Below are 72,089 nucleotides of genomic sequence, written 5' to 3'. Positions count from 1 at the left end.
AAAAATTACCACCTTTGTTTACTGATATTATGCGCTTCAACACTACGGAAAATAATGAATGGGAATTCGTGCTTTTGTTTGATAATTTGAACCCTTTATGATTAATGATAGACCTAATGAAAATGAGAGGATGTTCATGTCTCCGATATCACGCCAGACAGTGACTTCATGGTAGGTAGAAATGATGACATTCCAAAAAACAATTGATTGAGAATTAAATGATTTTTATTGATTCAAAATGAAATGGTTCAAAATATGATTCATATGTCCAGTCATTTGGTCAAAAAAAGGAAGTTACCTGGAAAGTTTTCCAGGAGTTTTGAAAATTGGTTATTTTATAGATTTCGAGATACTCTTTCCGATTTTCAACTTTGCCAACTCGTATCTCCGCCGATCGCGCCGCCATATTGAACAAATGGCGCCTAATAACAGTTTTTTTACAATATCTGACGCATATTACAAGAAAAACATTTATAATTGAATTAGAAAACTATTCCTACAATTTATCTGTTCATATTTTTTTCTGTAAAATCAATACTATTGGCGTACCAGCGTCACAAAGTATTATTCATCTACACGAATTAGGTAATACCGCCGTAAGACTCGGTGGATTCCATTTGTTAATGTCATTCTTGGAATAAATCGGATACATTATGACTGGAAGTGGATTAAAAGAGCTTTTCAAAACCACCTACGCATTGAATTCAATTGAAAAAGTATGACAGGACATGCGCATTCGCGTGCGATAAGAGCACATGTATTGACACGTCTTTCAATTGCCAAAAATGTTCTGCAATCAATAGATTTTACACCCGATTTCAATGCAGAATCAGAAGAATAGGTCAGTAGTACGAGGGTTGCCTTTTATATTTCGGGATTGGAGAACAAAACCAAATATTAATAATCGAAAATCACTTTATTGTTTTTCAAAATATTCCCCATGAAGATCTACACATTCTTGCATGCGTTTGAACCAATTGTCGAAGCACTTTTGCCACTCTGATTGAGGTATCTCCAAAACATGTATTCTGAATGCAGCAACCGCTTCTTCAGGTATTGAAAAACGTTGTCATCTCGTTTGTTTTTTACGTGCAGGAATAAACAGAAGTCATTCGGTGCCAAGACAAGACTATACAAGACTCATCAAATCGATGTTTTGGGTGCTCAAAAATGCAGTTGTTTGAGCCAATGAAGAGTGATCCGTTCGGCGGTTGGTTTTCCTAATTTTTGGAAGACAACTGGCAAACTGCGTTGTTCTAGTGGTACAGTTGCGACATGTCCAGTTTTTCCGAAAAAACAGGCGACCATTTGCTTGGAAGTGCTCCGTGCGCGAAAAACTTTTGTTGGATTTAGATCATCTTGAAACACCCATAGAGTCGACTGCTGTTTACTTCCGGGCTCATACGCGTAAATCCACGAATAATCACCTGTCACAATGCTATAGACGTGGTTCGAAGCACTGCGATCGTATTTTTTTGAGCATTTCCTTCGACCAATCGACACGAGCCTTTTTTTTGGCGATTGACAAATTGTGTAGCATCCAACGCGAACAAATTTATTTAGTCAAATGTTTATGCAATATTGAATGTATGCTGGTCCAACTGATGCCTAAGGTTGTCTCAATCTCACGACAGGTCACATGATGATCTTGCCATACCATTCGTGCACAGCATCAATAGTTTTCGGAACAACAACTGATTTTGGACGACCTTCACGAAATTCGTCTTGGAGTGAACTACAACCACGATTGAATTCATCATACCATCGATAAACACTGGTCCTTGATGGAGCTTCATCGCTAAAAATTGAATTGAGTTCATCCATGCACTGTTGCTGAGTTAATCCACGTTGAAAGTTGTAAAAAATAATCGCACGAAAATGAATCTTTTAAGTTACTGTAAACAACACAAATGGAGCGCATATGTCAAAACGTTCTGAGTACGTATAGGCTCAAAAATGTCCAACTTTACGATAGAGCTGTCAGTTGCCAGATTGCAACACTGGGGTTGCCAAATCCCGAAACATAAAAGGTAATCCTCGTACTCGAGGCGGACAAGGAACATTGCTGCCACCAACTTGCTGGAGAATATTAAAATCAATCAGTTAAATTTGAACAAAGTAGCGCTTCTGCAAAATTATGGGTACATTATTTCCGGATCGTTACACTCGTTAAACAATTCATTGATGCAGAAAGAATAGACAATTGGAAAGATGCATCATGATACTATCCAGAAATTGATACCTCATTTTCATGCCAGTGGCCAATTTATTACATACGAAATCTTGCCATTTATATTTGTAAGACATGTCGGATTTGAAGAAACGAATGTCAGTTGAAGAATACGATCTTTTTACAACTAAAGGATATATTGCAATGATATATTTTTGAAAACTTTTGCAATGCTGCTTTTTCTGGTTCTGAGTAGCACGTCGAAATAAGAAGTTTGTGAGTAAGTCATGACAATGACGATTTAAAAAAGCTGATGGATTGGTTGTCCAACCATGCACCTTCTCCAGAAATGAAGGATATCATGTCAATAAGCACTAGAGTTGTCGGAGATGAGACATAAACTGTTACAGGGCTCGAGATATTGGTTGCACTGGTATCTCCAAAATCATTGACAACGATTTTTATACAGTAAAATTCAAACTATATGACAGAGTAAAATCACTTAGTGTTATGACTGCAGGCATCCCGGTAGAAAAAAAATTATTCCGACTAATCCATTATTAATTTTCTGAAGAATTTCCATTGCAAAAGAATCTTAAGAGGAACTTAAAAAGATTCCTCTAAATTTCTGAGTAAATGCATCACATGTGGATAAGGCCTACGGCGAAAGAACGAAAAAAAAATTCTACCTCCAAGTGGTATAGAAATGATTTATTTTAAACGTCTATTGAAATATACCGTTTCACATGACATTCTATTGAAAAAACTGAACGCTTATGGAATAAGAGGTAGAGTTCATGATTTGTTGAAAAGTTATTTGACTGATCGACAACAAGTATTTTTGAATAACAGTGTCAGTCAAATGAGAGCAATAACATTTGGTGTTCCTCAAGGAACAGTACTTGGACCTCTTTTATTCAGCGTTTATATAAACAGTCTGTTGGAATTTGAATCAAGGGGTAGTATTATCAGTTTCGCTGATGATGCTGCTATATTTTACACGTCACAAAGCTGGGAGAGACTGAAAATCGATGCGGAGGGTGATTTTTCAATGGTTCAAAAATGATTTCAGTTCAATAAGCTCACATTGAATGTCGATAAAACACAGTACATGTCTTTTGCCTCATATAAAAGTCACTTACCAAATCTAGGAAATCTAATAATTGAGTCAAACACACATATTCCAGAAGTCACAACAGTAAAGTACTTGGGAATTACCATGGATCAACATTTACGGTGGGATCTACATATCAATAGTCTTGTCAATAAATTGAGAGGCCTTTTGAGAAGATTCAGATTCTTGAATCAGTTTCTGGATATAACTAATCAGAAAATCATTTACTTTTCTTTGGTTCAGTCTCTCCTAGCCTATGGCATCCTTGGATGGAGAGGAGTATGCGATTCACATCTAGAAAAACTAAACGTCTTGCAGAGATGGATATTAAGAATCATATACAAAAAAACATCAGTTACTCCTCTGACAAACTATATGAGATAAGTCAAGTATGCGATATAAGGCAGTTATATGGACAAAAACTTCTCATCTATATGTACTCAAACAAAGATTTAATATGCCCACCAGAATATTCTTACCAGACAAGAACTAAAAATATTAGAACACAAGTTTCTAAGTGCAATAAAACTATCGAATAACATACTTTCTATTATTTGGGTCCTAAATTATATAATATGATACCAGAAGAATTACAGAATATGGTAAAATCGTATTTAAAGAAAAAAACTGTTAAACTAAAAATGAAAACATGGATTCTTGAAACAGGAAGAGGTATATTTAGTAAACTGATAAAAAAAAACTCCTAATTTGTCAAAAAAATGTTTAAGATACTAACCAGAATGCACGTTCAATGTGGGAATATGGGATTACCTGATTATAAAAATAAAATAAACCATAAACCAGATATACCAAATAATTATGTTATATGTATGTAGGTGTGTATATGAATGTGTATATGTGTATATATGTATATATTTTTTGTTTTTTTTATGTGGAGTTACAGTATATTTAGCACGCTAAGTAAACTCACGTACAAGAGGTGAATAATGTAAGTTATTCACCACTTCAGTGAGATCTATCATGTTTATTTGTATTATGTTTCTTTGTATTTTGTGAATTTTATTCATTTCTAAAACTTGTCAAAATAAACATTATTATTATTATTATTATTATTATACTTTGCGGTGCTCGTACGCCAAAAACTATTGATTTTATTAAAAAAATTATGAGTACATAAATTGTAGAATATTTTTTCTAGTTAAATTCTGTTCATATATGTTTTTCTCGTGAAATGCGTAGGTAAGGAAATATTGTAAAACAACTATTATTAGACGCTATTTTCACAATATGTCGGCGTGAGTGGCGGATATACGAGGTGGCAAAGTTGAAATTTGAAAAAAGCATCCCAAAATCCATAAAAAAAAACAATTTTCAAAACTTCCGGAAAACTTACCAGGCAAAACTACCAAATGACTGAACTATATTAAAAATCAATCATTCTAGTTGATTTTTCAAGAGTATTAGTTTTATCTATTCAGCTATCGAATTGGATTGAGTATGTCACAGCAAACAAAGAAAACAATTTGTTATTAACAAATTGAGAGAAACAATAAAGGCATTTAGTTTTTCGTTGATAATTCGATTACTGCCAACATTAAAAAATGAAAAAAATAAGATTCTGAAAGAGTAGGAAGAGTTTTCAATTCTTTCATGTGTAATTTCAATTCAACACTGTGAATGAAGAGAGCTCATTGTGAAATATTTTTATAGTAATAAATATCAATCTCAGTATTGAATTTTGATGTGTACACTTCACGTTCGAAAGAAATCTATCCTAATTTTTCAAAAAGTTATACAGCTCATCATCCAATCCGTTCTAGGAATCGCATGTTGAAAGGTAAAACCTGATTAATTCTCAGTTTGCACAAGTTTCGACTTTTGAGGGTTGTCGTTCGTTCCTACAAACCAGCTGTCACCCTCCCGGGTGACAGATTTTGAACAGATTCAAACAGAAACGACACAATGGACCCCTAGCCTAACATTTGTTTTTTCGAAAGATTTTTTTATAATAATTTTTGTCGATGATCACAACATCAAACTGAAAAAGTAGAAAGCATTCCGAAGACAAATTGATTAGTTTCAAAATGATGTATTACTTGACCTCAAATAATATTGAAATCAAGGGGTTCGGATATAACCCCACCGAGGAGTGAAACAAGGTTATATACTTGAGTTTTTTTCGCGGAATTTGAATACTCAAAATGAGAAATCAACCTTATTTCATGTCCATTGATTCTTTCTTCATTGAATGAAGTTGAATCTCCAACAAAAGATGGCTCTCTATTTTCTTATTCACAAACCAATGTGAAATTCATTATCGACAGATATATGTGAATTCAATTTTCATTTCATGAAAAAAATGAATGATAATTATGAAGTTTATTCATCAAAATATCAGGCTGAATTGGACCTCTGTAGCTTATGGCTTATACACATTCACCTGCGACTTAAGAAAACCCCGCAAGAAAAAGTCTAATATGGTCTAATCGTACGATCACGGTTTCCAGTTCACATTACCTCAAATCGCCAATGTTGAAATTACTTGTCATTGGTGTCTAGTTCATCTGGCGTTGGAAACTCTTGGCTCCTACCGAGCAACGTCTAAATTGGGAGCAAATTGCCACAAACGACTCTACTCGACAGAAAGACTCAACAGATTGTCTTAGATCTAGATTCCTGGCCATACTGGCCTGGAAGGTAATGAAGCTGACGACTCTCTTGTAAAGGAGGGTGCTGCAAGCGGCTTCATCGGACCAGAACCTGTCATTGGCATCGCATTAGGCTTTGCCAAACAAACATTGAACACCTGGATGGCAAGATTTATGGACTTCTGGCAGAATCTTCCAGGATTGGCTCACTCCAAGGCGTTTATCCACACTTCGAAGCTTGATACCAAACAGTTGTTGGACTACATTAGGGATAAACTACGTTATCTAACAGGCCTTCTCACAGGCCACTGTCATTTGAATTATCATATGTGGAGACTTGGACTATCGGAAGACAGTGTGTGTCGCCTCTTTTGGAAAATGATGAAACAGCAGAGCATATACTTTGTGCCTGCCTCGCTGGGGATCGAATCAGGTTCTCAGAGTTCAGGTCGGATGGTACTCTTACCATCTGACCTGAAAGACCACTCACCATACAAACTAATCGGCTTACTTTGTTGAGAAGCTGGGTTTATTTTACCGAGTTTGAATAGATGTGAGCCACAATAAACCCTTGTGGGTTGCAGTGTAGGGTAAATAAGACCCACTCACTTTAGACCTAACCTAACCCAGTTCATCCAATAAAAAAAAATGGTAATTAGCGACCTAGTGCTCGCCTGGCCTGGCCAATGTTGCTCTCAAAGAAATATGGGGACCTATGTCGCCGCCAACCCAAAATCCACACCAAACAGTTACTTTTTCGGAATGCAATGGACGCTGAATTTCACTAGTTCGGACTTCCATTGTCTATTATATAAAATGATTTGAAATCCCTGAAACAAGTAAAAAAGAATAATTAAAAAAGAATAGTTGAAAATAACAATTATATTAAGCAACAATAAACCTGAAATGAAATGATAGTAAAATAACCTACAAGTAAAAATATAATAATTGAATAAATAAAAATTAAAGGAATGCAAAAAGAAAATAATAAAAATAAAAAAGTGTAGAGATTCCAAGTCACGTTAGTTCACGACTGGCAGTCCCTCATCTTGTGTGCCAATGGGATCGCCACTTTCACCAGTCATAGCCAACATATATATGGAGTGGTTTGAAACTCTGGCCATTGAAGAAGCCCACAAGAAACCTCGAGTCTGGTTGAGATATGTTGACGACACCTTCATAATATGGAACCATGGGAATACTGAACTAGACGCCTTTCTGAAACACATCAACAGCGTGAGACCTTCCATCACTTTCACAATGGAGAAGGAAATCCACAATGAATTGCCATTCTTAGACGTTTTGGTGAAGAGGACCGACACTAAGTGGGAAACATCTGTATACCGAAAACCCACTCATACGGGACAGTATCTGAACCACGAATCCAACCACCATCAATCGACAAAAAGAGGAATCATCAAGACTCTATTAGACCGTGCTTTTGGGCTTTGTAATACAAAGGAAGGTCTCGAGAAGGAACTAGACATCATCAAAAGTGATCTTCAGCGGAATGGATACTCCAAAGCGATGGTAGAAAAGACTTTGGCCAAAAGACAGCAGGAGCCTCGCAAGGAAGAGAAGCCGTCACAACCAGTGCTTGCACTTCCCTACATCAGAGGATTATCGGAGAGGATAAGAAGAATTGGTTCCAAGAACAACATTAGAACCTGTTTCAGATCCGGTAACACTATCCGTAGCAGCCTCACGAAAACCAGGCCCCCAAACGCGGACTGCGATTCCAAGAATTGCATTTACCGGATACCCTGTGAGTGCGGAAAATCCTATATTGGTGAAACTAAGAGGCCATTGAATATTCGCATTGCCGAGCACAAGAAGCACACACAGCGAGGAGAAACCAGCAAATCAGGAATAGCAGAACATGTTTGGACCCATCAACACAACATCGAGTGGTCCCAAGCTGAGATCTTGCACAGAGAGGAACATTGGTTCAGGAGAAAATTTAAGGAAGCCGCATACATGTTGTCCAACAACGTATTCAGCCAGGCCAGCGTAGATATACGAAACATATGGAAACCCATCATCAAACGAGAAATGACCAACTCCCGCCAAATCGGTCATCTCTCACGGAATCAGTGAAGCGGAAAATGGAAAGTAGAGAAAGTGAAAGTATTTCAACGACCTATAAAATAGTCATCTCTCGGAGGAATCAGTCCAGTCATCACCCGAAGACGATTGTAGATACCAACAATCGAAACGTCGTGAACTAACGTGACTTGGAATCTCTACACTTTTTTATTTTTATTATTTTCTTTTTGCATTCCTTTAATTTTTATTTATTCAATTATTATATTTTTACTTGTAGGTTATTTTACTATCATTTCATTTCAGGTTTATTGTTGCTTAATATAATTGTTATTTTCAACTATTCTTTTTTAATTATTCTTTTTTACTTGTTTCAGGGATTTCAAATCATTTTATATAATAGACAATGGAAGTCCGAACTAGTGAAATTCATCACGAAACATTGTCAATCACCTTCAAACAAGCAATGGACGCTCTTTGATATCATATGGATTGGTATCACAAATTTGACAACTTTGTTTTTTCAGTAACTGATTCATCCAGAAATGGTCCTCATCGCTGAAAATGATCCAGAGCCCATTCATCGAACATACATCGTTGGTCGTTTACCTTCAGTTCCTGGGTTAGTTAAATTTTGCACGGATGCAGGCTTAGGTCACGATGCAAAATTTGCCAAGTTGTGGTCTGCAAAAGGCCAAATTTTCGTAAGCGACACGAAATCGATTGCCTCGGATTCTCCTGCATACATCAGCATACTTTCACAGACAGCGGCGATGTTTTCGGCAGATCTTGCTTTTTGTTGATGTACAGATGTTGGTCAATCATTTACTGAACAATTGGACCCAAGTTTATCCACCACATTGCGAATAGTCCTTAATCTTCGCCATAATGGTAGCCCTAACAGAACACCCATTTTGTTAAAACAATTTTATTATCTGCACTAGTTGTTGTAAGCCATGTCCGCCCATGGTGATTTGGCAAAGCAGACTTAATAGATGACAACCAATTTGACAGTTGTAACAAGAAGGCCGTTATCAATTATCAAAGTTCTGAAGTTCCTGACTGGTTACTATGTTACATAGTTAACAACGTGTAGTAAGGGTAAAATTGAAAACTTTAAATTGATTTCTGTCACTTGTCTATGAATGAAAAACTTGAAACGATACACTAAAAAAGTAAAACCTGATGAAAAAAGTTGGGTTTTTTCATACAGATTCAGTTCGAATGAAATAAAAAGTTTGAAGAATGCACTAGCTTCTAACCATAACTTATGCGAATTTCATCGGAACTTCCATACACCTCCTTACTATGATCTCATTTCATATCTGTTAATTATTGTGAATATCTCCGGATACGGTCCAGATATGAGACGTAGTACTTAAACATTAACCTATATAATATGAGAGATGATTGAATAATCTTATGAGTTAAAACGTCCGTCCAGTTCGATTTAGATAAATTACTGATAAGTACCTGAGCAGCCAGCTTAGAAAGCCGTCTGTGAAAGACAGAATTCGTATTGGAATTTTCGGGGTTCAATCACTAACTATATTGTTAAAGATTGTATCTATTTTATCTCTATTGGTTATACTGTAGTTTTAATCCGTTTGGAATCAAAGGGTAGGACAATATCTTTGGAACTATTTATTGTATACATTGTTTGAACAAGAATCGAAAGCGATCTTCATAAATTGGCACCAACAGGTTGTTTCGAGATTGATTTGAATTGTCTGCTATGAGAAAATAAATCTTTCGAAATGAAATCTTGAAACAACACATCTCTCCCAACGTACCTACAAAGTGAGTTCAAGTAAATGCCTGCCGGAAAACAATTACTTTACCAGCTAATACCACGCTGGACATTAAATTATATCCGACAGACGTTTATGCAAGATACGAAATTTGTTCAAAAAATGAAATGAATGTTTCAATTCAGCATTCAATCGATTAGAGAATTTTTTTATGTTGTAGACTTGTCTGGAACATATATCCACAAGTTGAGCTGTTTAGTTTGTTGGTGAGTGGCATGAAAGTTAGAAGTGCTTTGCGTGTTCGGCAATTTTCTGCTATCAAAAAAATGGATCAAACAATTTGCGTTGAATTTTGTGGAAAAAAAAATGGAATCGAGTACTTGAAAACACTTTAAATGTTGACAGTGGCATACGGTGACTGTACTCTGTGTCATAAAAATGTTTACAAGTGGTACATTTCACAGGAGGTCGAGAAGGTGTGAACGACGACGCTCGCCCTAGACGCCAAAGCACATCTACAACCAATGAAATTGTTGAGAAAGTGAAGAAAATTGTTATGAAGAATCGTCGAATCACTATTAGAGAAGTTGCTGAGGATGTCGGCATATCGGTTTAAAAATCTGTTTTTCCGTTAATCAGCTGTCGCCCCCATACAAACGACAACTCTCAGAAGTTGAGATACTTGTGTGAGCTAAGGACTAACGTGGTCTTACCTTTCAACGTGTGATTCCTAACACGGTTGCAGAATCATTCCAGCTTCAACCAGATAAATTTTCTCGAGAAAAATATCTGGTCGAGGAGGGAATCGAACCCACGGTCTTCCGATCGTGAGTCGGGCGCACTACCACCGCGGCCAATGCCACACGGTTGGTTCATGCCATTCAATATTTTTGCAAGTTTTGGGTATGAAAGAAACCGTCGCACGAACATCGCTCAGGTATTATGGAATGACGTCAACAGTCATGACATCAAAACCAAAGTCCAATTGTCCCAATGGAAGAGCCAAGTTCGATCAAAAGTCAACGTTTTTTCCAATTATCGTGGCGTAGTGCATCTAATCACATGTTCGTACAGTCAATAATTATCTTGAATTTATACGCCACTTAGGTTAGGTTAGGTTAGGTCGAAAGTGAGTGGGTCTATTCGACCCTCCACCCCAACCCGCAATAGTTTATTGTGGCTCACGCTTATTCACACTCGACCAAATAAACCCAGCTCCTAAAGAAGCAAACATCCGGAAGAAAACATCCGGTGGAAAAACAATTCATGGCTTTTGCATCACTCATTTTTACTCGTTCGTAATTTTTTGGCCAGAAACAACACCATATGCGTCGACTGTATTCACCAGATTTGACTTCCTGCAACTTTTTCCTGTTCCCAAGATTGGAGAGACTCACGACTGAGGACAGGAAAACCGCGAATCGCTGAGAGAGCTCAAATATATATCATGAGTATTGGGAAAAACACTGGGAGACAACTTTGAAGGGCAAATAATATAAAGTAGAATCCGGATATAACGACCTTCAAGGGACCGGATATACTATGTCGTACTAACCGGACGACGCACAAAACGGATTAATTTTGTGGTAGTAAAATGTATATTAGTTAATCATTCTTTCATTTAGCTATTCGGATTGCTGATCGATGGGTTAATAAAACATTTTGATATCCTAATGTACCTAATGATATCCTAATGTACAAACATATGTACTTACATTATGTACTGTAATACAAAGAGATAAAATATACACGCAGTGCACGAAAAAACTGTGTTACTGACATAGACTCGCCAGCAATCTTACCACAGACGATGTTGTGTCTCACTTCAAAACGGTTCATCCAACTCATGGAACATGTGAAATTTCACATTTCTAACTGTCTAACAAAAAAGTTTGCTTTCTTTTGTAGCAGAGCTTCATTAAGGAGTATTTCTGGTCGCGCTGAAGCTTGAACCACTGTAACAATGCCTTATCCAACTGCATAGAGTAGAAGTCCTTACACGTTTGCATTTCAAAACATTGGCATTGAACAGCGACTCTATCTTATCTTTATTCTTTTTAATTGTGGATATTGTAGAACGGGATACGCCAAACTCCTCTGTGAGGGCCGCATTTGATTCACCAGGTTCTAATCGGTTTAATATTGCACTTTTTTCTTCAATTACGAAACACTTTCACTTCATAGAATTTTTTGTGGAACTTCTCGCGTAAAATCAGTCTATTAATATCTGATAGTAGTACCTATCGATAGAGGTGCCTAGGAAGAGAGAGTGCGCCGAGGTATTGGTGCGCAGATTGTGTGAATAAAACGCGACGTTTTAACCGGATGTATTATCATGAAAAACGGTCGCTATAAGCGGTTGGTCGCTTAAACCGGAGTCGCACTAAACGGTATATTTTCTCAATAATTAAATATGAAACTAAACCTGAGTAAACATTATCGTCGCTCTAAACGGATAGTCGTTATAAGCGGAGTCGTAATATATGAATTTTACTGTATATTTTTTGAGAAAAATGAAAGTTCATCTTATTTTTGAACAGACCTCGTATCAGTATAATCTCTTACTATTTTCATTGTGCAAAATTAATAGATAAGTACGACAATTTATTGATAAATAAAACATTTTTTTATTGAAAAATAATAATAATAATACCAGTTTAATTCAATCAATAAGGTTGTACACAATGATACAAATGGGTTAAATGTGCACTATGACAAAATTATTGTGAAAGACGTCAATGGCTGCATTACATAATATATTATATATGGCTGTATATATACAATAAGTAATAAATAAATTATTTATAAACAGTCACATATATTAAAAAAATAAAAAAAAAATCGAGTTCTAGTTGAGGAATTCTTCAAAAGTGTAACAATTTTTTTGTAATATGAATTGTTTTGTCATTTTTCAAACACATATATGTTTTAACAGTTTTTCACAAGTCTCGGGTAAAATATTAAGAAATTTGCACCCATTCACTTCATAACTTTCGTGAAAGAAGGCAGTAGGATGGCATACTGATAGTAGCAACTGTTTTCCTCTATATAGTTATGTGAACGTTCGGCCATATTGTTAGATCTTTGTTTTGAAACGTGCACACAGGCTTCTAGGATATAGGTATGTTCAATTTAAAAAAAAATGTCTGCACGAATTTCTAGTGCTAAGTTTTGCCAATATTCGTATGGCTTATTTCTGTAGAGTAAACACTCTATTTACAGATGAGCAATTTCCCCAGTTTAAAATGCCATATTTCAGGTGCGAGTGGAAATTAGCATGATGAAGGATGAGCAGCATCTCTTCAATACAATAATTTGTCATAAACCTCAAAGAGTAGCACGATTTTCTCAGTTTTTTGCATAGATTGTCAATATGTGGGGTCCAGATTAGGTTAATGCAGTAACTTATCTAGGTGAACTGAAAAGTTTTCCGTTTCGACACCTATATATAAAGTTCTCAATTACAACTTTTTCAGATTGTGGAAGGTGAAAATAACCGAAGGAGGTTGATAAAAAACTCCGATTTTCTCCACGAGAAATGGCTTTTGTTCACGTATTTATCGTTTTAGCAATGGACTAACCAACTGAAGTTCAACAAAATTGGTGTTCTCTCAACCCGCCAGATCACGCGAGCGGCCATTTTCGATTTACGTGTACTCAATTTGCATGAGGCATTATAAAACAAGTGCCGGCGTCCGTCAGTTTCCGAGTCATAGCCGGTCGGGATTCTCATGACGTTCGTGTGTTTGTTTAAGCCATAATTACTGGAGCAGACGTAGTAATTACCGGAGGCCCAATTAAAATAATGGAGCGATGCCATGAACTATTAACATTTCATCAGATTGCAGAGCCGGGCTGGGGTTTGGTCTGGTGGTTCACCTGTTGCATTTTTTTTATTGCCATCAAGACCTTCTTCGTGTCAGAGTTGGCGTCCTCCTAAAAATTGTATGGCTTTCAATTTCTTCATCACTAAATCACTTTCCGACAAGAAAAATTGTACGGCAAATGTTAGAGTTTTTTCGGATTCACCTGGCGTTTTATCATTACAAATAAACCCGTCTTTATATCAAAGTTCACGCCCTGAAAATGATACCGCTTTCAATTTACATTTTTCTACAAAGAAAATTAACAGGGTACCACTTACAGATTTTTCTATTTTGCACAAAGTCTAAAATGTTTCATGTGATTTACCGTTTATGGCCTATCAGACTGACGACGCTTCGCTTGTGGAATCATGATAAAGAGAAGTTTCGTTGTGGCTACTCTTCGCCAGAAATATTCCAAGTTCTGCTTCATTTCATATTGTATTTTATCTCGTACACCAGAAAACTGACAAAATTTTATTTATTGAATATTACCGCGTTAACTAACGCGTAAAGGCGCCAGTTTGTCTGGCTTCCCTTTCTCTCACGCATACATCAGCGGAAGCCAAGTTTCCCCTCTCTCAACGGTCAGATGCTCAGTGTTTGGTGTTTGTTAGACATACACTCTTGAGAGTATTATGAAAATCTAACCAACAAACACATAATATTCGTTTAATTTGTGGAACGTGGCTTAAAAATGATGATACTAATTTTGTGTATGTACATTATTAGTCCTATCATTACTAATACAAAAGTAACAATTGGCTTATGGTAGCTATTTAGTTATCACTTCTGTCGGGCATTTTTTTTTGGCATGGGTAACTAGAAAGCCAAATTCCATCTTTACCAATTTTTTATCCTTTTCCATTCAAACAAGATTCCTATGGCTGGGATTGATTCAAATGAGCGAATTCATTTCATAACGTACTGTCATCGATAACATGAGTAGAATTAACTAATTCGTGACATAGAGTCGTAATTATGTGATTGACTTGTGTACTTCATCTCATGTTATCTAGATTGGTGCTGAAGAGGCAATAAGGCAAGTGTCTCATTTCGAAACATCGGATGTCCTCCATTGCGAAATGGAGGACATTTCGTACGTGAAATTTTACTTCTTTCATATACCATATTGTATTGCAATCCTGTGAATGATATCTGATTCAATTCCATCATGAATGTTTGGGGTACAAACTGAATAGGAAAAAGTGTTTTTTTGTATAATTCAATGTTCACATATACCTAAGTAGTTGTTTCGTGTGATTTGTGTGAAAGGGGTTTTTTCTTCCAGTTTGGTGTCTGAAAGTTACTGTTTTGCATGATCTACATATCCTTGTAAAGAGTTTATTTTCTTTTTTCTTCCTTTGTTTGAAAGATTTTCACATTTTCATTTTTGTATAAAGATGCAAAAGTAGAAACCTTTCTTTCCCATTACTTTTATACATTATAAAGTGGAATGAATAATGCAAAAACCATCGTCCCTTATACTTTGATGTATAAAAAAGTCATCGTGATGGTTCTCTTAACCTTTGACCTGTTATTTTACAACTGAGGAGGTCTAATCGTGGTTGTTATTGAATATGTGGGAAAGAAGCTGATCATGATTTTAATTCGAAAGCAGCTTTGTCCTGTCTCATTACTGAAACCGCTAATCATAATTTCTATACGTGATATCTTGATTTGGAACAGATTCGTGCCTATAACGAGTAAAGTAAAGTAAATATTCAATAGACCCCGTGATATAGTTGCTTTTCCATAACTATTTGCTCGAAATTAGAACTACGTTTTTATATTTTTTTGTCGATTTTTCAATGTTCCATGTAATTTCAGTAGTTATACTCTAGTTTCATAAAATTTTCCGTCTATTTTCTCTTTCTTCTCATGAGATAATTCTCATGTGAATATTTATGGGCAGATATTTAACATATTTTTCATCGTAAATATACAAATAAATTTGTTAAAAACCACTCCAAGCATAAGTTTTTTCTTGTGAGGTTTTCTTTATCTATTTGCAACGATGATGGTTTTGGAAAGGAAATTTTTTGGCTTCGAATCTGTCTGTTTGTCTGTTTTTCCGTTGATCAGCTGTCGCCCCCATACGAATGACAACTCTCAGAAGTTGAGAAACATGTTCAAATCATCGCAGCTTCAACCAAATAATTTGTCTCGAGAAAATATCTGGCCAATTCCACAACAATTATCATTATATCAAATAAAAGCTGTTATTACAAGAGGTATGTGAGTTAGACTTCACTTCTATAGGTTTCCAATTCCTTGAAGTATAAAATGATATTATTTCGAATGAACTTTTGAAGTTTTCTTCATTTATATTGTTCAACAAAGAGGTCAGAGGTGGTTTTTGATACGATATGTTCAGAAGCCAAATATTTCGTGAAATTCATATTTTTTGTTTTGAAGAATATTGTCGAATCCGATAACAAACAGTATTAACGAGAAGTGACATGAATATTTATCGGAATATATTAAAATGCAACAAGATAAGATGAATCTTGTCACTATTTTCGATAGTACGGGTGATATCCTCATAATCAATTTTTCCGTCAAAAACTTGAAATCAGTTCGAGAAATCAATAATTTTTATGGCATAAAAATTAATATTTGATACTTTAATAGTTCACGGAATATAAAAAAACTGGTTAATTATTTTTTCCTGCATCTTTAAAACAACACAAATTTATGAGACGAGATAATTTTCAAATGGATCAAAGAAACGTTGGAAATGTTCAAAATAAGATAATTTTTCAATTATAGTATAAAAAATTCCAAAAAAACGTGTCTGCTCAATAAGTTCTATAAACATGACTGGTTTATATTGTTATAGTAGCTATAGTACCTAACAGTTATGAGAATGACAAAATAAAAAATGTTTTTTCGAATACTTCGAAATATTCTTGCGTTAATTTTGAAGCGTTTCATATAATAGTTAGTTCTTGCGAAGTTGTCAGTTAAGGATATTTTGTGGGAAAATCAATAACATTACATATGTACATAACTAGATTCACATTATTGAATGCAATTTTGATTGAAAACATATTTTCATGTGTCCTTCAAGGCGAGTTGAGTCCAGCAATGCATTCGTGGTTCAGCCTATTACCACTGATGGGACCAATAGCGGATTGAAACAACGTTGTCTGATATTGGAATCATATAATTGAAATAACTTCGTGAACATTTTGGATGATATGGTAAAATTGAGAGCATAAATGTGAAAACTGGCGCAAATGCAGGCAAGTCTAGGGGTTTTGCATTCTTTGGTTTGAAATCTACTGAAACATTGGACAAAGTGATAGCAGCAGGCGATCATATCATCGATGGAAAGAAAGTTGATCAAAAAAAGCTAAAGCTAGACACGGTAAAATATTTGTAGGGTGTTTGTCCACAGATTTCACTGATGATGACATAAAATCCTACTTTGCACAGTTTGGAACGATAGTGGAAGTTGAGATGTCATTTGATAATACCAAAAACCAGAGGAAAGGCTTCTGTTTAATAACATTCAAATCTGAACAAGTCGAAAATTACTTGCTCAAGAGTCCTAAGCAAATCGTTAAGGATAAAGAGGTTGATCTGATGAAGGGCTACACCTAAACCAGACCAGATGGGTGGCCCAATGATGGATAGACAGTGGTGGTCACGGTGGCCGTGGTGGTGGTATGCGTGGAGGTATGGGAGGCCGAGTAGGTTATGGGTCTCAAAATTGGAATCAAGGTTATGGAAGCTATGGAGGATATGGACAAGGTTATGGCTATGTTGGATGCAATAGCCAGAGTTATGACTTTGGAGTTATTACTTTTACGGAGCTGGAGGATACGGAGGTTATGGTGGATACGATTACTCCAACCATGGCAATTATGGTGACTCTGGAAAACCTGCAGGGGGTCGAGGAGGCGGTGGACAACGCCAACAGAGGCACCAACCTCATTAGAGAGCTCTAGGAAATGTTGGTGACTATTCCAATTTACCGATATAAGCATCGCATGTTCAAACTAAATTTTCCATTCATTCCATTTCATCTTGGCGCTTGGAAAATATCAACGTACAAAAGTTTATGTTAGTCGCAAAGCGAATGCTAAATGAATAGTTCTTTTTATTTTTCGATTAAGAAATAAAAGCCAGAGTGTCCAAATGATATCGTTGTTTGAGTTTTTCATCATGTCATATTATTATATTATGAACTGTAGCTTTAAGTTTATGTCTTTGTCAGGGTGATAGAGGTATTGCGTACTTTTGAAGTATGACAAAATTCATTCTCATACAAGTTTGTGTACTTAAATGCAATGATTGATCTGGATTGAACTATTTCAGATAGTTGATTCACAAGCATTTCCTAGCATTATATCCCAGATATGAGTGTGCTGTTACTGCATTATGCGTATTGTAAGGTTATATTTAATTTATCCATATAATGAGACTAATTGGGTCTGTTTGGACATAAATAAATGAATGAATAAATCAATAAAAATTACCTGTTTAAAAACTTTCGGAGCCCTTCATCATGGAGGGCTCGTCTATTTTACTATCATCTCTTTTCAGGAAGTCTATAAATCAACCGTTGTATGAATAATTGTCTTCAATCTCCAACAACAATCAATTATTTCTACGTGGAAATCCATTTCACATTCAGGAACAAACGCACTATAGATTCGCCTTGAGCTCAACTTCTGATAACTGAAGAACAACCGTTTCTCAATATTAGTACCACGAAATCTTCTCGAGAAATCTGAGATGAATACATTTTCTTATTATTCCAATAAGGCTCTCCGAGTTTATTGCACCGTCGAGCAATTTTTTGATAAGGATGAACAGTTACTCGGTAATTATGTATATTTAAAAATAATTACAAGGATATCAACATCAAACATCATGTATGAAAAATACATGTTTTCGCCTTCTTACATAAGTCAGGCTAATGATAGACCCCGCATTCGATAAAATCGGGATGAAACATACCATGCTTGTGACTCGGTAATAAACGGCTATTATATTTTTGAATTAACAGTTGTGATTCGATGGATATTGATTTTGATCCGTCATTCATTTACTTTCCTGGACGGCGTTCGTACATGTCGGGACAAAAAAGTATTTCAACTTACGTTCTCGATCGAATCGATTAAAAGGCATACTCAGATTGATTGTTCTAAGCAAAGCAGCAAAATGATAACGATGATAACACAAAATAGTTGTTATCAATTCCTCAGTAGTTTCATATTACTGTTTATGCAAGTCTCTAGTTTTATGAATTGGCACACTTTATTTTGAATTTTCATTGGCTAATTCTGATGTCATGTCATTCAGCTGAGATTAATTTCCAATCGACATAAAATAGTTTGATATACCAATTGAGCAAGCAGAAATACTAGATGGGCTGAAAAATTCATAGCTAAGAATATGAAATCCATATGATTTTTAGTTAACCCTAACCTTCAGAAGACAAGTGTACAAATTTCACAGCTGCCGGACTATTAGTTTGTTGGAAGGAACATTTTGAGTGAGGCAACCTTCGTTAGAAATTGGAGTCAATTGGAGTCGTAAGCTCGACATCCATCTCCTATACAGCGTGACTCACGGTCGATGGTAGGTTAGACGTTTCTCTCACATTTCCTTACCTGTTCTAACGACCTGAAATATTTTCAGCATTGCGGCGTTGCCACTTCTATAAAAAGTCCTAGCAACTTTATTTTTTTAAATGGAACACCCCGTATATCAATACATTTTTGGAATCGCTCTGGTATTTTAATACTTTTTTGTTGATAATGTCCTATACCTATCTCTATCTGTTTTCGAGATAAAAAATAAATTGTGCTAAATATGGTCCAAAACATAGCCTTAATTTCATTAAGTACCTCAGTACTCTCAATTCATGAAAAGTTGATATTTTGATGATAGTTTGGACAAACTCGAATTATTCTAATAACACCAAGAAATCGTCTCCATATCAATAGAGGGCGTGCTAAAATTACTATTATTTCCATAGTGTGTAAAAGTAGTCAAAAGTTCATTTTTTCAAATGAAACCTCCTGTATATTAGTCGGTAAATTGAAAGATGGTGAAAAATGCTTCAAGATGCTTCGTCAAGTTTTCTCAATAAAGTCGCTTCTTCTAGAAACATTATTTTTTTTTAGAATTGGGATTTAGGTAGCAGTGGAATTATTATACACATGAACAAAGTGATAAAATCATTGTCAGAACGTGTAAAAAATTCAACCAAATGTATCCTGAATCAACACCAATGAACGAGAGGAAGTTTGTAAGATTACGAAATAATTTCCTAAACTATGGCTCCATGTTAAAAGCGCCTTCAACATTACCAAAACCTGTTACTTCAAATGAGGACAATACTGTTAATGTTTTGGCGTAATTTAATGCATATCCAGAAGCTTCCATTCGCAGTGCAGAAAAAGATTTATCTTCATGCTTCAGTACAACGACTTTTGAAAAATCACGAAATACATTCCTATAAATTCACCAAAGTTCAAGCTCTAAAAGCAGAAGACTTCGAACGTAGAATTCATTTTTGTGAATCCCTTTTGATTCATACACAGGAAGATCGGGAATTTTTGTCAAAAATAATTTGGAGCGATGAATCAAAATTTACGAGGGATGGTATTTTCAATAGAAGGAATAAACATTTTTGGGCTGATCATAATCCTCATGTTACAAAAGAAATGGGTTTTCTAGAAAAATTTGACCTGAATGTTTTCTGTATTCTGAAGAACAATGAAATTAGCTTTTTTATTTATGAAGACACACTGAATGCAGAGAGATATCTCCAAATATTGAGGGCGACTGTAACCGATTTTCTTGAAAATTTTCTTTTAGAGGAATATAGGAATTCGTGGTTTCAACTGGACGGAGCGCCAGCTCATTCCACCCAGGAAACTTGACGAACTCTTCGACGATCGTTGGTTTAGCCGTTTAGGGCCGTGGGATTGGCCACCGAGATCACCCGATCTCACGCCACTTGACTTTTTTTATGGGGTGTTTCAAAAGAAAGGGTATACAGTACTCCAGCGCCTACCAAAAAAGAATTGCGACGGCGAATAGCGCGGAGTATTAAAGATCTGGATCCCCAGGAAATTGAAAAAGCAACCACAAGTCGCATACAAAAAACATTTTGGAATGTAATGGACAACATTTTCAGCACTTATTGTGAAAATGTGATATTTTGTTTACAATTTTGTTATTTTGAATCATCCTATTCTGTTATTGTCTGTAGTTTCACATGTTTGAGCCCATAAAATCTTACTTTTTACCTAGAAATGACTGATTTTTGGTACAGTTGTTCCCTGGAAACTATTTTGTAACCTTACAAACTTCCTCTCGTTCATTAGTGAGGATACATTTGGTTGAATTTTTCACACGATCTGACAATGATTTGATCACTTTGTTCATGTGTATAATAAATAATTTCATGAGAACTTCGTTTGAATAATCGATATTTGCATTCATTTTGGAAGATGTTTCGAAACACCGTCGATTACTCTTTGTCAATTACTTATTAAAGTAACCGATTTGCTGAAAGCTTGATAATTCCACTGCTACCTAAATCCAAATTCTAAAAAAAATAATGTTTCTAGAAGAAGCGACTTTATTGAGAAAACTTGACGATTTAGGTATAGGGACATGATATATCATCTTGGAGCATTTTCCACCATCTTTCAATTCATCGAGTAATATACAGAGGGTTTCATTTGAAAAAATTAACTTTTGACTACTTTTATGCACAATGGAAATAATAGTAATTTTAGCACGCCCTGTATGATATGGAGTCGATTTCTTGGTGTTATTTTAATATTTCGAGTTTGTCCAAACTATCATCAAAAATATCAACTTTTCTTGAATTGAGAGTACTGATGTACTTAATTTCAATTTAGGCTATGTTTTGGACCATATTTTATTTTTTTATCTCGAAAACAGATAGAGATAGGTATAGGACATTATCAACAAAAAAGTATTAAAATACCAGAGCGATTCCAAAAATGTATACGGGGTGTTCCATTTAAAAAATAAAGTTGCAAGGACTTTTTGATGGAAGTGGCAACGTCGCAATGCTGAAAATATTTTAGATCGATAGAACAGGTAAGGAAATGTGACGCTGTAAAGACACAGCGTCAGAAAGAATTTTTAAGTTTACTCTGTCTATAAAAGTCCCACGAGTAACTAGGGAAATAAAGTCAGTCATGGTAGAGCCCCGCATTACCGTGACAAGGCGATGCTACGACGAGAAGGTATCTCGAAGGTTCCGTAGAGAAAGCTGATAGGCCCAGTGTCATTCATTCTTTCGGCACGGATACACACACCTTAGGATTAAGCCATCGTTGGAATGCTATTCAGTTAGGGAATAACAGAACCACTAGTGATTCTGTCATTCCAGTATCCAGCGGGGCTACGTGGAAGCAGGCATCAAATGGCCGGTGCACTCGCCGAAAACAGAATTGACAGTGGCTCATACTGTAAAAGATGAACAAGGACAGCCAACCCGCCTAGCTTGTAATAAACCAATTATTTGAATTTCTTTTTCCCATTTTCACAGATCTGGGATTATTCTCATCATTCTACAGTAGAACTCCAAGTAAATAAAAATCAGAATCTTGACATTTATTCGAAATCCATATTGTTTGTTTAGATTCTTTTTATTCAACTGTCGTTCGTTTGTTCAGTCATAAACTTTATTTTCATAGTGTAATTGTGGTGTAACGTAAAGTGAAAAGCGACGTACAGAAAGAGAGAGACAGCTAGCTACATTCAGTATTGTCATTCTTAAATTCGGTGGGCTTGGTTTATATGTCTATTTTATTAGGTGAGAAAACTTTTTGAAATTTGACCTGATACTGATTCTGTGTATGAAGAATGAAGATTTGAACGTTAGAAAAAATGATCCTTATGGTGAAGCATAAATCGTAAAAAAACTAGTAACAGAAAACGATTTTGAAAAGAGTAAGATTAAAATAAAAACCAAAAATAAATTGGACACAAGGAGAAGATTGTCATGGACGTGTCTGCATACCCTTCAATAGAATAGGTCTGAAGTGGCTACTGCTGGAGACTGCCAGAATCCCGGATTTCCGAGATCAGAAGTTAGGTTAGATTAGGTCCAAAGTGAGTGGGTCTATTCGACCCTTCACTGCAACCCGTAAGGGTTTATTGTGGCTTACAACTATTCACACTCGACCAAATAAACCCACCTTTTTAACGAAGCTGATTAGTTTGCATGGTGAGTGGTCTTTCAGGTCAGATGGTAAGAGTACAGGTCTGCCGAACTCGAAAAACCTAGTTCGGTCCCCAGCGGGGCAGGCACAAAGTATGTGCTCTGCTGTTTCATCATTTGTCAAACAGAGGTGACATACACTGTCTTCCGACAGTCCGAGTCTCTGCATATGATGATTGCAATGACAGTGACCTATAAGAAGGTCTGTTGGACATAGTAGTTCATCCCTACTAGGATCAGAGGGGTCGATTTGGAAAATCACAAATCAACAGGAAATAGGATTTCCATCAGATGTTATGAGGTTTGATTCATTAAACCGCAGGGTGAGACCCTGTATTTTGTTAGTATTCTCACTAAGGCCATCATTGGGAAAGAGTTGAATATTCACAAAATTGACACTCTGATTCATTTGTTCAGAGACCATTCAATCAAATTATTCTGAAATCAGAAACCTATTGAAACTGTCAAGTGAACCGTATTCCTTGTTTTATTGATATTCTGGAGGTGTCTCCTATCCCGGTGAAATATTCATGAATAGTGAAGAGCAAGAATGATAATTCAAAAATGTTTTGGCTGAATTGTTCATCTATATAATATGATTTAGTGTTTCATAAAGAAATTGAAAATTACCTTTTTTACTGCATAATTGTTATTGGGTTATTGAAAATGTAAAAGAGTTCCGTGGTGGCCGTGGTAGTGGACGGACGTGCTGATAACGTCCGTCCACAAAGAAGGTACGCGGATGCCATGTGCTATCGTGGGGCTCCGTTTTGTGTTATGTTGTATTAAAATTGAAATGTGGAGTGTCTGAAAAAGTGATGAATAAGTGGCCCCCTTTATTCACGCCGGTATCCAGGCCGGGGTGGTTCGGATAACCACGTAAAGGGGGCTATATATGTGAAAAATTACCAAAAGGTCTCCCAAGTAGGAGGCGACTTCAAAAAATGAATTTGTTTTTATGTTAAAAAAAACTAGTGTTTTTTATATATAAAGTTAGAAAAAAATGGGTGGCAGCATTGCTTTGTGCAAGACCGCTGCGCCCCCCGACGAAGCTCCTGTTAACCAACAGGAGGAGCATTGGTCATATGCGCCTGAAGATAGGAAGCAACGACCATCTAAAATAGAGAGAGAGAGAGAGAAAATGTAAAAATGTAATTATACTTCATCCAACCTTGCCATTACAGTGATATTTTATTTGTCTTTGTGCAACTCATTCTGTCCTTCTGAGTTGACAAAAAAAAATACGATTATGTCTCATTATTGTTATTATTCATAAATTTTCATCATGACGTTTTTCCATGTCAAAAGGGCGTATTATGAATGGGGAATTCAGAATGCAACAGAGACCCAATTCTTCAATCTTAAATGAAATGGCCTACATATTCGTCTTTGACTTGAAAACAGAATATTATTTGCACTTAGGTCAATGCATTTAGAAGGTTCATATGGCATGGCAGTCAGATCAGTTCAATAAATGAATCCTTTCCGTCTTTTCCGTTTTCGCATTTCATGCACTCGAGTGAATAGCTTGCCGTGAAATATTCAATAATGGAAGTAGGAAATTCAAATCTATCCAACTTGAATGGAGTTTGCGAATGCTTTCATATAAAGGAAGCTGATGCGATTTTCTCTTTTGGTTGAAGAAGGCGGAAGCTCTTTGGATACATTCCACTTCCAAAAAAATTATTCCCTACTTTTTGTTCAAGAACGTTTGGAAAGGAAGAGAATTTTTGGTGGCTGTGAGTTGGAAATGCGCGAAGGTTGAACGGTGAAACAAATCCGTTCTTCTCAACACTGCATTTTCAAACTTCGTCTGTCATATCTTATCAAAAACTTTCTTATTAACAAAATCACTTCCAGATAAATGATTGATAATACAAGCTTTGAGTTTTCAACTTCAAAATTTGGATAACAGGCACTACAACTAATTCGTATACTCGCAAATACACCAATGGCAAATTGAGTATTCTCTGTTTGGAATAAATAACGGTTTGTCTTTGAGGTTATTGGCAATTCAGCTGAAAATTTCAGTTATATCTCATTACTCAACGAAAGTCATTTTTTCTGGAGGAAAAAATCAGTTTTTCATCGACTTTTTTTTGGTAATTGTTACCTTCCACAATCTGAAAAAATATAAAAATTATAATGGAGAATTTCATACAAACTTTTTAGTTTACCCCGATGAGTTACTGCGTAAAAATCAAAGTAGTTTTCATAAAGAAAAATCTTCTATTTATCAGTAACTTGTCGTATTTAACAATTTTGCCTATCAAAAAAATTATTAAGAAATAATACTTATCTTTTACGTTTCGGAGGCCAAAATCTGCCTCCGTCTTCAGAAATGGATAAAAATTCGAATATATACGCAGTTATTCCTTTTTTGAGAGCTTATTTCTTTACTTCTTCGACAGATGTCAAAGAAGTTTTGAAATATGAAATTATGTCAATGTTGTTGATTGACAACTGAAATATTCGATGTAATACAGTACTCTCCTTTTTTCAACTATTTTATCTATCTAGTCATGAACAATAAAGTTTTATAGAATACTACATGCTGATGCTAATGTTTTTTTTTTCAGTTCGGAATGGTTACTCATGTGTACCCGTGGCTTTGGCTGAGGGACTGGACATAAAACTCAATGCTGCTGTGAAGAAAGTAGAATATAACAACAAATGTGTTGAAGTCACCGTATACAATCCTAAAAATATGTCCACAACGAATACTTATAATGGTAAGTAGCGTTAGTAGATTTTTCTATGTTCAGTATTCCACGTATTATATATCTGTACTTCATCTACACTAGTGGGTGGAGCAAGAACAATTTAATAAAATCATGGAATTTATAAAAGTATTTTTTCGCATGTTTGAAACTACTCACTGTTTATGAACTCAATATGAATATGTGGCCTTGATATGAACTTCAAATTCATTTATAAATTTTATAAAAGGAATTTTGCGCATCCTTGTAATTATTCTTAAGGTGCTGAAATCAATTTTTATGATTACGTTGGTATGTGCCGTTTTTTACAACATACAACATATTTATTCCTTGTCGATACAGAATTGGCACTAAATTATTTCATTACATTCATAAAATTTATAAAAGTAAGTTTCCGCATGTTCGGAACTCCATAAGAATATGTGTCCTTGGTGTAAACTTGAACTTCATTTATAAATTTTATGAAAGGAATTTTGCGCATGCTTGTAACTATTCATAGGGTGCTGAAATCAATTTTCATGATAACTTTGATATGCAGCGTTTTCTGCAACATACCAAACATATTACATTCTTGTCGATACGGAATTCGCACTGAATCATTTTATTACATTTATAAAATTCATAAAAGCAATTTTGCGTATGTTCGAAACCATTTTCTGCTATACACAACAAAACATTTGATTCTTGTCGATGGATAATTTGCACAGAATTATTTCAAAGAGTGGAAATAAATGAGAATTATAAATGATATATTCATATGATGAAGAATATGAATTCATGATGAAGTCCTTGCGGCTTGATTAAAGTGAATTATTTGTACTATGTGTATGATTTGAAATGGCTTCTGTTGTGCTTTTTGTCTCAACAATAATTTGAGACCCCTTGTGTAGTTAACTCTTTTTGAAGTTTTCAACCACAGTATGTTTAGTATTTCCATTTTCAATAATAATAACTGTACAAGGAAGTACTACAGGAAAATCCTTAGAGCGGTGTTCTCTATAGCAGTTCTCCAAATGGAAGAGTTCTGAAACAGTAATGTTCGAGGTGTAATGAGTTGAACCTCGAAAGGATGAGCAGCCACAGTCAGTCGCCTACATTGATTCTGTATGTAATATATATATATATATATATATATATATATATATATATATATATATATATATATATATATATATATATATATATATATATATATATATATATATATATATATATATATATATATATATATATATATACAGACAAAGAAGATTTTTATCGAGAGTGTATGATATACAAATCAAACACGAAACAATTAGTGGACATAAAACTCCAAAAAGAGGGGCAAACCGCGGACACGTGTTTCTGGCTATTGGCCTCATCAGCGCGGTGCAGCCAAGTGTAAAGATGGGTAACACTTGTTTGCCGAAAGCAGGAAACAACACATATGCACTGAGTCAACAACATTTGTGGTTCCAGTTAGAAGACCTAGAATTCCCAGGCTACATCTAACATGACCACGTAGGCAGCTGTAGCTACCTGCGTGACATCCGGGTCCAGGATATAAATACAGACAAAGATTTTTTCGAGAGTGTTTGATGTACAAATCAAAAATGAAACAATTAATGGACATAACACTCCAAAAAGGGGGACAAACCGCGGACACGTGTTTCTAGCTATTGGCCTCATCAGCGCGGTGCAGCCAAGTGTAAAGGTGGGCAACACTTGTTTGCCGAAAGCAGGAAACTAGAAGATTTCTTTCGAGTGTGTATGATATACAAATCAAAAACGAAACAATTAGTGTCCATGAAAAGCCAAAAATAAATAGATAAGTACTTTTTGAACATTCCCATATTGATTTCAATTTAAGAGCCACCGGTAGACAGCTGTTTTAGCCTATTGGGCATCGTCAGTACCGGGCAGGTGGTCCTCGATATATATATATATATATATATATATATATATATATATATATATATATATATATATATATATCCATATAGAGTTTATTCTCGAAATGAGCTCAAAAATAATATCTTCACTTATTATCATGTTTGTAAAACATACTCTACACAACAGGAATAATAAGTTTCACTAGTTCGGACTTCCATTGTCTACTATATAAAATTATTTGAAATCCCTGAAACAAGTAAAAAAGAATAATTAAAAAAGAATAGTTGAAAATAACAATTATATTAAGCAACAATAAACCTGAAATGAAATGATAGTGAAATAACCTACAAGTAGAAATATAATAATTGAATAAATAAAAATTAAAGGAATGAAAAAAGAAAATAATAAAAAAATAAAAAAGTCTAGAGATTCCAAGTCACGTTAGTTCACGACGTTTCGATTGTTGGTATCTACAATCGTCTTCGGGTGACCAACTCCCGCCAAAACGGTCATCTCTCACGGAATCAGTGAAGCGGAAAATGGAAAGTAGAGAAAGTGAAAGTATTTCAACGACCTATAAAATAGTCATCTCTCGGAGGAATCAGTCCAGTCATCACGAAACATTGTCAATCACCTTCAAACAAACGAGGAAAAATAAGAGTGCCGAAAACATATTCTTTGAAAGACATTCTTCGTAGAGGGAGTAGTTTTTCTTTCTATTTTAAGGGTATTTTTTGACGTCTGTCACATTATAAGTGTTTTCGTTTGAGGTATTTTCACAAGTGAATTTTTTGGTTTTGTTAAAGGGATGGGATTACTTTCCGAAACGTTAACATCTATACACAGATTGCTATCGGGAGAATAACGATCCAATGTTAGCAAGAAACTATATTAATGTTGTAGGAAAAGCCGTCATGGTCGCAATTTACATTTTGTCTTCAATTTTATATACCAGACATATTGAGAAACATGCTACGGAAGTATCCGAAAACAAAGTTTTCCACCGGAACCGGACGAACAATAGGTGTTCCTCAACCGAATCACCCCACCTCAGAGACGTCAAGCGTGAAAAGCTAAAACGTCCAATTCGATTGGGCGTGAATAAAACTTGAGCTCACTGTGCGGTAATTAGAGTAGGCGTCGTACCACCCACTAAGATCGGATCAAGGGATATCACAATTACTCATTCTTAATTATTATTTAATGACTCAGTTTGGATGAAATAGTTTCTAACGTTACTAATGGTAGGACGATATAATTTAACACTGTAAAGTTGCAAATCAGAGACACATAGACATTTATTAGTGAAGAACTGCTGTAATTGAATAACGTTAAAAAACAATTGAGAAGACGGTCGCTAGCAGGTCGGTTCCACGTGAGTGCTTTGTTCACTCACTCGAATCGACCGCCGTGTTGGTCGGTGGTTCAAACCCCAGGCTGAACGATCGATTTTCACTTGCTATCGTCCAACCCGTGTTAGGAATCACACGTTGAAAGGTAAGAACCCGTTGGTCGCACAAGTTTCGACTTCTGAGGATTGTCGTTCGTAGAGGTGCGACAGCAGGTTCAAGGAAAAACAGATTTTAAACAGATTGTTTTTAGATAACAATAAGATGATGGCAAATCCTCAAATGATAATAATAGCTGCTTCTACAAATATGCTTGACGTTCTACTTTTTAGACTAGTGAAATGGACTCGGAAGGTGTTGTCTGAATTCGACGTAAAGACGGGAAAATTGCTTCATCTCCATAAGAGTTTGCATCCCAAATCTTTCGTTTTCCAGTTGAACTTCTCCTGACAACAGGGAGCCGTGGACTTTTGGATTCGAAGTGCCTACATGACAGAATGATACTTAATGGAGCTTCTTAAATCATCAGGAGTTCAGATCTTTTTGTTTACATTATCATCGACTATGATACAGTAGGAATTGGAACATTTCTCCTCAAGACAGCTGCCCGAGATGATTATGAACTTGATTTGAGTTTTCGACACTGAACGAAGTGATTTTCCCTATGTCACACAAGGATGAGTCAATGTATGAGGTCTTCTTTCACAACATTCAAGACCTTGTTTCATCAAAGCACTTGACTTTCGCTTTTCTCAGGTCGATTGGTCTCAAATCGGAAACTGAGGGATTCATTATGACCTTCCAGCCTTCCACCTCGGTCTATCATAGTCACGTGGATACAAAGGACCCTGACATCAACTGCAAGGCTTGTTGCGAGGAGTCTGAGCTTATGCTGTCGACATGCCCAGCATCGGCAGTCTCAGCCTATATCCGTCGACATAATGCAGCCCTAAGAGTGCTCTATTATAACCTAATACATTTTTAAGATATTGATGAGACACCGGCGTTGTCCTATACTCCAAGAGATATTGAATCCGTTGCGGGGAATGAGAAGTATCGAATTCATTGGAACTATTCAAATTCCCACCCTCAGGCTCATACAAGCTAATGAGCTTTGATTATCAACGCATGACGGTATTCGTCATGAAGTTTTCAAGCTTTGGGTGAAACAAATATCGTCCGAAAAGAGAGAGAAACCGATAAAATATCTCTACTTTCGAATTACAAAAGAAGGATCTTTTCCAAGTGCTTAGGCATGAAACTGACTCTTTGAATGAAGTTAATTTTTAGTCAATGGAACGATCAATTAACGGTCCACTTCCATATCTCATAGATCATCCATGACATGCTCTTGAAAAATAGCAATCTCACACTTTCACAACCAGTGAACTATAATCAACTAGTATACATATACTCTGGTCAAAAAGTGCGTCTCAGGTCAAATTTTTTTCTTCACCACCTGGCCAAACTTCATTTCTGTGTATGGCTCTTCAGCTTCCTGAAAGAACGTTCCCTGCATGTTGTCGTCGATGGATACCTCTCGAATCATTTCCCCATCAACGCTGGTGTTTCCCAGGAATTCATACTATCTCCAACCCTCTTTTTATTGTATATCAACGACTTATTGGAAAAAACCAAGAATCCAACATATTGCTTTGCTGACGACAGCACACTTGTCTCGTCATTCTATTTGGATTCCAGGACATGGGCTACGGAAGCACATCTTCACCAGCAGCAGGAGGTTGCATATCTTAATGAGGATCTAGAAGTGATTTCGAATTGGGGTGAAAGTAATTAGGTCCGATTCAATGCCACAAAAACCCAGGCATCGGTTTTCTCTAATGAGATAAATGCCCCCGAACCCGATATGATAATGTCAGGTTAGACAATTCCGCTTTCAGCTTCGATAAGTTTGTTGGGGGTTTAAATGGACACCAATATAATCTTGGCACAATCATATCGCTCGAATTGCAAAGGCTGCTTCTCAAAAGCTTGGAACACTGTTCCAAACCAGATAACTGTACACACCTCAACAACTTTTGATGCTTCATAAAACTAAGATCAGACCTTCTTTGGAGTATTATTCTCATTTATGGAGTTCTGCCCCCAAATATACCGTAAAGTTGCTGGATTCCATCCAGAAGAGAGTCATCTGTCTGATTGGAGACGCGAAAATCCCGTGCAGGTTGGAGATTTGTCTCTTTTTTATAGATACTTCCACGGGAGGTGTTCAAGTGACTTGGCACATTTTATTACTCATCAGAAATACGCGACGGACTGTGGCTTCACTGTTCAAGAACCCTTTCATCTGGAGAACTGCGTTTGTGTGGAATAAACTTTCTGAGAAGAACGTTTTTCCAAATGGATATAATCTCCAGCGATTCAAATCCGAATTGAATCGCTACTATGGCACAGGCTCCGCTCTAAGAGCGCCTTAAGGATTTTTGTGTAGTGCTTGTATTCCGTCCTTGAGAAAATAACTTGTTGATGATTTTATAAAAATCAGGTGTCGCTTGCAAAAACTGCAAAAGTTGCATAATAAATATGGTGCAACTTTGAAGGTTTGACAGAAAACGTTAGAATTTGGATAAGTAATAGTTTTTAATGGATACTTACATTCCATCTGATCTGATAATGTTGTGTTTTCAAATTATGAATTTATATTACAAAATTATCATTTTTATTTTGTATCAATTGATTATGTTTGAAAATACGGCAGGTTCCTAGCCCCATTTTCCAGACAAGGAAAAAATATTCGACACAAAAAGTTAAAAAAAATTTATTCTAAAAGAAAGCCAAACGCATTTCATTACTCATGTATTTGAGTGACTGAAGATATAATGGTGATCTCGCAAACTTTTTCTCAACATATCTGACCTCCACGAAATTCCTTTCTTCTAATATTCTACCGAATTATATTCTGTTTACCATTTCAATGTTTCAATTTATTCATCATCGATATCTTTCGAACGATCTCGAATCTTGAACAATTTCTAAATTCTAATCGTTCCTAGCGTTGAAAGACAAATAGCATTAACTTGGATCGGATTGGCTGAAGATTCAGTTATCATAATATGCATATTCCGATAACGCTATCCAATAAATATCGAGTGACACACCTCTTACTTAACAGGAAATCGAATAGTAGCACTGAACTTGAAGGCGGGGTCAATGATATCGTTAATTGGTAATGATTACATCATTAGCGAATTCAGTTTGAATGTAGTATTCGAATACTGAGGGGGATAAAGTGATCCTAAATATGGTAAATATAGGAATTAGAAGCCTTTTTTATTTTGACATGTAGGTTTATCGGTATTTCAAAGTAGTAGATATAACACATGGACTGAAAAGTACCGGGCATGAGAAAGAAACCGCGTTTTTTTTTTAAATTGTCTTTATTCATCAATGTAATCTCCATCAAGAGACACAATAAATTCAGCGACGCTCTAACATTTCAATATCACTTTTGTAGAACAATTTATTGTTTGCCTCAGAATAGGTTTGAGTTTTAGCAATACCTTCTCTTCATTAGAGCGAAGTGTCTTACCTGTGAGTGAACAACCGCGAACAACCAGAAGTCACTGGGTGCCAAATCTGGATAATACGATAGATGTGGAAGCAATTCGGAGTTCAATTCAGGTAGTTTTGGTGTTTTGATTGACTCGTGACACGATGCGTTGTCTTGATAAAACAATTTTTTTTTATTTTGCCATATGCAATTTCGGCCTTCAAACGCTCCAATATAATATCCACTGTTGATGGCATTTCCCTTCAAAATAGCCAATACAGGGTGTTTCAAATTCGATCCTCACCATTGGTATCTCGGAAACTATGAGACATACGAAGATGGTTGATTAGGGGCAAATTTGCACATTCACCTGACTATAAATATGCTGTTGAGAATGTTCCTAAATTCCGAGTATATACATCCGTAAAAAAACATAAATTTCGGAAAATGGTTTTTATTTTTTCTGGCTTTACTTTTCGAATGATTTGAAAATAAATTGCACTTCTACGTTGCCACTTTTTCTCTGCTACATATTGGTGTTTTCAGATTTGATATCTGACGTTTCGTCGTCCGAACACCATCATCAACTTTATTTTTTCTTATGGGCGCTACATTGGATTCTTTATGATATTGAAAAAAATTAATTCATAATTCATCATAATAGGCTTTGAATTTGATGTTTCTAAATTTGAATTTCAATTTGTTACACTCAATGACATTTTGTTGTTGTATAATTCATTGTATTTTTGGCAAAAAATGGCTTTCAAGAATGAAGAAAAAAGAAATATGATACAAATTTATAACAAATACGATAGAAACGGTGTTGAGACATCGGAAATATATTTAAACTTGTATCCCAAAAGACGACAACCACATCGAACTATGTTCAAGTTATTGGATCAAAATCTCACCGAGTTTGATTCATTACGGAGACAAAATCAATAATCAAAATTTTTTATATGAGGTGTGTATGAGGTAAATTAGACATTGCGTCCTTTTCAGTGAAAATAAAACTTTGAACAAATGCGCAACTTTGCCCCAATTTAACCATCTTCGTATCTCTCATAGTTTCCGAGATCCCTATTGTGAGGATCGAATTTGAAACACCCTGAATCTGTTTAAAAATCTGTTTAAAATCTGTTTTTCCGTTAACCAGCTGTCGCACCCCTACGAACGACAACCCTCAGAAGTAGAAACTTGTGCGAGCTAAGGATTAACGAGGTCTTACCTTTTAACGTGTGATTCCTAACACGAGTTGGACGGTAGCAAGTGAAGATCGATCGTTCAGACTAAGGCTTGAACCACCGACCAACACGGCAGTCAATTTGAGTGAGTGAACAAAGCACCCACGCCGAACCGCTTGGCTACCGACTGACCAAATAAAGGAAGTGATGAAGTTTCAACATTCTACCGGCATTGATTATTGCATATTTTTAAACAAATGAAAATAATAAAAAGAAATTGAAATATTAAAATATTATATTTGTTACACTTTCTCACACTGTATCAGAATCTAAATCAATGTCATTGATATTGATTATATGAATTTTCGTCAATTGATTTTTATTATTGTATTCGCCAAGTCTGTTACTTCATTTTTAATCTAACTTAGTACCAAAGGAACTCAATCACTATCACGATTGCTTATTAACGGGTTACAACGGCATTAAAACTGACATATATTACTCAAATACCTAAGATTTCCATCGCAGAAATATTCCAAAATCTGTATCCAATTCGTGTATTACGTCAGAAGTTGTAGAGAAAGAGGCAACTAGTCAACTGAGGTAATATTTTTTATCCAAAAAGATACTGCCTAAACTTAAATCTGATTCAGAAATACTCATTGATATTGCAGTGCACATGCGAATCTCACACTCGATATTTTGAAAGCCCTAGATTAGGAATAAATTACAATACTGGTTCTTCTTTACTATTCTAGAACACAAAATAAAATAGATTATGATTTACTTCTTGTAATATCACAGCATATTGAACGATGTCATATCAGAAGTTTTGAGGTTGTCGAGAGAAGAACCCCAAGGATCCGTTCTTGAACCCTCATTGTTTATTATTTATGCCCCCTTCCCACTTGAAAACTGGGTACACTAATGATACTCAAGTATATAATTCTTTTCCTTCAACAAAAATAAACGAAATTATAAACTGTATTACTGAAGATTCAAACATATAATGGAGTATTTTTCTGAACACGACGATATCGTTCTGAATTTCAGTTGCATCTAAAAATTTCAAGTGAACGAGCTGTTCCATTCAGAGAAACGTAAAATATCGAAAATATTTAATTTAGTATTCGAATTCCGTTTCAAACCCCAGTTAGCATCATCTAGCGATGATGCTAACTTGGTTAGCAAAACGCGCGTCGAGAGGTAGCATTTTTGTTCTGGTGAGGGAAAAGTGTTTATGGTAGGTTCATGTCAAGCCAGAGAATCCAAACTCTACTCAACAAGACTAAAAGCATGCTGAGAAGAAAATAGTGTATCGCACTAAGTGTGTCACGAATTTATTTGACAAACATGTCTTTTTCTAAGGTAACCAAAGCAAATGTGCCTTGATGAACAAACGTTAAAAAATAATAATGTAAGGTGGAGTGGGGTAATGCAGATTGGTTTTAATGAAGTTAGACTTCAAAACTATAATTTTTCAATGTGCAACAGGAATACGTTTATCGCTGGTGAACAAAGCATAATATAAGTATTGTTCCGGAAAATTTGTTATCGCTGTCCCCGTTTTTACTTTCATACTTACATAATAACAGAATTTGACTACGTGTCAATAATCCGCACTTCCCCGTCAAAACGGGTCAAGAGCGTATATGCCAGTTAGAAGCATAATGAAACCTTATTTGAACCTCTACAGGGTAAGGGCGTAATTCACAACAAATCTATATTCAACTGCTTTTGGCAGCATTCAGTTATCTTGCTTGGTTTCAGAGTTGTTTTCTTTGAAAAATACCGACATCTTTTGGAGGAATTTTCAGCAAGGATTTTTTCTGATTGAAACTTCTGTGTATTGTGGAATATTTAAGCAACCTCTTTTGTACTTGTAAATAAACTGTTATGGCAGTAAGTGAAAGGAAAAAAACTCTAAAAACAAAATAAACTAGGTATATATACTTATACTGCCACTGGTCCCTAATATTTTTGCCATTGAAAATCATTAATGGCGGAATGTCTCCAGTACATGGCTAGTTTTAACCTCCAACTACTTCAGTTTCAGACGGATCCGTGCAGAAACTGGTTTTCTCTAGGTTCCAGATTCTACTAGGTTCGTTTTCTAACCCTAACTCCTTGATTGCATTTTCCAACAATGTGAAATATGTGTCAATTATGAATGAATTACTATTTCTTTTGCGGGCTACCTTCACGCTTTGTGGCTTTGTTATCGACAAATTATTTCTTTTGGCGAACCCAAGAAACCAATCTTTACCGGGGGTTCCGTCCTTGAAAGGAGTTTTAATCTTGTTTGACTGAACGAACTGCCCAACAAGCTGAAGTACTTTATTTCTGAACAAACCAAATCCATATTTCTCCAACTTCTGAAGATTCTCAGCAAGTCGTGTTTTGTCTTGGAATAGCGATGCTTCTGGCAAAGGATTTTGATTTCACCCCACGTCTTTCCTTTATATGGTCTATTATTGTGTTCGATGGTATTCCATATTGCTTGCTAGCTTCATAAGCATTAATACGTCTGCTTTTGATCTCCCCCAACAGCTTCTTCTAGCGATTCTCCCGAATAATCACCCCTGTTGGTTTTTCTATGGCAAACCTATAATAAAAACAATATTAAATCACAAAAAATCATTAATAAAGTTAATAAACAAATCCAAATGAAGTCCCTATTCAAATTCTTCATCAAAATTTCAATGGTCATTCAAGTGTTAAACCAGAATGAATTCAACATGTTTATGCTAGGTGGTTCGGAAGTAACGATAGGATTTATGTTACAAAATATGTTTAGTGGTAATATAGTTCTTCTCCAATGGTTTTTGAAGAATTTTTAAAAAGTGTTAATTTCGTCAGGATATTTTTCATCATCTTTGTTTTCAACCCCAGTTCCATATTATCTCAAACCTTCTACACATGAAGATATAAACCCAATCTGAAATTGATATAATTTCAAGAAAATGTTTATTTTTTCTTTCTCATAATTCAATACCCATTCCCTTTCAATTAGGTTAGGTTAGGTTAGGTTAGGAATCACACGTTAAAAGATAAGACCTCGTTATTCTTTAGCTCGCACAAGTTTCTCAACTTCTGAGAGTTGCCGTTCGTATAGGGACGACAGCTGATTAACGGATAAACAGATTTTAAAAATAGATATTTTTTTAATGTACTGTAATATGGTAACACAGCAGTGATTGAAACTGAGATGTGTCATGAAATACTAAATCGGGTACTCTCAGGGGGTTTTCCTAAATTCATCAAAGAAGTTGAGAAATCTTGAATTACCTAACATCAATTTAATCCAAGTCATCGCAATAAAGTTCAAATGATTCCACTCAAGACATAACTGCCTCTAAGCAATTAGTTCATTTAATTGACCAAGGTAAAGTGTTGAGTTTCTACGGATCGTTGATTCATGTGTAAGATCGACTTGAATGCCTGTAAACTATAGAGATTCATAGAATAGATTACAGAGAATTCGAAATATTACTCATTTCAGTGTTTGTTGGTATCAACTCATAGTAAGCCACAATGGCCACTATTTGAATCAGGTCATTAGACCTTCAGATGGCCTACTCAGTATATGAAGTAGTCTCGATAAAATTGTGACTTATGGAAATAACTCGAAAACTATAGTTTCCATTCAATCAGAACCAGTCATATGAGTACCCTCCCAAAATCAATCATCAACATCTGACAAATGGTTTCCAGAAACACGTAATTGTAAGATTCTCACTACACACTTCACAAAAACCCAACACGTGTTTCGCTATACAGTAGCTTCTTTAGGCGAGTCTGAAACAATAAATATCGGTCGATTCCGTCACATATCTGACAAATGAATTTGTGATGCCACTGTCTTTCTCAACTTGGAATACAAATTTCAGCAAATAAGAAATTCTCTTGGGGCAATAACAATAAGGAAAGAATCTGACATGCCTCCACATTAGATCAAGGAACACAACATTAATTAACATCAATCTGCAAGTAACATATCCCGCGAAATACCAAGAAACTCGGAGATATCCCAACTATCCGGTAAACGTGTAGTTGTCGTGAATCTGCTACAGTGTTGCCAATTTTCAAAGTATATAGAAGAATAATATATTTATTGAAATAGGTAATCCAAATACACAATATTATATAAAACATATTACTAACATAGAAATTGAAAATAATTGTATAAAAAAACTTTTTAGTTTGAAAAATCACGACATATGCTATTAAAAATACATTGCAATATAGGTTTAGCTCCAATACAATGATAAACAGCAGAAAACAACATACAAATACTATATTTATTACTATTATCTTACCAAGTAATATTCTATCTAGCATTAAAAATGGATTTCAATAACTGTTTTATAAAAATACTTAATGATGGACTAAATTTAATTTCATTTGGTAATTCATTGTATGCATCAAACACTTTGAAAAATAAAGAATTCATGGCACTATTTGTTCTGCATAAATGCAAATTAGTATGATTTCTTGTGGCATATTTGTCCACTGCTGAATCCCTTTCAGTCATGAATTATGAAACCTTTACGATTTTTTTTTAATCATTTTCCCAGTAATGAATATTTTTGACAAAAATTTCAACCCAATTACATGTCTGCCTGTCCTTGTGTTTTCAAGGACAGACATGTGCACTGTGATGTACAACCAACTGAGGTAGGAGTTGTAAATTAAAAATCATATAAAATGATCCACAGGTTTCCATGAAATTCATTATTTGATATGAAAAGGAAGAAAACAGTTTTTGTCTCTACTTATACAAAGGGATACGTTGCATTTGGTGCATTTTATGTATGTTCGAGATTTACATTGCGCTTCTTTGCACCGTCCTATCTTCTCACAAAATATTGGAAAATGGCCTAAATTATCAAAACGGACGTCTGCAACAGGTCTCACTTATTCAATAATTTCAGTAGAAATAAAAGAATCATTGAGAGAAGGACTCGCGGAAGCCGAGGATGTCGTCGGTCTTCCTCGTTTCTTCACAGGTATTTTGCCAGATAATATTATTTTTGTCGGAAATGTATTAGATCTAGGATGTGTTTTCTGGGTACGCCAAGAGTTTCAGCAGTAATTTTATATTCCAACCACGAGTTGACTACTGCCATATCTAAGGCATGTGAAATAAGCCGAACTGTCCACTTTTTCGATCTAATAAAAGATCTGTAAAGAGAGATGAGAAAATCACACTTATCGACTCCTCCCATTCCATTATTATAGAGTGATACTACTTTTGGGCGTGGTACCTCTATATATAGTTTGTTTTTCTTGTCCCATCTTTGATGTGGAACCACTCTAACAAAATTGGACCCAAGAGTTACCACACTACTGTCTACCCATTTAGTCAAAATAACTCCAGAATTTTGACAAATGAGATTTTCTATGAATCCTCTTTCTAACTTTTTGTTATTGTCTTGGCGTTCCGTGAATAGTGGTTTTGAAAACCGATCTTTTCGAATGGTCCCTGCAGCATATATTTGGTTTTTGAGTAGCCACTGAAATAGCCAAATAATTATCAAAGAAGAGTTTAGAATGCCGTGGCATCTTTTCTGACAACTGCATGATAACAGCAGGCCCTTGACCAAATAACATGTATTCAGAGTTCAATTCCGCAGAAGCTCCTTGATAAATTATAAAGTCATAAATGGTTCCAGATGTTGGACACAACAAAAACAATTTACGCCCCATTTTGTTGGTTTGTTCTTGATGTATTGCTTGATGTTTAGTAGGGATCCTTTGAATGGAACTATTTGCTCATCGACACTGTACACTTCTTCGAGATTCAATAAATTGCACCTTTCTCTTATGATATTATACAATTGCCTTATTTTCCATAGCCGATCTGCAGAATTTTTGTCATCTTCTATTGTGAAGTGCATATTATTTCTAAGTTTGAAAAATCTATTGGATGACATCTTTCAGCTATTAGAGAAATAGAAAATTTTGGCTCCCAATACATGCGCACTTGAAGATAACCCAAATTTCCCATTATTATAAGGACTCCTAAAAATGACTTGGCAAGAAAGTGGCTGAAAAAATTTAATTGTAGATGGGATTTCACAAATGCCTTCTACCCACTTTATGTTCTTTTTCTCTGTGAGATTTTGAGAATTCAAACACTCCATCGCAAACTCATGGACACTCTGGCAAGATGCAATGTCTGATTCTTTAGACTTCATTTTTGAACAATCAGTGGAAGATCTTCAGTTACATCGCATTCGGGACTACTCTGTGCTTGAAGCAGTTCATCTAAAAAAAACAGTTGCTATAAAATCATTATGTACCATCAACATTTCACTTATTTCAACTCGTGTCAATATTTCATCCACCTCGTTCCAGTCCTCATCTTGTAAATCGCATTCCTCTAATTCCGAGTCATCCCCATTCAGAATATCGAGTAGCTCTCTATCCGTCAATGGTTTTTTCCAATAACTGTCAGTCATGATGTACACTGTAATGTACATGTTTCAGTAACTTCATATATTATTACCTATTTGTCTTTTTCTTAGGCACTATCATTTAGTACCGACCTTCTAGAGTACTGGATACGTTAAAAATATTCAAAACCTTTTGGTAACTGAATTTTCCGCAGGAAGTTCGAAAACAACTAACAAGCACGTGCTTAGCGAAGAGATGCCGGACACGGGTTCACAGAAACGTTAATAATACCTGATAATGAGAGTTGTACTTCAAGCGACATCTAGCGAATTAAATGTACACTATAGCACTGCAGTGTACAATACTACCATAAGCTATTGAAACTATAGATTAGCTGTTCACCATTTAATCGACGTACACTAGGTGTACACCATGACTGAAAGAGTTAAACTAACAAATTCAGAAAAAGATAAGTTATTCACAATTTTATATATAAATGTCATAGTAAAGTAATACAACCGTAAAAAAACTGGTAGCCATCGCAAAGTTTGTAACATAATTTCAATTTCAGTGAATCTATTCACTTCTAGAACAATTCGCATATCGTGATTTTTGAAGTTTTTGTAATTGGGTTGTTTGATTTAGATTAAACAAGAAAATAATAGAAGCACAGTAATCAAAATGTGGTTGGATAATCGCATTGTACACAGTAATTTTATACTGAGTGGATACATTACCAGAAATTCTTGCGAAGAAATATAGTTTTTTAGATATTTTTACATATATAATCGAGATGATTGCCAAAAAGTAATAAATTATCTAACTGGAATCCAAGATATTTGATACATGACTCAATTTCAATGTTTTCATTATCGATTTGTAGATTTATTTCATTTAAATCTAGGTTGTTCCATTTATTTTTTGTTGTAATAATCATTCCTTTAGTTTTCATTTTATTCAGTTTTAATTTATTTGCCATGAGGTACTCATTTACATCCTTTAATGCGGCATTCATTTCATCAATAGCTTTATCTAAGCTTGTATCGTAGCATGCCAATAGTGTATCATCTGCAAATAAATTTATAAAATCAACGTTTATAAACGAGTTTATGTCATTTAAGTTAAGATAAAAAGCAGATATCCTAAAACGCTACCTTGAGGCACACCTATATGTATATCCAATTCCTGTGAGATATTATCTTGAACTCTGACTTTTTGCTTTCTATGGGATGAATAGTCAGATAACCATTGGTAAACATCACCATCAATGCCATAACCTCTTAATTTTATTAGAAGAATATTACGATCAATTGTTTCAAACGCCCTCTTTAGATCAAGAAAAACCGCTACTACAAATGTATTGTTATCAACTACTTTTTTGAATTTAGATAAAGTGACATGTAGAGCGGATTCACATGAATATTTTTTACGAAATTCAGATTGATTATTCATTAAAATTTCATTTTTTTTCAACATGATCAAGTACCTGCTTATAAACAGCTAGTTCAAGAATTTTTTCTATTGGTGGTAATGTGTTTATAGGTCTATATTCACTGGCCTTGATTGTATTGTTTACCTTTTGAATGGGAACTATAGAACTAACTTTTAAAGGATTTGGAATTTTAGAAGTTTGAAGAGAAGTACTTACAAGGTTCAAGATTATATGTCGACATGTTTCAAAAATGACTTTAAGCATTTTGGAATTCAAGATCTCATGAACATTGTTTTTGTTGTCTAAGGTGTTAACAATTAGACGTAATTCATTCACTGTTAATATGTGAAACTTGGAAAAATTAGGATACAGATTATAATTATTGAATTTCCAATCTTGAACATTACCTATACTATCAACAATTTGCTGAATATTAGTGATGAAGTAGAAGTTAAATTCGTTTACTATTTCAGTTTTATTATTTACAATATACATCTGGTTTGTTAAGTTGAATTCTATACAGCTCGGAAAGTTTTGGAAATTCATGTTTATAAGCTTTTTTAATGTTTTCCACATCAGTTGAGAGTTATTTTTAAACATATCTACTCTATCGAAGAAGTATTGTTCTTTTTTCACTTTAATACATTTACTACTTCCTTTCTCTGTTTTTTAAATTATTTACATCATATGTATATAAAAATGATTTCCGTCAAACGGATCACTAAGTGATCATCTTCAAGAGGAAGATTAAAATAAATATACTTACTTATGTTTACTTCTTCCTACACTCTCATAGGCATCTAGATGCCTGTTGTCATTAACTTGTCTAACTAATATTAAAGAACTAAAGTATATGGAATGGTTTTGTTGCAAAATATGATCGGCAACTGCTGATTTTTCTGGTTTGAGAGGAATACTTTCATTCAGTCTTTACAACAGAAATTGTCGAGGTGGCCCCTGCGTCCATTCCCAAATTGTTCTTTTAAATAACACCCTTGAAAAACTATCATATCAAGTGTTAGAATCTGCAAATGGTATTGCAAAATATTTGTTCCCAACATATTGAGTCAGGTTTTTTTCTATTGTTTTTTTTTTCTTTCATTATTCAGATCATTCTGATGAATATATTATTTATCGCTCAGTTACTTGTCTGTCATAATTTGTCAAACCATCGACTGTTATATTTTGCGTTTGGTCTTCTCAGTCCCCTTTGACTCAAGAAAAAATAGTCTTTCAATTTCAGTAGTGAATCTGCATGCTGAAAAGATAAAAGCCTGGTTCAGAATATCAAACAATAAACATTTGGAATACTTCTTTTGTTCACTTCAGCATACTACTCTCTAAAAAAAATATTCGAGGGCGTAATCCATCAGCTGAGTTTGTGTGAACAAACAAATAATCTGAACTCTATGAAGCGGAACTATGGACACATTGTAATGTTGGAGACCTATCTCGAAGACAGCCAATGAATAATATTGAATTCCTTGGTATACAAATTACAAAATCCATCGAGGGGGCGGGTAACTTTGGACTAGGTGGAGAAATTGCCACTTTGCTTAAGCAAAGTCAAGTGAGTTTGATTTGAAAGAAACCGTGGAACTAAAACTTTCAATGCTAACCCCTGATGGTATTAATGCCTGGTGGCATCGTTTAAATATATCTTTAGGGGTAGCTGACATTTTTGAAGGAGACATTTCAATGAATACTTTCAATATTCTTCCCGCGACCTTTATATAGGTTAATTTAGACTTTTTTTCAGGTTCCAGCTAGTCTAAGACACTCTCTTTCTTCTCTCAAATTTTCTACTCATAGTATTCCTCGTCTGATTCGGGGTTGTAATACTTCTTCGAAAGTTACGAAGAAGTTACTCAATATGGAGCGTCTCCACCATTGTATTTCGGAGTTATTCTTTGCGTATTCTGTGTGAGATGAGTCAATGGAGTTACTGCATGATTAGTGATGAGTTGTCTACTTCCATGCCAACAAATTATCAGACTTTACAATACATAAAACTTCAGTTACAAATAAATGTTGAGAAGAACCGGAGATGGTGATGAGTCATTTGAATTACTTCGAAGAAATGAATCAACCAACTCATGGGAATCTTTAAAATCAAGATGGCACCGAAAGTAGACGTAATAAGAACTCCCAGATGACCAATATGTTCCGTTTTCTTGCTGTTTTTCAAGAACTTTTTGAACATGAGATGGGGATAGACATATTGACATTGTCATTGTCCCCAAACACAGTCCAATGTTTCTGCAGACCCAGCGACTGATAAGTCTCCTCAATTTGACAGGAAAGCTAACTGAATTTGGAGAATTTGATATTTGTGAGAGGCATCCATTTCTGATCTGAACGAAAATAAGTGCATCTAGTTGTTGTTGGATGTTGATATTATCATGATGGCTTCATCACCTTATTCTACCACAACGGTCTTAGCTTCTTATCAATAAAATCAATCTTTGTGAAAGATCATTTCAGATCAAAAAAGAGAATTTTTTTTTGAACACGAGAAATATACTCGTTGGTTTCAAAAACGTTTCAAAAAGGTCCTACACCCAGCAAAAATTAAGTTTTCAGCTATTTGTCAAATACATTTAGAGAGTAATGTTCATGAAGTCCCGCGTCAGGAACTTTCCCAGACCAGGGCAGCAAGAAGGTTTTCTATAAAATATCTTGTGCACTGTTTATTTGAGTTAATGATTGATCTCTTGTTAACTCGATTGATAAAATACACAAAGAGTGAGGATGTATAACATCAAATTGGAACAAATATCGAAGATCTAAAGATAGTCACACATTAAAAGGTAAGACCTCGTTAGTTCTTAGCTCGCACAAGTTTCTCAACTTTTGAGAGTTGTCGTTCGTATGGGGGCGACAGCTGATTAACGGAAAAACAGTTTTTAAACAGATTTCAAACAGAATCACATCTGATTCTTGTCTCTGAATTGAATGAACATTTTGCAACTATGCACACACTTCCCCTTTTTGCAAAATGATGTTAACATATTTCAGTTGCGAAAATGAATGGGAATATTGGTGGTAATAACATTTATATTGTGACATTTGATGTTGATAATGATGGTGGACCTATTTTCATCGCTTTCGAGAAAATAACATTGATGTTGAGTGCTTCAATGCCTGAAAATATCATGCATTAGTTATATTCGATTGACTTATTTCATACAAGATTCTGGTTGAGAATTATCCAGAATATTGTGAATGTGGTAATGACACCAACAGTCTTTGCAACCGTCTTGTTTCAAACAATATAATGATTCCTTTAATGGACTTGGAAAAGACAATTTTAAATTAAATAATATTCACCAACGTTAATTCTGTATTTTTCAATAACGCAAACAATCTCAAGAAATTTTTTGAAGTATTCCGTTTTTGAATATAAAAAGTAAGATTTTCAAAAAAAGCTCGGACACGTCGATTTCTACTTGAAGGGAGACACCATTCAGACTAATCAGATATTTTGTAGTACGCACCCCCTCGGAGGGGTGCGTTTGACGACCCTTATTTAGATAGAGAAAGTAGGTCGAGTGGCACCTTGATTTCGAATACCTTTACATCTCTGTTAAAAGAAAATTTTTGTAACGATTAGTTTTCAAGATTTGAAGATTTAAAGGTATTTTTATTGGGTTCAACTCTTTTTAAAATAAATCAAATTGTTTTTAAGGTACAATTTACGTTCAGAACTTTCATAAAAAAAATAAATTTTTGCTTTTTATGACAACCTGCTAATACGTGTCCATTTGATTTCGTAAAAAGTAAAAATTATTTGTTTATTACGAGAAGATTTTTTCAGAGGATGGGGTTGGTTACCACCCTTACATTTTAGGTAAATTGAGTGGCACCTCCTTATGAAGATTGCCTTTTGACGTGGATATTTTATGCTTCTGATAAAAAAGTGAATCATACTAAAAACTTACCTACACAACGAATACAACCTGCTGATTTCCTTGAATGCTGATGACACAGAAAAAACTGTTTTGGTGTTAAAAAATCCCAATATAACAACAACAATAAAGATTTTGTTCGAATTTTGCTCTTACATTATTCAACATCTCTGGAGTTATAGCTCGGCATTCATCAATAAGTCTACGACGTAATTCATCCAAATTGGCTGGCTGTGTAGCATAAACTTCAGACTTTAAATATCGCCACAAAAAGTAGTCCAGTTGTGTTAAATCTGGTGATCGTGCTGGCCATCCAATTGGACCTCTTCTGCCAATCCTTCAAAATGATTATTCAAAAAATTTCGAACCTGCTGGGCATAATGGGGTGGTGCACCGTCTTGTTGTAAATTGATAAATTCATCTTGACATCTTGGATCCTGTTCAATTATTTCAACTATACGAGGTTGTATTGCCTCTTCAAGAAGTTGTAAATATGAATCACCGGTTAAATTTCCATCAATGACCTATAATATGATTGTCTAATATTCCGGCCCAGACATTTTGGGGATGTTGAGTATATATTTCTGCGTATTGTCTTGGATTTTCATCCGACCAATAACGGCAATTGTGAAGGTTCACGCAACCAGTTAAATAAAATGAGTTTTCGTCCGAAAAACAGATGTTATAAAGCAGCTCGGGATTTTGCATTAATCTCTTACTCATACCCTCACAAAACTCCTGTCTTCGGTCAAAATCATCCTCATTGAGTTCATAAACAAGTTTAATTTTGTAAGGATGGAATTTGTGGTTTTTAAGAATTCTCCATGCGCTCATATGGCTTATTCCGGCCATTGCTGATAAACCTCTGGTACTTAATCTGGGATTGGCGATGACGTGACCAATCACTTCAATCACATTATCGTCATTCACTACCCTTCTCTGAACATTTTTCTTCTTATTCAAAACCGAACTTGTCTCCCTGAATTTTGTGACCAAATCCAGAACATGATTTACCAGGGTTTTGCTCGTTAAATAAAATTGATGTTCTATTAGCATTTTGGTCGTTGCCAAAAAATAAAGCAATAACTGAAACCCTTTCAGCAGTAGTGTAAGGCATTTTTAAACAAATAACAATACACGACCCGTTTAAACAAAACAATCCAACGATGTACTAATGAAAACTGGAAGAAGAGGAGTGGGTATTGATTTGAAAAAAGGGATTTTATTCAATAAAAAACTGATGAGAAGAAATGCTCGAAATTTTTTTTTAGTTAGGCATACAAGTTACCGAGTGGTCTGTCTAATGTATTATTAACATGGCAATTTTAACTTCAAATTATCTCGAAAACTAATTGTTACAAAAATTTTCTTTTAACGAAGTTGTAAAGGTATTCGAAAGACCTTTGAAACAATGTGCCACTCGACATACTTTCCGTATCTAAATAAGGGTCGTCGGGCGCACCCCTCCGAGGGGTGCGTACTACAAAAAATCTGATTAGTCTGAAAGGTGTCTTCCTTTAATTAGAAATCGACGTGTCCGAGCTTTTTTTAAAAATCTTACTTTTCATATTGAAAAATGGCTCTGTTAAGTTTTCGTTGTTACACACTGTATATCTAAATTTTATCATGTGTTACAATATTGACCAAACCAAACTTGAAGCTCTCACCATCTCCCAGAATCTCGAACTTTTTTGTTAATTCGTGCTACTTGAACAAATGACTGTCGAAGGTGAGTCGTAATAGGAAAATATCTGTCAGAAAACTGGCTACGACGTGAATTTGATACTTGGTGCAGAATGAAATTTTGAGTATGTATTAATTACTCTATTGTGAAAAAGTAGGCTTTTGTTCATTTATAGGTACAGTAACAAAAATTGTAGAAATATTTACAAACAATTCAGTACTGATATTTCACATCCTTCTATTAAAATTGCATATTGCAAATTGATTTTGGAGTTCAAATAAAAAGCATCATTCGATGTTTTCATCTGAAACTTGTAAAAAAGCGTCATATAAATAGTGGTATGAACATAAAATCTGGCAACATCACAAACTACTAGACCTTGTCGCGACCGTAAGAGAAGACAATGCAGTCCTGTGGGAGCCATTACCTGGGGAGAAGTGCCCATAAATCCTCGGACACAACGGTCAAACACAGTGTTCTGCATCTGACGCGACCAATTAAAGTCAGTAAACACGGGGATTACAATTGCGATCATTAATGAGGTGGCCATTAGTTGCGAGATCAAATCGAGCCGGTGGTAGTCTTTCCATAAACCAAACCAGTGACCGTCATTTGTCTGCGCTAACAGGAACAGCTTGCTTCTTGTTTCATCCGGCCAAATGTTTTTTCGTGGTATAATAGGCTTTTGCGTTTTGGAGAGTAACAGGGGTTCTATGCATCACCCGTAGGTGGGATCCTGAAAATACTATACTTTTTCTACGACTTCTTTTAGTGACCGTGTATAACCTTATATAATTTTTGGTGTATGTATGATATAACTTCTTCAACAGAAGTACATACACGGTGGAAATTGGTTTTGCTGTGAAAAATCCATCGATGGACAAACATTTGAAGAACATGTACATATAGTTGAATGTGAATTTCATTTATCTTGGCTGTATTCATGAATAATTATAAACTTGAAACATTTACAATAAATATGTAGTACTAATATTTAAAAAAATGTCCTGATCATAAAAAGTCATAATGAAAAATCAGCCCTTTCAGTTTTGCGACTAGTGGGATCTTCCTTACTTAGTTTACAAAATGGAGGCAGTTTTTTAATATCGGATGATTTGTTGTAGTCTCATCAAATGATGTGTTGTATCCCCAGCAATCTGCTTCGTATACTTTGAAATATATTTTAAGTGTTTTGTGAAACCCAACAATTTTTTTTTTGGTATCAACGTATTTTTTCCTATCACTCTCTAGCACACGCCAGACCAACATACAGTAAAAATATGATGGTCTGAATGTATATAACAACAAATATAAAATCTTATCAGAACATCAATTTGGATTCAGACAGAAGACATCTACTGAAGACGCAATAATTGCTTTAACAACAAAAATAACAGAAGCCCTCAATGAGAGTAGCCCTTGTCTGTGTATATTTGTAGACTTGTCGAAAGCTTTCGACACTGTTAGTCACCGTCTCCTTCTGCAGTCACTGGAAGATATTGGTGTCAGAGGAATCTGCTTGCAGCTCTTCAAGAGCTACAGTCCTAGGGCCTATACTATTTAATATATATATATATATATATATATATATATATATATATATATATATATATATATATATATATATCAATGGATTGTTCTCATTGAGATGCTCAGGGGATATAATTGGATTTGCTGACGACACAGCTATATTTTATAAATCTGATAAGTGGGAGAATCTGAAACTTGAAACTGAACACGATTTCGAAATTATAAAAAAATGGTTCGAGCACAAACTACTTACAATCAACACAGACAAGACTCAATACTTACCGTTTAGCTGCAGCTCACCTGGACTTCCCGATTTCCAAGAATTGAAAATAGAAAGCACCACTGAAAAATTTGTCATACTACCTGTAAAAAAAATTAAATACTTGGGAATCGTCATTGACTATCGCTTAAAATGGGATCTTCACATAGCATACGTATTAAAGAAACTGAGAACCATTCTATTCAAATTCAGAAAACTCAAAGAAAACATACCTGTGGGCCTGATGAGAATGTTATACCATGCATTAGTAGAAAGCCATCTACGCTACGGGATTCTAGCATGGGATGGAGCTTTGAGGACGCACATAAACCAATTAGAAGTGATACAGAGGAGATTCATAAGGCTGATATACTCTAAAAACCTCAGATATCCTTCTGACAAACTTTATTCTGAATCACAGATCTTAGACCTCAGGCAGTTATACTTCTTCATCACAAGTATCAAATATCATACTTCAAAACACTCCAACCAACTCCCTGTTCATAACTATAACACACGAATTAAAAACTATTACAAACTTCCTTCTATGACTAAAACAACAACACAAAGATCGTTTTCTTACCTTGCACCAAAATGCTATAATCACATTCCGGAAGAGATTAAACCTCTGAAGAGCACTAATATGTTCAAAAAACGACTGAAATGCTTCATAAATAGCAACCCGAGAAATGTGATAAGCGAACTGTTAGATAAATAATGCTCACAGTCGGTCTGAGTTTACCTAAATCATGCCTCCTACTTTTTGTATCAAAATCATCATAATCGACTCCCGGTTGATTATATATTATATTATATTGTTCATTGTCATATATGTGTGTGTATATATGTGTATGTGGATGTATGCATATGCGTATATATGTGTATATGTATATATAAATATATATATATATATATATATATATATATATATATATATATATATATATATATATATATATATATATATATGTATGTGTATATGTATATATATATATATGTATGTGTATATGTATGTATATATATATATATATATATATATATATATATATATATATATATATATATATATATATATATATATATGTGTATATGTATAGATGTGTATATATATTTTGTCAAGTTATTTATTCATTTTATTCGTTTATTTATCTATATATTGTGGATTTATTTATGTATTGTGTATTTATTCATGTATTTTGTATTTATTCATGTTTTTACGATACTCGTGTATTTATCTATGTATTGTATATTTATTCATTCATTTATTCATGTTATACTAGGCGATATCACGCACAAGAAACATTTTTTCGAAAATGTTTCTTTTGTGATGCCTTTGTTTGTTCACCCCTATTTTACAATATTTTTGTTGTTATCATTATGGTGAATAAACTCATTATTATTATTATATTATATATTGTGATAGTAGTGGTTATTTGGTACGGTTTAAGGAGTTAGGATTCCGAACCATAAGTATACCATCCTGTGCATCATTCATTATACCGTCTATATGATGGTTCATAACACCTCAAATTTCACTTTCGAGTCATACTCAGCTGGCTATCAAATCTATGGATTTTTACAAAGATGCTAGTAAAATCCAGAATTTGCTAACCAGATTGCCTGGATTCGTATCAGCTCCTTGGTAACTCTCACATAACTCTTACGACTTAGAGTCGTCACTACGTTCTTTTGATTATCTGCTTTCCAGATTATATACAATGGTACTACGGTCGTTGCTGAGACTTTGAGTCAACCCACATACCTCTGATAGTGTCTGCCACAATGGCTGACAAAACGTTGTGTGCTCCAGGTTCCATTCGACTATGACCTACCAGTCCAGATTTTGTTCTATTCAATCATGACGTGAAAGCCTATTTTCCCATACTATGGTAGTGTTGTTCATATCAATCCAAATCGGAGATTTCTAAGAGATTTTCATTTGAAAGTCTGATTTCATACAATAATATTGTTGTAGTCTATATGCTAGTATTTTACAAAAAACTAGAATCAACGTAATTCATTATGTGATAATAAAAAAAAACAAAATACCAGCTTACGTGTATTCATTATTTCATGATTGAAAGATTCAATAATTTTCAGCTGACGTCGTCTTGTGTACTCTTCCTCTCGGAGTCCTCAAACTAAGTGCAGTTCCATCCAGCAGCCAACTCAATACCGTTCAGTTTTCTCCACCTCTTCCAGATTGGAAAATTTCGGCCATCCAGCGTCTAGGATTTGGGAATCTCAATAAGGTTGTCCTATGTTTTGAAAGAATATTTTGGAATCCCCAGGCCAACCTTTTTGGTCATGTTGGGAGTACCACAGCAAGTCGTGGGGAATTGTTTCTGTTCTGGAATTTGTATAAGGCTCCAGTACTATTGGCACTGGTGGCTGGAGAGGCAGCTGCTATAATGGAAAACGTGACCGATGATGTTATAGTAGGAAGGTGAGTATTAAAATATGTTTAACGCTAAATGAAGAAAGTCAATAACGAGGCTTGATGAAGATCAAGAATAGTTTCAGATTTCATATGTATTTGTATCTTTCATTAAATTCTGTCCTTTGAGCATCATTATCAGCACACCACGCTGTTGTGACCTACGAATTGTGGAGAATAATGAAAAATCAACAGCAGAATTGAAACATTGTCGTCTTCATGCTAATACTGATTGATCAGTACACTGTGAGTCATGGACTACTTCCCTTATATGAATAATGCAATAAAATCATATCTTCAAGTATATATCTTCAAGTATATTCAGAACTTTGGAAGTTTTCAGGCCAGACCAGACCAGACCAGAAGGTCACCATTCATGATGGAAGTCACGATAATCTTTCATAGGTTGAACATGTTATAAATACTGCCAATACAGACTCCCAATAACTTCTGCGCATCAGAAGCTATTTCACTTTCTGGAAATCTTCATTTATCTAATATGTTTCGGAACTTTTTTAATCAATGCGAAGTGAAACAATTTGGTTCACTGGCTCGTTATTGACTGTAACAAACTGAAGAGTTAGAGATATTGCTATAGTCATAACTCCCAAGTTATTTTCACTTCATCAAGAGATTTGAAACTCTTGAATAATTTTAACAGTGCTGTAGTAGTTGTTCCTCGCTAATGGAATCGTAGCCACTTTTTTGAAGCGATGATCAGGTTTTTATTTTCTGGTGCGGATGACATGTTGACTCGGGTTCCATGTAGGATTTGGTTTTTAAGACAAGAGATATATTCGATGTTTGTTTGAAGGTGATTGACAATGTTTCATGATGAATTTCACTAGTTCGGACTTCCATTGTCTGATATATAAAATGATTTGAAATCCCTGAAACAACTAAAAAAGAATAATTAAAAATGAATAGTTGAAAATAACAATTATATCAAGCAAAATAAACCTGAAATGAAATAATAGTAAAATAAACTACAAGTAAAAATAGAACAATTGAATAAATAAAAACAAAATAAAAATAAAGGAATGAAAAAAAGAAAATGAAAATAAAAAGTGTAGAGATTCCAAGTCACGTTAGTTCACGACGTTTCGATTGTTAGTATCTACAATCATCTTCGAGTGATGACTGGACTGATTCTTCCGAGAGATGACTATTTATAGGTCAATCAAATACTTTCACTTATCCCTGCTTTCCATTTTCCGCTTCACTAGTTCCGTGGGAGATGACCGTTTTCGCTTGATGATGGGTTTCCATATGTTGCGTATTTCTACGCTGGCCTGGCTGAATAAGTTGTTGGACAACATGTATGCCGCTTCCTTGAATTTTCTCCTAAACCAATGTTCCTCTCTGTGCAAGATCTCAGCTTGGGACCACTAGATGTTGTGTTGATGGGTCCAAACATGGTCTGCTATTCCTGATTTGCTGGTTTTTCCTCGCTGTGTGTGTTTCTTGTGCTCGGCAATGCGAACATTCAATGGCCTCTTAGTTTCACCAATATATGATTTTCCGCACTCACAGGGTATCCGGTAAATGCAATTCTTGGAATCGCAGTCCGCGTTTGGTGGCCTGGTTTTCGTGAAGCTATTACGGATAGTGTTACCGGATCTGAAACAGGTTCTGATGTTGTACTTGGAACCAATTCTTCTTATCCATTCCGATAATCCTCTGATGTAGGGAAGTGCAAGCACTGGTTGTGACGGCTTCTCTTCCTTGCGAGGCTCCTGCTGTCTTTTAGCCAAAGTCTTTTCTACCATCGCTTTGGAGTAGCCATTCCGTTGAAGATCATTTTTGATGATGTCTAGTTCCTTCTCGAGACCTTCCTTCATATTACAGAGTCCAAAAGCACGATCTAATAGAGTCTTGATGATTCCTCTTTTAGTAGATTGCTAGTGGTTGGATTCTTGGTTCAGATACTGTCCCGTATGAGTGCGTTTTCGGTATACAGATGTTTCCCACTTAGTGTCGGTCCTCTTCACCAAAACGTCTAAGAATGGCAATTCGTTGTGGATTTCCTGCTCCATTGTGAAAGTGATGGAAGGTCTCACGCTGTTGATGTGTTTCAGGAAGGCGTCTAGTTCAGTATTCCCATGGTTCCATATTATAAAGGTGTCGTCAACATATCTCAACCAGACTCGAGGTTTCTTGTGGGCTTCTTCAATGGCCAGAGTTTCAAACTACTCCATATATATATATATATATATATATATATATATATATATATATATATATATATATATATATATGTTGGCTATGACTGGTGAAAGTGGCGATCCCATTGGAAATCCCTCATCTTGTGATGAGATGAGGGACTGCCAGGACAGCGTAGAAATACGCAACATATGGAAACCCATCATCAAGCGAAAAATGTCCAACTCCCGCCAAAACGGTCATCTCCCACGGAACCAGTGAGGCGGAAAATGGAAAGCAGGGATAAGTGAAAGTATTTGAACGACCTATAAATAGTCATCTCTCGGAAGAATCAGTCCAGTCATCACCCGAAAACGATTGTAGATACTAACAATCGAAACATCGTGAACTAACGTGACTTGGAATCTCTACACTTTTTATGTTTATTTTCTTTTTTTCATTCCTTTATTTTTATTTTGTTTTTATTTATTCAATTGTTCTATTTTTACTTGTAGTTTATGTCACTATTATTTCATTTCAGGTTTATTTTGCTTAATATAATTGTTTTTTCAGCTATTCATTTTTAATTATTCTTTTTTAGTTGTTTCAGGGATTTCAAATCATTTTATATAGTAGACAATGGAAGTCCGAACTAGTGAGATTCAGATATATTCGATGCAGCAATTTCTGTCTTGTTTCAGATGCATTGCTGTTCTTCGTGGTATCTTCGGTCAATCTGGAGTGCCACAACCGAAGGAAACCGTTGTAACCCGTTGGAGAGCCGACCCGTGGTCTCGAGGATCGTACAGCTTCGTAGCCGTAGGTAGTTCTGGGAGCGATTATGACCTTCTAGCTTCTCCTGTCATACCTCCTAATGCCCAAGGAGTATCAGTGACTTCTGGACCTGCCAGAGTGTTCTTCGCAGGAGAACACACTATAAGAAACTATCCAGCGACGCTGCATGGAGCTTTTTTGAGTGGCCTTAGAGAAGCAAGTCGCATTGCTGATCAGATAATCGGAAACCCTTGTCAACCTCAACCTGCCGAATGAGATTTTCAAGAAATGTTTGTTTGATTTTATATTCGAATTGGTTCATTCTTCGTTGAAAAGTAGTTATTGTGACGCCTAATAATAAATAATTTTGCATCAATTGTATCATTTATTCATCCTTGTAATAAAATAAATCTCATTCGAATATTGTTCATAGAAAGTTTTTTGTCTGTTTTCGTCAGAAATTTATTGATGCCAGAACTTTGGAGAATACTTTGGGCTGGAAGATATAGGCTGAGCTTGTATGTGTTCATAATATTGATGTGCTCAAATGGTCCCATTTGCCCAGCGGCTTCCATTACTTCAGTTGTTTTGGAGTGGCAACTGAAACGCTAGAATCTATGCTTCCGATTCTTACAGGTAAAACAAAGAATATCCCGATTGTTGGTGATGACTTGATGGGATATTTCTGATGTTTAGACAATGCTCAAATTTTCGTAGTAAATAATTAAATTCTGCCATCACATTAGTTTTTATGAGCAGCGCAGAGTGTTTTTATTCATATAGAACTTAGAGACGAATATTTTGCTCTGGTGATTAACTGTAATGTCAATTTTTCTGAGCACATTGGAATATAGCAGGAGTAAGATGAAGACAACAGGCAAACAAAGTAAATTCACCACATACCGTTTCTGTAGACAACCCAGCAACTTAGCAAAATTCTTCAGAGCTGCGTCAATCGTTGGACAACAATTGCAGATGCGTAATGAGCTCAGGCGAAGCTTCGTCAATTTCACTCCTCTCTTCGTTTCAAACGTAGGTTTAAACTTCAGTGTATGGGCGGTGGTAACCAACAGTTTTTGTACCATTCAGACCTGAAATAGTGAAGTGCCAAAGTCACAGGATATCCTGAGAATTTTTCCAGATTGGTTTTACTGGGATTGATGAATGTCCTTCCAGTAGGATTTACCATGATTAGCAGTTGGTAGATTATCCACAATCCGCGACAACATCTCACTGAGAAAATACTGTTTTTCTTGACTCAAAATATGCTGGACACTTTATGTATTCCATCACACATTAAATCGCAGCATTCATCTTGTGTACATGTCTTTCAAGTTTTCAAACCGAAAAGTTGGAATTCCATCTTCATTCTTGGGAAAGCGCCTAGAAATTAATGTGTACGATGAAGTATTTTTTATATAAATCTGTGAACACATGCTTAATTTTTGAATACATTCCATCCACTTATTGTGGTAAGATGCGAGACCTGCTTTTCCTACCACTTTGACAAAAGAGTAAACAGAAACTATGAACCTCTCCAAGGATGACAATATGCACGAGAAAATTTTAAACCACAACCTCTTTGAGCGGGCAAAAGAGATACACCTAACAGTTCAGGTCCGCATCACGTGTCCTATTGTTAGGGTAGCAAATTGTCTGATTAGATCCCGCCCCCTTCACTCCAAGTCTGAAGATATCGATTCGAGCGGGTAATCTTCCTTATATTGGTCTGAAATGGATGTAGAGTCTACTGCGAAACACCGTGATAAATCCTTGGTGTGTGGAAGGGTGTGTTTTTTTGGGTGTACCAGAGCTTTCAACTTGGTCTTGCACATTTGCTCATTTGAGTATTGGCGCAGCTCACCAAAGGGCTCATACATGTTGGATGACTATTCCAATTGCCATTTTCATTATCATATAACTCACAAAGAGGTAGCTGATCTGTTATGGTACCTATCCGAAATATATGTCAGTATCATCAATCAATGACAAAACCTACATAATATCATTAGATCTGAGAATCGTGGGCCCTGGTCAGACCTAGCGAAAAATGGTAAAATTTTGTTTTTGACTGCGTTCATCACATGCATATTTGGAAGCAAGGTTTGCCAGCTGCAATATCTCTCCTGAAGTAACTGCTGGTAGTCAGAGGCTCCAAACTGTTCTGGGGCGGAATTTACTTCTATGCTCGTACATCGAGGTCTATAAACTCCCGATACTACTACTCAGATAACATTATTGACTTTGTAATGCCTTTTGCTCCGTTCATTCTAACAACTGTCCATTCAACATTCAATAACGCTCATCCTAAAGGGCTAGACAGTTTATTGGCTACCTGAAGGATATTAATGTCTCTTTATTAGAGCGGCCACCTAACAGCCAAGATATGAATCCTATAAAACGTCTATGTTTATATCACAAATATTTGTACTAATCAAAGTGGTGCGTGGATTCCATTCAGGAGTTCATAGGTTAAAGATGTTATTGTAGATAATGAGACCTTACTACTGGTATTGAACGCATCCTACCATACTCGGTTACTGAAGTTAAAAGTATTTTTCCATTTTCAACTCCTGAAATATAGTGAAAAATGTAATATCTGAGTCCATATTTCACTCATAGCTGAAATATCAAAGGTCAAACGTCGTTTCCCATTATCTAGCGAAAGCAAATAACCCGACTTGAATCCACAGGAATAGATAAACAAACCTTACATCGTTAAGAATCTTTCGAGACCTTACGACTATTTGGACAAATAAATCAAAGTTATATGTTTCCTATAAAACGTTAACATAATAATTTATGGTATAGCCAACGGCTAATTATACATGATGATGGCCGAGCTCGTTTTGTTGAAATATGAAATAACTCGCTTTATCTCGACAACTATCCCTTCCTTTGTTATTAGCGGAGATTCTGTTGATTCTGGGAAGTGGAGATTGCTCTCTCTTTGTTGAAGAATGCCTTTGATAACTTGTACTGGTATTATTGGGTAGTGACATGTAATATATTTTCATATTTGAAATATATACCTTGTTCTTTATTAAGAAATATGATTTATGAAGCATTATTCTAGTAATCGCAAACAGTTGAGAATCCGATTACATTACAAGCGCTGCAACTGAACGACTCACGCGATCTTATTCGGTGGGCTGAAAAGTTCGAAGGCTGACACACAGATGGCGCTACTAGTATAAAATCCTTATGAGTTACCACCAACCTCCAAAAGACACATATACAAATTTCACAGATGTGGGATTATTAGTTTATGGGATATAACATTTTGAGTGGAGCAACTTTTGTTAGTTTGAAAAAATTGGAAAAAAACGGAATTCAGTGTGTTGGTGAATCTTTGCTTTTTGGCGACAAAAGAAGAAGAAGTCCACAAAATAATTTTGGATGGACTCAAAGTGGAGTTGATCGAGAAAGCTTCAGCTCTAAAGATATGAAAGGGGCGTGTTGGACATATCGTGTTAGAATATTTGGGTAGGCGAAAGCTCTGTTCTAAGTGGGTGCCGCGCGAGCTCACTATTGACCAAAAACAACAACGAATTGATGATTCTGAGCAGTGTTTGAAGTTGGTCCACCATAGAAAACCCGAATTTAGGCGTCGACATATGACAATGGATGAAACATGGCTCTATTATTTCACACCAGAATCAAAAGGAACGTTATCTGAGTGTTATGAATCACACGTTGAAAGGTAAGACCTCCTTAGTCCTTAGCTCGCACAAGTTTCTTAACTTCTGAGAGTTGTCGTTCGTATTGGGGCGACAGCTGATTAACGGAAAAACAGATTTCAAACAGAACAGAACAGACAGACTGCACCTGATGAACCGACCCCAAAGCGTGTAAAGACACAACAGTTGACTGGCATCGTTATGGTATCAGTATTTCAGAATGTCCATGGTATAATATCCATCAACTATCATCCATCAACAGCAATTGATACATAGCGTTATTGGAGAGTTTGAAAGACGAAATCACGGAAAAATGGCCTCATTTGAAGAATAAAAAAGTGCTGCTGTCACGAATCAATGAAACCGATGACAAAATTACATGAATTGGGCTTGCAATTGCTCTCAGCGACTTTTTTCCATTTTCAGAATGCTCGCTGGAAAGAAATCTAGCTCCAGGTAATCATCCAAACTGAGGCCTACGTTGGGACTAAAGACAAATCATACTACAAATTGTTTGACTGCTAGAATCCTTGTATCGCTATCGAAGGCAACAGTCAAATTGCATATTTCTCTTCTCTGTTATTTTTCAGCCCAATACATTTTACTGTATCGACAAAAAATTCTTTCTAGTTTCACTTCAGTTTTGATTCTCGTGAGATTCGCTATATACAGTTGTGAGCTATGTGGCCGAAACTAACTTGATGAATATCCATAACGTATTAAAGTATCACTTTATTTTGAGATTTTCACTGGGTAGTTTACAAAACCGCAACAACCGCAATAAGTTCCTCATTGTACCATAGCTTTCTCAAGCGTTTCTATACAGGTGTAAGCTTTTCGAGATATTATTAAAACACATGGCAGTAACTCTTCAGTATTTTGCGAAAAAAATGTTGCTTACGATGTCGCGTACAGAGTATATATATACCTCTCACATGCTGTTGAATGACTTGCCACTTTTCGTCCAGAAATTAAATAATTGGTTGATTCCACATGGTTTTCTGATAGAGTTATGAAATTAAAATATTTCTATGTGGTCGCTTTGAAACATTAAATGGAAAGTGCTTCTGAAACTTTCAAACTAGTTTTCCTATACAAATTTGATTTTGTTTTTGAATCAGATATTATTATATGTTCTGCTTGCTAAATGAAAAAATATATTTCTGTCTCATCAAATACTGCATTCATATCATTTTCTTACATCTTTTCTTTCCAAATTTTCTTTAAGGCTATAAACAAGAAGAAATTCAAGAAGCTTTTTGTCCAAAAGACTAATCTCCCCTGAAAATATCCTTTTTTCAATTTAAATACAGGTACTGATGTTGATATTCAATATACCTTAGCTTGATGTTGATGATTATTTCTTTATCATCAGTGGATAAGGCGAATGTACTCTTGGGTTATCTGCTAATCAAGAATTCTTTTGAAATAAAAATTTCAAACCTCTTCAGGTATTTTATTGAATTTTTTCTCATTCCATCTTTGATCTATCCTTCCTTCTTTGACATTTTTTGGTGATCCAGTAAGTTAATAAATGCAATCAAGTGTGTAATGTCCTATTGGAATGAAAATTTCTGCAAAGTTCATCAATACTTTTACCAATTATTGTGATCATAAAAATGGAATCTCGATAAAATCAGTATCACTTCATATACCTTGAGTAAAACATAGTTTTCATTTTCATTTATTTTCAAACATTCAAGAAGTGTTTTATTTCCTATTTTGATACAGCAGTTATGTATAATATATGTACTGTTATAAAAAGTCTAAGTAACAACAATGTATGAAGATATTCACAACATTACAGAAAAATTCAGATACAGAAGTATAGTGAGGTCACCCAAGTACGAAAGAGTGGGTAATTCAAATTTCAAAATTTGTGTACCAAATTTTATTAATTTTCAAAAAACAGACAACCGATATAGGTTGTAAATTAATGTCGAATAAAAAAAATGATATCTGTTAAGTAAAATTGGAAGAGACATAATGAACTTGTTATAAATAGTTAGAAATGATGAAAATTTCGAATATTATTGTTGTGAACCACCTCTTTAAATACGGACATCAAGTGATGCTTTTGAAGAATTTTTATATTTAGACATAAGTGAGGTTAACCATTCCTGTACAAAATTGTTAAGTAATGATGTATTTGAATTTAGGAACAAGTAGCAAAATCGTAGAGCAGATAGTTTTTGTGATATTAAAGTTGAAAAATTGAAGTTATAAAAATCGAGAGTTGGTAACTAAGGAGAGTGAGAGATTTTCAACTTTTTTATCAACAACAGGATTCTTCTCAAGGCAACGAAGGTGAACGCCACGAAAATTTTTGTCTCCGGAAATTGAATAATATTATAGGGCTAAGTGGGGTAAATGTGAACTCGGGGTAATTGGAAACAACTCTGTGTATTATAAAGTATTCAAAATTGTTCACTTTCGCGCGCTAACGCTTGTCGACACACTCCAGCCGGTAATGTAGCCGCATGTCTTCGTTCCGTACAGTTGTTTTTATGTCTGCATTGACGAAAAGTTTTCGATGGTGTTAAAACATTTATACTTCGTTTTGGACACTAGTACCGGTAGTTAGTGTTTAAAGTGCTTCGAGGTGAGTATTCAAGTGAATATTGCTTGCGATGGTAGTGATTTGATGTGAAGAAGTATATTTCATGGAACTAACCTCCAAATTATCATTGTGAATTGAGCAAATGAGTGTTTACAATTACCCCTTTGAAATATGCACAAGGGGTAAATGTGAACGCCAATTTGGGGTAAATGTAAACAACACTTTACCACTACAAAAGTGCATTTATTTAATTCCAGACAAACAGAAGGATGCCTAGAAAATATATAAAGAAGAAGACGACGGAGAGATACTCTAAAGACGATCTCCTGAGGGCAGTCAGTGACGTGAAAAATAAAAATTCAACTCATCGTCAGGCCTCACAAGAATATAATATTCCCGTAGCAGTTATATTCCATAGAATAAAGGGCCGAAATGTACCTGAAACCAAAATGGGAGCAGGACGGTCTACTGCCTTAAGTACCGAAGTAGAGGAGCAAATAGTGGAATGTTTCAAAGCTCGAGCACGGATGGGTTATCCATGTAACAAAGAAGAGTTACGAGACCTCATTGCAACATTTGTCCAACAAAGACATTTGAAAACACCTTTCAAGGATGGCCAGCCTGGCTTAGATTGGTATTATAGCTTCATGAATAGAAATAAAACTTTGTCATTCAGGAAGCCTGAGCATCTTAGAAAATTAAAAGAGGTGGTTATTAAAGAAAAATTGATGATGCTGCATTTGTTTTCAATGCTGATGAAAGCGGTTTTGGAAATGATCCCTCCAGGATAAAGGCCATTGGGGAACGAGGAAAGACCTTGTCAAAAGTTTCTGGTGGGTCTGGAAGGGAGTCAACAAGTGTCTTAGCTTGTGTAGCGTCTGATGGTTCATTTTTGCCGCCCTTTATCGTTTTCAAAGGCGGTGCAGTGCAAGCTAGATGGACCTCACCCAAGGCCTATCCAGGAACTGTTTATTCTGTGTCCACCAATGGATGGATGGAAGAAGCCCAGTTCTTCAACTGGTTTGAAACTGTATTTGTCAAATGGGTGAAAAATTTGAGAGATGTCAAAAATCTACCAGACCAGAATGCGTTACTTTTGTACGATGGACACAAAAGTCACATAAGTTTGAGAATCATTGAATGTGCACTCGAAAATAAAATCATACTATTCAAGTTTCCAAGCCATTTGACAGACAGGCTTCAGCCGTTAGATAAATGTGTTTTCGGTCCGGTGAAAACCTGCTGGGAGAAAAAACTCATTGCCCATGGAAAGAAACACATGGGGCTTGGAGCAGGGCGATTGAAGAAAAATGAATTCACCGAACTTCTGGGGGAGTCTGGAAAGAGTCTTTCACTGAAAAAAATATTATTAGCGGATTTGTTACCACTGGAATATTTCCAGTCAACGCTGAAAAGTTTCCAGAGGATGAATTCAATCCTACTGATCTGATGAGATTCAAAGAACAGCAGCGAAAAGCTGATAAACAAAATGGTCAAATTCTACAGTGTGAAATCACTGATGTCGAACCAGAATCGAATGACAGTGAAGAAATTCCAGAAGAAGCGGAAGTGAAACAACTTCAATCAATTCCGTTTACACCTGCTGATTCAAATACTAATCGTATCACTGTAGCTTCAGATATCATTGGTATGTTTTCATCAGCAATCGTTAAAACTTTGAACGTTGACTCTAGCAAAACTTCTGCTGAGCCGAAGAAGGTCATTCCAAGATTGAAACAGGACAAGTATGGAGAGGTATTAACGACTGAAGAAGTTTTAGAGCGATTGAAATAAGCAGAACGCAGGAAAGAAGAAAAAGCCATACGAAAATGTAGACCCCGCATGAAAAAGAATACCAATGAAAAGCTCAAGAGAAAGCGCAAGGAAGATAGTGAAAGCGAGGAAGAGAACGAAGTGATTCCTTATGATGAAGACTCTGAAGGAGATCTCAATGAAGATGAAGGGGCAGAAGAAGTTGTAGCTAAAACCTATCCAGAGGTAGAATATAGACTGCCTGAGTGGCACTTTATTCAGCCTGGAATTTACTTATTAGTTAAATTCCTCGCAGGATCCAGGAGTAGCATATCCTATATATATGTCTGTCGTGTGCGTGATGTAGATGAAGAAACTGGAGACATTGAAATTGTTGGATTCAGACGCAATGACAGAATTGGAGCTGAATATATTGAGAAAGAAACTGATATCTCTTCAATTGAATTTGAAATGATCGAAGCCTTGTTACCTGATCCAGAAATTTCAATTAAAGAAAGGAAAAAAATTCATATATTTCCTGGATGAGTGAGTGTTTTTGAAAAATAACATTTGTTTTGACTCAATTTTGTCATTAAAATGATTTTGTAAGCATTAAACTCGTTTATACTAAACTGACCTTCATTATTTTGGTAAACTGTACGTTATACCGGGGTTTAGACGTAGGTACCAAATATCATAGGGGTAATTGTGAACAGGCAAGTAAAGTATATTATGTGAAGTCAAAATGCTTATTCTCATTGCTGTTCATATTTCCCCCTACTAGATTCACCAATAAAATGATAGGACTCCGAATAACGTGTTTCCATTTACCCCTATATTAGGTAGAGTCTATTTTTTTAATGGGGTAATTGTAAACAGCTGTTGAAACTCAGAAAAACACTCACATGAAGTTGAAATTTGGGAAAAATGTTCGAAACAGATGGAACGGTATGGGTACTATTACAGTTATCAATAATTTTTTGTTCAACTCGACATATTTTATGTTCAATTATGAAATGCAAAAATCGTTTACATTTACCCCACTTAGTCCTAATAGAAAAGTTAGAAAATTCAATATTATTGTATTGTATAATAATAATCAAATGCGAATATAGTAAAAACCAACCTGATAAGCCAGATTCAGTCCAAGTTCCAATGATTGTAACATTCCCAGTAGAGTGAAGAGGAATTCAAAGGTTAGAAATATTACACTACACGAAACATTGGAACAAAACCAGGTATTTACCTATTCTTGTTCAAATATGAAATATATGCATATATAAAAGAAATTGTCCAAGAACAAGAAACGAATTGAATCGAATTTTTGAATCCAGGAATTTCTATTGAAATCAAACAAGTCACACTGACCCTGAAATAATAACTAACATTTCGCAGACAAATAGTGCTTTCCGATATTCACAATAATTAGTTCGGTGTAGACTAATTGTGTAGTTAATTTTGTCTTTAGATAATTTATTTATTTCAAATTTAAAATTTTTTACAGTCCTTATTGAATTGTTCTAAATTTTTTTGATTCAGTTGTGTCTTTTTCAAATTTATTCACCTGCTAGTAATATCAATTTGGGTAAGTGATCGTTGTGTTTGTGCTTGAAGTCGCCTGAGATGTTGAGAAAAATCTCTATACACTGAGTTATACGATTTCAACTCAACGTAAGAGTTAAGCTAAATCCAAATTGTTATTTCAATAATAATAAAAACGATAATAATAACTATAACTTCACTAACAAAACCCACTTCAATTCATTATAATAATAGTACATAACCCCATTTTTTGAACTGATTGGAATAAATGTTTTCCTAATTCCCGTGTAAATTTAATGCTTCAACTCATTATTTTACAAACCCTAGCCCTATTTTCATTAGTAACACATACAATCACATTTCACACACTGAAATTTAATAACAAAAGACAGTTATGCAATCCAGAATCCTGAACATCAACAATTCGGTATCTATCTGACAGGTATCTATCCATTAACCTACACAGTGGGTTAGATTAGGTTAGGTTAGGTTAGGTTACACCTATGCTGTAGATGTAACCTACAGGTAGGTGTATCCTACAGGTAGGTTGATGGATATGTATCTATCCATTAACCTACAGTGTAGGTTAATGGATAGATACCTGTCAAAAAAACAACTATTTCTCTGGCTAATATCATGAAGAGCGTTGGATTATATCCAACAGATGTCAGTGCAGGAATCTTCACAGAAGACTTTCCTGCATATTCTGTTGGCGATACAACTGCTGGAATCGATATTCAATTAGAAGACGGAAAGAGACGGGAGGTAGCGCAAGTAGATAAAATTGTTGCACATCTTACTCACAAGAAAAGTCTTGAAGGTTCTAATTTGGTTAGCGAAATGGGCATCGGGGGACAATTATTTTCAATCACAAACTCAACTGACACTGGATTCGTTTGGACATGCGCAGTAATGTTGGCAGTCAATGATAATGATTGTACAGAAGTGAAAATGGTAAGTGATCTAGTTCTAGGGCTGCGAAGGCAGGCTTCGAAAGTACTCCATAACATTCCAAAGGGTTACTAAAATGATTATCAAACTTTAAAAATTCACTATGGATAACTATGTGAAACAAGTCAACCTGATCCACTAATGAGCAGATATCAATAACCATAGGAGTTCTTCAAAGATTGTAGGGTAGTATAGGTGGAACTTATTGATTTGACTCACCCTCCAAGTTCCCAAGAAATATATTGGTAGATAAAACTACAGGTCTTCAAGGACACCAAGATGCGACAAGAACTCTGGGTACTTCAATACTCAACGATACATGCTGGATTGATAGCTGCACTAGAGTTCGAAGCTGAGTGGATTGTTTCTGAAAATTAGTTACTACGTGAAACCAGAACACTTGCAGCGGGACTGTTCTATGTAACTAAGGCTCAATATTGTACAAGAAAAGGATATATCAAATCAAGGTAAACAACAAGTTGCTCCTGAATTTAAGCGGAGCAGATGAATGACATTGGTTTGGGCAGGGGAAACGCAGATCGTCTACATCAGAGCGGAGGCATAGGTCACCAACCCCGAAAAGAAAAAAAACTAGCTGGTGAGTTTTGCTAAATAAAGAACTGATTTAGAGCCAGCAACCATAAAAAAATATTCATCAAACGATCAGAAGACTAGATGCAGGAAGATGAACCACGGACGAAATAGGAGAAAGCCAGAAGAAAGATGATGTAAAAATTATTCAAAACTGGTTGACAATGAATCTTCAAGTAAGTTGCATTTGTCAAGGCTCATTGGGCTCAGTCGATTCCCTATTTCTCTGCGATAGCCCACCCAATCACAAGAGAAAGGGTCTTGGCAAGGCAATGTAAGTACTCCAGTTGATCTCATCAAGAGCACACGTTGACGGTATGGAAAATAATCGAAATTCCTTTCGGAGCTAATTATATGAGAAATCGTCCAAATATCTCAATTGAAGAATTATAGGTTGACAGCCCCAGAAACTTAGAAACCAACCAATGCAAATATTCAGGTGTTATCCTGAAAAACTCGTCATGTCAAACTCTGTTCGATTCAAAATAGAACAAATCAATTTTCAATTTCCACCGTTATCAAAAATGTTGTATTATTTTACGAAAATCAATGTCAATTTTTATTTCTATCTTTTTAAACTATGAAGACATCTTCGTTCGATTATGATTATAAACATTATCTTAAACAAACTTTGCTACTGACGGTGCCGAACAAGTTCCAAATAGAAACAAAAAAAGGGATTGATTGAAATTTTAATCGGATCATTAATCTTCAGTTTGCGTTACGCCCCGTTATGTGTATGAACTAACCCCGACTTGATTGGCTCTTTGAATATTTTAATTAATTGTTATTTATTGAACTTCGAAGCGGTTCTCCCAATAGTGGTATATGCATCATCTCCTTCTTCATTAAACAGAATGCTAGTTCTATCGGATAAGAATGAACATTACAGTATATCAACTATTACTTTCTCAAACTAGAGGATAAAATGCATCAAGACATAATGGTTTCATTCTGCTTGGAAATACTTGCCAAAGAAATCACTCTTAATTGTTTTTACTACTTGGGGGCCGTCTACTTATCCCTCCTAGGTCTTCGGAAAACACTGCAGCCCCAAGGGCCTATTGCATTTTGATCTTTTTTTTCAAGACACTCATTTCGACAATCGTGTGCCCTGTACTAGTTCGTACAGTTCCCTTTTACATGTGCCATATTCTTCTAGATATAATTCAGGTTGCCCATAAATTGTTCACCTTCTATGATCCAATACTTCATATTCGCATGAAATATGACGAGTTGCATCTGTTTATTTGTTGCATTGCCTGTAGTTAAGGTCTCCGTTGTACAGTCGTATCTTGTTCTGGTGTACTCTCATTGGACAGTGTCCAGTGAGCAGCTCTATTTTTGTACTGAGCTGATTCTTTCTCCAAGCAGGTCTTCAGTTTTCTTCTGGAACTATCATTTCATGAAGGTTGTACCGTGTGTGTTTCCTGGCATGTTTTTCCAGTACCCTCTATGTTTTGCGTAGACTCACTTTCCGATAAGGTTCCTTACCAAAGACTTTGATACCCCCACAGCTGGATCAGGGCCTTTATATGTATCCGTTTCTATCCCACTCATCAGCTATTTCATTGCCTGTGATACCATGTGTCTAGCAAAGGCACGCAACCCCTTCTGGAGAAGGTCTCCATAATCGAGGAGTACCCACGGCCCAAAACTGCAAAAGACCTCCGGCAGTTCCTAAGTATGATTAACTTTTACAGACGTTGAGTAAAATGTGGTTACAGATGCTTTCTCCCGGGTCGATGCAATCGCTGCCCCACTCGAGTTCGAGGCTCTCGCAGCGTCTCAGCAACAGGACCAGCAGCTCCAGGAACTCCGTCAGAGAAATGACTCCGGCCTGATCCTGCGCCAAGTGACCATCCCTGGATCTAACGCTGCCATCTTCTGCAACGTCTCCACGATGACAGCGCGGCCCTTCCTGACAGCCGCCTTTCGCAGACCAGCCTTTGATGCTATCCACGGACTGTCGCATCCTGGTGCCAGAGCGACCACCAAACTCATCAGACAGCGCTTCGTCTGGCCCTCCATCAACAGAGATTCCCGTGCTTGGGCCCGCGCCTGCATCCAGTGTCAACAGTCCAATATCTCACGACATGTCTCAGCAACCATTGACAAATTCTCAGCACTTTCTAGACGGTTCGAGCACGTCCATATCGACCACATCGTTATGTCGTACTCCGAGGGATATAAGTATCGTCTTACCTGCGTCGATCGCTTTTCACGATGGCCAGAAGCAATACCTCTCCAGGACCAGGAAGCCTCAACAAACTCATGGGTACCGACCACCTACGGACCACAGCATCCCATCCTGCAGCCAACGGCATGGTCGAGCGACTCCACCGGCAACTGAAAGCCTCCATCAAGTGTCTGCAATTCGACAGGTGGACACATACGCTCCCGACCGCTCTCCTGGGGATCCGTTTAGCTTAGAAGGAAGATTGCAGGCCACTGCTGCGGAAATGTTGTATAGTGAACCACTTCGGTTTCCTAGTAAATTCCTGATGTCCACCTCCACCAGAGGGTACCACTGACCTCGATGACGACTTCATTCCAGTTCCTCCAGGAGATAATCGATCTCCGTCACAACAAGAAGCAGCATCACCACCTGCCCGCAGGACGCGCTCAGGCCGTCGCGTTCGATCCACCGAACGCTACCAGGCAGGCTTCAATTAAATAATTTTTTCTACTTTTCATTTCTTTTTGACGATATAAATTAGTCATCACAAGTTGAAATAATTCGCAAACCTCTTTCTCTCATCCAGGAAAAATTCAAAATTGTCTTTTACTTTCAACTGAGTATGTTAATAGTAAGTAAGGTTAATAGCAATAAAACGAATCAACAGTACAAATGAATTTGAATTTACTCTTCTCGACGTGAATATCCTATATTTCTTTAGAAAATAGTTGAATAGTTGGAGTGTTTGTAATTCGTCTTCACACATCCTATTTTTGTAAAGTTTTGGGTAGATCATCTATTAGTACGGAAAGAGCAGGCATAATATCTTTCTAAATTTCTATATTGACCCGATTGAGTTCGTGGAGGATATTTGCCTCCTTTATAACCGTTAAGAGATGCCTTGTACTTAGCTTCTGTAACATGAAAGGTTTGCTTAACTTCTTCTGAGGATTCCGCTACTTCTGGCATATTATTATATAGGGCATTCACAGCAATATGTTTCGCCAATCATAGTAGTTTGACTACTTACTTTTGCATTTGTTTTAACATATTCTTTCATAATGCCCCATCTTACATATTTGTAATGCTTTGTGGATCATCTTCGTGTACATATTAATTTGCAATTCAATGTTCATATAGCTGAAAATAGTTGTATAACATTTTTTCCAGGCTGCAACTGAAGAAACATTCTTTTTAAATCATAAGTGTGATTATTTTCCGTTTAGCTTCCCAAATACGCTTCAGTAAAGCTTAAATTTCGATAACAATGGCATCAATTTTTCAAGTGTCTGTACCAGTTGCTATTTTGAAACAACGGGATTCCTTCCACATGAATCAAATCCTTTCAATATGCTAATACGCAGCAGGTCTGCCACATTCATCACCACGACATTGACAAGACAAATCACCGGGCCTGCCCAAGCTTCGTTCTTTCCCCATTTGCCGATGGACTACGACCGCGTGAGGTCGAATTGCTTCGGAACATGAAATCAAGACATTCAATTTGACGGCTATAAGTGCTGTAGCCATTAAGAAATTAACAAGTTATTACATATCATGTAGGCCGATTTTAGATATCGAAAATTAATCATTTTTATTTGTGATTGAAGTTGAATGATTTCTGCTGGTTATTGATATAAACGCTGGCAGAAATTTCCACACTATACTAAAACCAATAATGATTGAGAGTAGAAGTAAGCCCAGTTGACAGCAAATCGGGGGCGTGCTTATTAATTTTTGAGAGGGTTAAGAATGAAAGAAAAATTCTTAGTACAATTAGTTAAAATATTCATGAACATTTTTTATTCATTTCATTAAAACTTTGCAATATCGTAATTTACCTAATCGTTGTAGTTATTAGGTGGGCCTTATGAAAACGGATTAATAATCGTGGTAATTATAGTAGGTACCAAATAAATTAACAATATTAATAAAGAACACAATATATATATATATATATATATATATATATATATATATATATATATATATATATATATATATAACTTTTTTTCACTATTGGGTTGCAGCAATTGATAAGTGAACACTTTATAACTATTCTCAAGCTTTCGGGTAACTTAAACTCATCGTCAGGGGTACTAGAAAATACAAATTACAAATTTTTGATAATAGAATATAATATAAATGTAAATGTACAAATTTTCGTCTAATCTTCAACCTCAGATTCGTCACTGTTGCTACCGCTATCATCAAAGTGAATTATGATTGGTTCAATATTGTGTTCAATACGGTTGTTTACGTCCCACATCTTTTGCTCCTCTTTTAAAACATGCTGCATGCATTTCTTCCAGTCTTCTGCAGAAACAGTTCGAATAGCTTCTTGTAGGTGATGTTGCACGTCCACTAATTTAAATGTTCTGTTTTCTCGTGCCACATATCCTTTTACTTGCGCCCAGATTAATTCTATTGGGTTCAATTCGCAGTGGTATGGTGGTAACCTTAAAACTGTAATTCCACGACTTAACGCCATTTCATCCACTGCGAATTTTTTATATTTGTCGGTGTGTAATTTTGTTAGCTGAAGTAGTTCTGCCTTTAAACTATCTTTGTTATATTGGATGTTCTTATTAATTAACCATTCTTGAATTGCTGCTTTTTTCCATGATTGTTTCGGCAATGGTTCTAAATGTCGACTATGGTATGGGGCATTGTCCATGACGATGACAGACCCAGGTTCCACAAGTTGAATGATGCCTTCAAACCATTTTTCAAACACCTCCGCATTCATCTCTTCATGATAGTCGCCTGTTTTCTTAGATTTAAATATTAATTCACCATTTGGTAAAAATCCACTGTCGCTTCCTATATGCGTAACTATCAGACGACTACTTTTCCAGATGGCTGTTTTAATCCAACTGACAAACCTTCAATAAAGGCTTGTCGTGCACTTGTTATATTACCATCCTGCCATACTTTTTTGACCGTATGTCCTTGGTTAACCCATGTCTCGTCCATGAAGTACAATTTTTTTTGAGCTTTCGAAATTCGTCAATTTTTCTTAGATAGTTTCTTTTCCATGCTATTATTTCTTGATGTTCAATGAGAATGCTTTTCCTGTCAACATTTCCGTACGTGAATTTCATTTCGTGTACAAGTTTCCTAAAAGTTTCTTTACCCATTTTTGGGACCAATTCATGATCGCTAAGTGCCTCCAGAACTGTTTGTAGTGTGGGCAGCTCATTTCTGAAAAAGAAACTGTGAATAGTTCTGCGTATATGTGATTTTTCCTGCGTATATGTCATTTTTCAATGGGCATAATGATTTGATAATCTTTGACTCTAAAGGGAAAGTTGATTGATACAATTTTCATTATTATCAATATGAGTTTTGGTATATATATATATATATATATATATATATATATATATATATATATAAAAACAGAAGTTAATATCGGACATAGCACTCATGAAAGTGGCAAACCATAGACACGTGTTTCGGGCTTTTGGCCCATCATCAGTATGGTGCAGCCAAGTGTGAGGATGGGCAACACTTGGTTACCAAAAGATAGAAATACAAATGCACGGAGCCACCAACAGGAGCCAACCGCATATTTATATATATATATATATATATATATATATATATATATATATATATATATATATATATATATATATATATATATATATATATATATATATATATATATATATACAGTGTCACACATAATCATCTCTTCAAGCAACTTTTGATATCTCCATTAGGTTGTGCTTCAAAAATGATGCCAAACGACATGCATATGACCGATCAAGTGATTTTTCTTCCCTGTCCAATTTGACATTTTTTTCAAAAAATGTTCAGAAAAGCAGTTATTGCTCAAAATTTCGAAAATCGGTAAAGGGAAAAGATGACTGTTTTTTTTCATTTTCTACCCATATACCAATTTTTAGCTCTCTAGTACAAATTTAGTTTTTTTACAGTTTTTCGAAAATTTGACATTTGCCGATTTGTCAAATTTAGCCAAACCTCAACAAAGTTAGTGCTTCATGCCTAACTTATCTTTCCAACGCATTTTTATTACCAATTGCAATTCTAAATACAACTTATTTCGCAAAAATTTAAAACACCAGAAAAAATTATGCCAAAAATGATGCAAAGTTGATACAGTATTTAAAAACAGATAAATATTTCACTTTATTTCTACTTTTTGCGAAATAGCTTGATACATAAGCATAATTAAAAAACAATATCAATGAAAAGTCAATAATTTATTCTTTACTGCACTTTTCAAACACTTAAACTTTGATTTACTAATTACGAAAAATTACAACGAAATTAAACTAAGGGTACTGAGGAAACAATTGAACTGAACTGAAGAAGCAAAATATTTAATTGTCATATGACATTTGTTGAAGAACTCAAAATAGTGTATATCAGTTCTAGATTTAAAATAGTTTATTCGTTATCTAGTGTGTTGTTAAAAATGCTGAATCTTCAAGAGAAAATCGAAATCGTTTTAATATGCGGCGAGAATACCGGTCACCGACTAGTAGCTGATATTTTCAATGCCAGACATCCTGCAGGAAATATTCATCAGTCAACAGTTAGTAAGATAATAGCTAAGTTTAAATCTACTGTCTCGGTTGAGAATAATTTTAGAAAAGCACATCAGCCTTCTAGACATACTGAAGAAGTGGAATTTGAAATATGTTTGGATGTCGTAGAACATAAAAAAACAATTATTCAAGATATTGCAGATAGAACAGATTATGTTAACCGAGAGAGTATACGACGTATTTTACACAAAAATAAATTTACGCCTTATAAACCGAAATTTATCAATACATTAAAAGAAAGGGACTTTGATATGCGCTTGTATCTTTCTTTTTG

General features: G+C 35.4%; 1 protein-coding gene and 1 pseudogene across 1 annotated transcript; both read left to right on the top strand.

Moving 5' to 3' along the window:
• Positions 1 to 16,731: 16,731 nt before the first annotated feature.
• LOC111502015 (RNA-binding protein squid-like) lies at positions 16,732 to 17,615 on the top strand (annotated as a pseudogene).
• Positions 17,616 to 22,355: 4,740 nt separating this feature from the next.
• LOC111502016 (lysine-specific histone demethylase 1A) lies at positions 22,356 to 54,356 on the top strand. Its single transcript, XM_023155964.2, has 4 exons — positions 22,356 to 22,371; positions 25,359 to 25,511; positions 50,728 to 51,073; positions 53,908 to 54,356. The coding sequence occupies exons 1-4, from the start codon at positions 22,356 to 22,358 to the stop codon at positions 54,254 to 54,256; spliced, it is 864 nt and encodes a 287-aa protein (XP_023011732.1). The 3' UTR covers positions 54,257 to 54,356.
• The last annotated feature ends 17,733 nt before the right edge of the window (positions 54,357 to 72,089 follow it).

This window comes from Leptinotarsa decemlineata, unplaced genomic scaffold (assembly GCF_025532065.1).
Source record: "Leptinotarsa decemlineata unplaced genomic scaffold, Ldec_3_MD MMD2_tig00000576_RagTag_RagTag, whole genome shotgun sequence".
NCBI classification, from domain to species: domain Eukaryota; kingdom Metazoa; phylum Arthropoda; class Insecta; order Coleoptera; family Chrysomelidae; genus Leptinotarsa; species Leptinotarsa decemlineata.
Note: the sequence above shows the minus strand (reverse complement) of the source record. Positions and strands in the feature narration are given on the sequence as shown.

What these genes read in the sequence shown, in the direction of transcription:
- LOC111502016 (XM_023155964.2), top strand. An exon ending in CACAACGAATACTTATAATG is followed by an intron (nt 25,512 to 50,727) that starts GTAAGTAGCGTT and finishes AATAATTTTCAG; the next exon opens with CTGACGTCGTCTTGTGTACT. An exon ending in GATGATGTTATAGTAGGAAG is followed by an intron (nt 51,074 to 53,907) that starts GTGAGTATTAAA and finishes GTCTTGTTTCAG; the next exon opens with ATGCATTGCTGTTCTTCGTG.